Genomic DNA, 72,089 nt, shown 5'->3' with positions numbered 1-72,089 from the left:
TGACAACAGGAAAGAACACTACCTTTACCATCGGTGGAGAAGATGTTGGACAGCTTTGCCTACACAGACCAATCATTAACAACAGAGGATCCAGCACTCAAGAAATACAACACAGATTGGCACAACATGAATGAAAGAGCTTGAAAATATCTTCAAATGCAACAATTCATTGTCCAGGCTATGTCCAGTCCTCTCTGTGGTTCTTTATGGATGTGAAATCTGGACAATAGACAAATGAGGGAGGAAAAATCTGTTTGAACTTTAGTGTTGGCAAAGACTTTTGAGAGCACAAACAAGAGCTGAAGCAGACATTTAGAAGCCTGAAGACCCAAACAGAAGACAGATATTCTGGAGAAACAGTTTCCACATGGTTGCCAGGAGTCAGAAACGACATGTTGGCAGTTAACAAATGCCTTTTTCCCCTCCATCCTGCTGCTTTTCATTGTTTTCAGCTGTTTCCTCATCAATCGAGCTGTCCTCATTCTCCCTCTTTCTCCTTTTTTCACTTTGTCCACAGTCATTTTCTCATTTATTGAACTCTCTATCTCTCCACGCTCATTTTTATAGTCACTTCTCTTTTGCTCACTGGAGTTTGAAGCTTAAATTGTTAGTTGATTGAAAGGTGAGTTAGAAACTGAAGTTGAGATAAAGTCAGCTCTTTCTCTTTTTCTTAATCCAGTCCTCGTGAGTGGAATGACAGCCTGTTTTTTCTTTATGCTGTTACATATTCTGTACTGAGCAAACTTCAGCAAAAACTATAACATATTCTGTCATTTACATCAGCGTAGTTACATTAACACCTACCAGAATTATGTTAAAAAATGTATATATATGTATATATTACTGCTATTTATTTACTTTTGGTCACATCTGTTGGCCTCCCTCAAGGGCAGAGCCTCCACCACACTGCCTCCCCACACGCCCAGAGACTCTGCCTCTGGGTATAATATATTTTATTAATGTGGAAATGATGCACATTTGAATCAAGTGAATTCAATGCCTCAGTTTTTCAGAGCACATTCACACACTCACTGAGTAGACTTACAGTAATGCAGAGACTAAATTAACAGTGACAGGCCAGGTTGGACCAAAAGTGCATGCCACTGTTCACAGCTTGGCTAATCCTCACAGAGAGATGCTTGACATTTTCCACAGTGTGTTTTTTTTTGTTCACACACTCCTTTTTTTGACCCTCTGCTATTTCAACACTTGAATCACCACTTTTTCCAAGTGTATGAGCCTTTAATGTTCCGATAGCACTTGCAGGGCAATTCCTGCTGCTAAGTGTCATGAGCTTACCTCAAATGTGGCAGTTTTCGGCTACATACAAATGAGCTACTTTGTGCTCAGGCACTTTTAAGTCAGTAGTTCTCAGTACAGCAAGGACCCTTCAGTTTGGTCACATTTTGTTCTATTCCAGCTCAGAAAATGCCTAAGCCAGCAAATAGAGAGCTGTTGGACACTGACCATCTGTCTCAGTCAGAGTCTGGCTCAGGTTAATGTATGGTTACTAAGTTTGACAATGGGTGTGTCCCAATTCAGGGGCTGCATCCTTCAAAGGACGTGGTCTACAAAGGCATGTCCTTTGAAGGCTGCGTAAACCTGTGAAGGCTGAACCACAGAAATGAGATGGTCTGCTCTACTGTGGATTTCCTGTTTGCATTACAGCACTGCTATTCTTGCCCTACGGTTGAATCACAAAACACCTCTCTTGTCGAGTTTTTTTTAATTTCTTAGTTTTTTCATTTATTAGAGCTGGAGATGCTTCTCTCTGTGTGCTCCTTCCTCCCTAAAACAAAACGAAACATTAGGGTAAGTTTTGCTTCAGACCATGCTTTTTTTTTAACATTTGTATCGCTAACTATTCGACTTACATTTAAAAGTGCACTCTTCAGCTGCCATTCGCTCCTTTGCTAATGCCACCATGTTTTCAGTCCTCGCCGGCATGCAATGAACTTCGGGATATGTTGGCTGGCGAAGGATCCACTCGTTGCCATGGAAAAGAAGGACACATTTCTCGGCCGCGTATGAAGGAGGCTTCGCAATAGGACAGCCTAGCTGTGCCGCTCTGACGCAATCGGCCTCCAAATGCAACCTCTGAAAGATGCAGTCCCTGAACTGGGACACAGCGAATACGGAGCTTGACTTGTCAAAATATCTACTACTTGACCCAGGCTTCAACTCTTATAATTTGTGATTTGACTTGAGTTTTAAAAAGTTTAAATACTCAAATGTCAAATTAAAGTTAACAGCATACTTCATGTGCAGGATAAATAATGTACAATTCACCTCTCCATTCTGAGCCAACAAAATGTATTCTTTCATAAGGAGATCAGACAACCTTTACAAAATGTTGGCAAAAATCCAACTGAATATAATGAGAAATTGTAGCTAAGTTGTCAAAAAAAAACCTTGTGTCAAAAAATTGGCTCAACTAAGCATCTGTCTGAGGATCTGAAAATGAAGCAAACTGATGTCTACAATGCAGGGAAAGCTATAAAAAGATGTCAAAGTACAACTCATAATGAAATGCCTTTAAGAAATGGCAGTTAAGGGGAACTGTGGAAGGCATGATCCATAAGACCAAGAAAACTTTCAGAAAAAAGTGCTGATCTGCTGGCCAGAAAGCCAAAGCAAAACCCCCATGTGGCAGAAGAGGACCTGCAGGAAGGTGTACCTCAGAGAGGAGCTGGTGCAGAAATATGCAAAACAACATCTAGATAGGCCAGAGACATTTTGCTGTGGAAAAAATGGAACGCTTTGGCCAACGAAGGTATGCTTGGAGAAAAATAGCAACATTTGATGAAAAGACACCAACTGTTAAGCCTACAGGTAGATCTATTATGCTTCAGGGTTGTGTGGCAGCCAGTGGGACAGGTAGTACTGCACAGGTAGATGAAAGAATTGCAGAACTAGAAGTAAAGCTTTCTGCAAGGAGGATGGCTAAAATTCTTAAAACAAGAATTTAGTACAAATTGCACAAAAATGTTAATTTTTAAAAATAGTCTGCTACAGGGATTGTTAATAGATTGTAAACTAATGTTAGCATTGTTGTCACTTCTAACTGGCATAGTTTTAATTACCTACAACAACACAGTCCAGCTTGATAGAATTTTAAACTGGAGACTCAACATTATGTAGCAACACTAAACAAACATAGTAGCAGTCCAAAGTGATTAACTGACATATTTTGACTACAGTGTCCCTTTATTTTTCAAGGGATCTTGCCAATTTCCTGTAACATTTGTTGGCAAATTTTGCTATGAAAGGAGCTTATCCTCCTGGGTTGTGGAGGGGCTGGAGCCTATCCCAGCATTTACTGGGTGGAAGGTAGAAAACACCCTGGACAGGTTGTCAGTCAATTGCAGTGCAGACACACAGACGTACACATTATAGAAGAACATATTTGAGCCAATTGTAAGTCAGTAGAATACTGTATACAATTTTAGCTCAAAAACTTTCTGCTGAGTCTACTGAGAATGGCAATTTAACTGTACTGTAACTTAAAGCTTGGCCAAAATGTCAAGAAACTTTACTAAAAAGATGAGGATGAAGAATTTAGACTTTTTCTTTTGTAACTTAGAGCTGAACTGTGTTGGTGGCGCCTCTGAATCCACATATATTTGAGCAGGTAAAGAGAAAAGAAGGAGAAAAACAGAAGTCCCCAGTGTGTCAAATATAGCTCCATGAATAAACAGTCACTTGTTGGAAAAGTAAATTGCGTAGTTGGATTGCTTCCTTGGCCACATATCACCATAAGTGCTGTGATATTCCACCTCTCCACCTAATCTCCACAGTCTTGAACGTCTGAAAGCGCATCTCGCTGTGTGCTGGGACCGAAATAGCATCTCACTCCCATTCAAACAGCCTCATAGCAGTCTGTCACATCTCCCATTTGGTGCCAGTTTTCAGCTGTGCTTAGCTCAAAGACGAGATGAAGGTGAAAATAAACTGGAGGAAAAATATGGGCTGGTGGCAAAACTTTCTCTGTGTGAGTGTTGATAAACTTTATTTTCATCATGCCTTTATTCCTCCCAGAGAAAGAAGCTGTAATTACTTTCAGGTTTACAAAGAGGGTTGAATTTAATGAGATAGAAATGTAGAGATAATTAGATTTTCGCTCCAGAAACCAGCATGAGGGCTTCTAATAAGATAAACACAAACAATTAGCAAAAAAAATGTGGTTAGTTTATGTGGAAATGATTATATTACTGGTCACATCCTACATATTTCTTGTATTTTATTTTGCCCCCCAAGGTCCACTTATAACAGTCATAATTCATTTTTGCATGACAATTTTCCAGCCTTTCTTTAAGCCTTAGAAAAATAACAGGCTGTTTTTGTTATCGTACCTTCAAGGTATATTCAAATTATCTCTGTTCTGATTGGCTGCCCTATATTGCGCCAAATTCACAAAGCGGTCCAGGCTGAAACCCTCATAGCATCATTGTGAATGGGCGGGGCTAGAGTGCAGGTTAAGTAGGCTGGTGCATGTAATTACTTTAGTTTTTGTGACATCACAAAATGAATGAAAAATGATTTCATTACAAAAAGCTTGTTTTTGCAGCTCTTGGGTTCAGGGGATGACACTGAGCTATTTTGAATGCCAGACTGACCTCAGGGACCTCCGTTCTGGTACCCAGGTGTCCTTGCTTCTGCTTGTCTACATGCCCGCTGCCTCTTGGTTATCAGTGATGTGACCCCAGGTCGACTCATCCAAGCGGGTGGTAGTCATTCAGGTTTTGTTGCTATGATGGGAAGCAAAAGTTTGTATGAAAACAAAACACAAGAGCACCAGGGAATTGCAGCTGAGAGCCAGCTTCAATCTTTTGGGTGTAAAAGTCCCAAGAGATGCTAGTGTTGGCACCAATGGTGTAATCTAGTCTGAAGTGGAGAGTGTTCTGTGCTGTGCTTGAGATGGAAAGCGTGTTTTTAGGCCACACTTTCTCTCTGATTCTACAATATACAACAAAAATATGCAATATAAAAACTTGTGTTGTCATTTTTTGTTACCTGTTTACCCTCAGAAACCACCCTGGCCAAAAACGTTTTTTGTTTGTTTGTTTTGTTTTGTTTTGTTTTTTGTTTTGTTTTGGTTTGTTTTGTTTTGTTTTTTGTTATTTACACACATATAGGGACTCAAGTCAGCAACTTGGACTGAAGTCACACTCAGGGGTGTAGCTAGAATATTTACAATGGGGAGGCCAAGTAAGAGCCAGTGATTTTATTGAGGTGGGACACTGCTAAGAAAAAAATAGCATTACTGTATTAAAATAACATTTAAATTGCTGAATTGTTTTTTCTCTGATAACTTAATCTGTCCATTATTTCCATATGAATAAAATAGTACATCAATACAATTATTGCCAAAAGTAAACTGAAAGACAAAACTGTGCTGATGTAACATATTTTAGCCGTTAATGAGAAAATGTTGTATTTCAGTGAAGTGAATTAAATGCATCACTTTTTTACAATGCACAAGAAATTAGCATGATAAATGATCACAGCTGACTAATTTTTGATAGTTAAAACATCTGACCACTGAATAGCCAACTTCATAATGTAGCTCACAGAGCAGCGCTGCTGAAGAAACCCAGCACACATTGACTTCCCTGTTTCCTCAGTAAATTAGCCTATCACAGCAATTATTAAACACTAATTATTAAAGCATAATCAGACTCTTATAACTGATTGGTAACTACCCTGAGGGCATTTTTACTATAATGCATCATTGATGCATTATTAATGATGGCTGACTGTCTCACTTTCCCTAACTGGGGTGGCTGGAAGGATGTCCATGCCCGTATGTATTCTACTAAAAAATGCACCATGTTTTCCACTAAAAAATGAAGGAAAAAGAACCTGTATCTTTCTGTTTCTCTGCAGCAAACAGGTCTTGGGCAGTAGGACGCTAACATTACCGATACTGAGTGCTGAGTGACTGGCCGGCTGATTAAAACGGTTTGCGCGATTTTCATTGGCTGAGTAAAACGGTTTGCACTCGCTGACATCATTAATGCAGAAGTGTTCAGAAATATAACAGCATTATTGGAATATTGTTTGTTGTTCTGTGTTCAGAAAACCTGTGTGTTCATATATGTAAAAATATTAACCATTTACACACTACGAATTTGCACAAAAGACCCATAGGAACCCATTCATTCTACATTTTCTCCACCGTGATGGGAAATGGTGCCACTGCCAGCAGCAACAGACCAATCATCCACTTGTTAACACTGTCACCATGCCAGTGCTTGTTGACTTCATGCCGATAACGTACTGCTATGCGAGACTTTTATTGTGAATATGAACAGCGAAGCATGAGCATGGAAGGTGCCGGATAAAGGTATATCTGAACAAGCAATCATGCTAATATTAAACTGATCCATAAAGATCTCCATGCTGAAAAAGAGAGAGACCAAACTTCACCTAAAACATCTCTGTAAGCTTTACATTTATTCTTAAAGACTTCATTTTGAGATTTTGTGCTGTTTTCTACTGGCTAATTTCTCAGTTTTCAAACAGCCTCAGCCATTTACCATTTTAATCAAGTAGAACTGCCGGTGTCTTGTTCACAGGCAGGAATAGTGACTTTTAAATGATGTTTAATCATGATTTATTGTAGTTATTTCTTTCTATATAAATCACTGAAACGGACTATTGGGTTTCCTGTCCACAGTTGGTACAAGTGGGTTTTACAGAGTGATGTGGAGCACAATGAGTAGAAGGTTTACTTGTTCCAGGAAGTACTAAGTAAAGTTGCCCCATTACAGTTTGAGAGAAGTAATAGTAACTTGTAACTACACTAACACTTCATACTTTCATAGACAGACGTAAGTGAACAGAAACAGTACAGTGTTAGTCCCTCAATCTAGCTGCTTTATACTGTGTATTTTTTGCACTTCCTCATTACAAGCATTGCCATGTGCACCTGATTGATTACATAACCAAAGAGCCTTCAGTCTCATGCTCATGTGCAATGTGATGAAATACATGGTTTTTATGTTTGCCTAAAAGCCACAGGAAGTTGTTCAGTTGATCCTGCTGAGTTCTAAAGTGCCATTCTTGGAGGCAAAAGCTAAAAGCAGCAGTTGACGTAAATTGAAAGGTCATCTCCTGTGATGTGATTTCAAGTGCATTAAAGATGCTTGGGTAGATCATGGTCAAAGCAGTAAATGAGAAACTATGATCATTATCTGAATGAAATCTTAAAAGGATGCCTTGTTGGATGAGAAGAGCTTATTAAGCAGAATTAGAGCGCTGCCAAACATCAGTCACACTGAATTACAGCATATGTGCTTTAGAGATCTACATCATGAATGGCTGTTTGTGGGTGGATTTATATAATGTTTTTTCAGGAGAGGAGATATTAGATATATGATAGTCCACTTGCATTTAGAAATATAAAGTTGAATAAAAATGAGTGAAAAAAGAGGAGTTTCCAAACTGGAGTTTAAAAAAAAGTCTTGAAAGTTAAAGAGAAAATGGGATTCCTAATAACCACACACAACCACCAAAACTGTCCCCATCAGATAAACAGTACTTACAGTTTTCATCTTTGAGAGAGAGGAGAAAGTCAAGCTCCACTTTTACTTCAGATCTGAAAAAATCCACAGGAGTTTCTGTCCATCCGTCCACAGTGAGAAGACAACTCAACGCCATGAGCCCTGAGAAAAGGAAATAGACAGACAAGAAATAGACAAATTTACATCTGTAAACCAAACAAAGACGCTGCTGGTGTTCTGTTATTCTGTTATATATAAATCTGTTATTATTCTTATGAATTTTTTAATTTAAGAACAGTACTGATGTCCAATTGAAAATTTACAAATCAAACAAAGAAGCTGCTCGCGTTCATGGACACAATGGACTGACTACCTCAGAGTCCAGACCTCATAATCATTGAATGTATTTCGGTTTACTTGGACTTTTTTGTTTTTTTTTTCCCCAATATGTTTAATTTTGTAAGCAAACAGTAATTGTGCACTAAAATATGCAGAAGTATGTTCTCTGTAGAGGATGTGTTCATTTATTTACACTTAGAAAATCAACAAAGCATGTAATTTGACTGAGGTGTCCAAACGTTTTCATATGACTGTATGTGTTTGCTACAGTATGTTATATGTTTACACTTATGCATTCATGCCAACATACATTTAACTCCATAACTTCTTTTGAAGTCAGAGTCACCGAAAAATCTAAAAAAACGTACTTGGAATTTAACGTTTCATCTATGAAAAAGATGGAATAACATATTCATGATCTACATAAACACTCCAGCCTCTATGAAACCATGCATGACTAGCCTGAAACCCAACACCCAGTGTCATTCACCGCCACACAATGTATGCCCCATCAGCAGCAGGAAATGGTGGAAATGACAGTTACAGTTCAGCGCTGCTGTATTAGATCTCCAGCAGAATGGCAGTAGACTGTATTAGGAGCATACTGCTACTGGGGGAAGGGGACGTGCTGGTGTTGGTGGAGTTGACGGAGAGGTAGAAGATCATGAACCATAAAGAGAGAGAGAGAGAGAACATGTGATGAAAGATAATCCAGCAGCAGATGTGTGGCACTTCCTCTCTCTCTTGTCACTGGAAGGCAAGGCAAGCAAACATAATGAGTCATGGTCGTCTCTCCACCACACCACAGCCTGCCGAGCAGCTCCACCACCCATGTCACCATGGCAACCGGCCCTCTCCCCCAGCAGCTCTGGGATGCATCATCATCATCGCTGTTGCATGCACTCGGGGGAGAGAGAGAGAGAGAGAGAGAGAGAGAGAGAGAGAGAGAGAGAAGTGTGAGCAAGTCTTACTAAATCAACTTTAGCCAACTTTTGACAGTATTAGGAATGATGTCAGTAAGATTTGCATTAAGCCTACAAGCACCACAGTAATTAAATTATAAATCAAGTGATATTATTTATTTTTTCACCATAACATATATTTATGGTGCCATTATTTAATATAAAATGAGCTAATATTATATTACATTTCTCTGAAACAGCATTCATGGTATTTTATAATTCTTCTCATTAAAATATCCTTTACTTTAATATAGTTCTATATTATATTGTGGTATCTAATAGTAGATTGTAATACACTATGAGACAAAATATATATATATATATATATATATATATATATATATTGTCTCATAGTGTATTACAATCTACATATATATATATATATATGTACGTATGTATATCAATGCAAATGTCTTCGGAGAACTACACAGTATTGTATGTAAGGAAGGAGAAAGACAAAGCAAAATAAGTGAAAGAAAAAATAGGAGTTTCAAAAACTGGAATGCAAAAATTATTAATAGATACAGAGAATAGAAACTGTGTAAGACCTGGCAGACCACCAAAACTGTCACCATCAGATTAGCAGTACTTAAAGTTTTCATCATTCAAAATCAAACTCCACTACTACTAAACTACTAAAAGGTACTAAACTGTCACTGGGGCAGTATCCCTTTTGTCACTGGGGTGGTACCCTCAAGGGTACATCTCAGTACCTTTAGTCAGGGAACATAATTGAACCATAATCCATTGAAATTCTATTCTAAGTTGTATTGACTCCACACACCTCGTCTTGTCTCCAGGCTTTTTCTTTACTGTTCTGTCTTGAAACATTATATTATGAAAAGGTATACATATGTACTTTTTCTCTGAGAAAACATGTATTTAAGGTACACAGTTGGATCTTAAAACCATTGCTGTACATTTGATATTACATTTACAGTGTTTACACGTTGGTACCCTTCTTTTCTGACAGTGTGGCCGCCCAGAAGCCTTTACTGAGAAAAGGAAACTGATAAAAAGGAAAAGAAAGAAAACTTGCAAATTAAACAAAGAAGCTGCTGGTGTTCTCAGAATAACAGACTGACCAGCACAGAGTCACACTAAATGTGTTTGGGATTACTTGGACCATGAGAAGCAGAAAATGCAACCGACTTCCCAGACTGAACTTTAGAGGAGTGAAAAAATATCCCTTCAGATTTCTTTTTAAAAAACTGAGAGCGAGTCTCCTGAACAGAATGGAAGCTGTAATGCAGGAAAAGAGTGAACACACTAATTACTGAAAAAAATTATGTCATGTTTAGTTGTTGAGGATTTTGTGTAATTCTCTGATAAATACCCATTTTCCGCTCTTTTCTGGGGCTGAAACATGAATGAATGACTTGGAAATGAGATAAATGACGGTCTCTGACTTCTGAACAGTACTGATGTCCAACAGACAAAAAGCCATAAATCTGATTTGACTCTGATCAGCACACAGCAGCTCTCCTCCTTTTCCCTTTTAGCCGCTTATCAGAGCGCACAGCTGAACTTGATTCACACCTCGTCAAGTACAAGTCTTGAGCGCTCAGCAGCAGGAAATGGGGGAAATGACAATTACTGCCTCAAAAATAGCTTTGCCTTCACCAGCAGGTGAATGGCATTGATTTTTCTGAATCACCAGAAGCCTTCCCGCTTCGCTTGTTCTTCTGAAGCAATTCTGCGTTTTTCATGACTGTGTACAGTACGCCCTGCTCGCAGGAGGAGGGATAAAAATACTGCCTGCCGCAGACGTTGCTGTGGCAATGAAAGAGTGATGCAGGGCCCCCCGGTCAGAGCGCTGGGGGAAGTCAAGGGCCACTGACAGCCTCTCATTGTTCTGACCCGCTCTGTCTGACGTGAGCACGGCGCTGGAACACAAGATATCATCACACACGCACACACACGCACATGCAGCCACACGCGTCACACAATCAGTGGATGTATTTGCACAGTGTTTGTGCTTTCAGGTGGAGGAGATCTTCTAAGTCCCGACTGATGTGAAGGTTCTCACTGATTCTGATTTTGAAGAGCTAAAAAAATCTGATAATTGAACGTTTGGGCTGATGTGATTGTATATACAGACACTCATATAGTAATATAGTTCAACAGTGCTTTACTGACTGATATGATTGTCAGTTTCCATATATGATTGCAAGTTACCAGTTCTTCATTTTTTACACTCAATTAAAAGCAGAAACTTACAATGAATTAAAACTCTTGCTGGCCAAAAAATAAAAATAACAAAACAAAAACATGTATCTCCAAAATGGTGACATTACAGGAGAGGGCAAAAACATCCCTAACTTTAATGTAAGTTAATGTAAAGAGATTTAATTCCAATAGAAAATGGAGCACTTCTGCTGGTCCATTCTTCACAATTTTTTTACACAAAGTAAAGAACAGTTTATGAGTTTAAATAATGTAGAAAAATAAAAAACAGACAAAAATAAAGATAGGTTTCTTTTTGCAGAACTTCCCAGTATTCTTCATGGTCTTGTTAATTCCTATTTTTCTTATGTTTATTGGAATAGTTCAGCAAAAAACTAAAACTTACACAATTTTCAACTTGCCTCAACTGTCAATCAGCAAAAACATGTTTGGTGTCCAAACTTTGTATCTTTTGTTTTGTGCCGGAGCTAAAAAGCCAACATGGCTAACAAACACTAGAAGTCAATGGTCACCCAAATCTTTTGTATAAACATCTCCAAAAACTTCTCTCAACCTGCTCTAACCACATCTATCTCTTCATTAAGGATGCACAGACATGTCAGTGTGGTTTAGGATACAATATGACTTACTGTAAACTATAAAAATTAACAAAACCTCAATGTGTAGCTGAATACAGCAGGCAAACACTTGTAAACTGATGTTGTACCGAATTCTGGATTCTCTGCAGAATCCAACTACCCTTTCAGTTCAGGTGTTAGATTATGTTGAAGATTTCTGCTGTTTCTATTCATAAATGTATGTCTTCAGTTTGGACAATTAAAGAATAACTATTATTTCTAAATAGAAACAGTAGAATGTAATCTGTGCTGTCAATGCCTTCGTGATTGAATAGGAGGCATAACTTAGCACAACACTGCCTGTCTAATTTGGTTGCCTGCAACATTCAGCAACATGAAGTTTTGTTTATTTTTATAATTCACAGTAAGTCATACTGTGTCCTAAACCATTTCGACAAGTCTGTGCAACCTTAATAAAGAGCTAGATTGAGGTTAGAGCAGGTTGAGAGTCATTTTAGCATTGTATTTACAGAAACAATTTGGGTGACTATTGACTTCTAGTATTTATTAGCAACATTAGCCTCATAGCTCCAGTTTTAACCTGTAAATTAGGTTTTTACCATTCCTTTAATGAAAATTAAAGGCTGATTTTGTTACAGGGTGTCATCATCATGCTAAAAGTTAGGTTGTGATGCAATTTGCATGTTTTGTTATTTTAACCATGATGATGTGTTTTGTGCCTGCACTGCTACAGTAAAAAAGGACCTAATCTTGATTGTCAGCATAATAGTTGTTGTAAAGACTGTAATAAGATCCTGAAATTTTTAGAAATTAGCTATTTCAATATGTCTATGAGCAAAAATATAGAAAAGACAACTAAAATACCGAGGACTTATGGACAGGATTTTCACCTACTAATAACTCTGTGGAACCTTTACCTAACAATTTTAATCGACAAACCGATATTTTGATATTTTCGAGTCCTAAAATTTCTTCTTGAGCTTTCAGGCAGAAGCCCACCTCACCTCCTCAGGAGAAAGTAAAAATAGCTGGCAGAAGAGCCGGAAGTTTGCTGGAGCTCACAGAGGACCTACACCATTAAACATTCATAAGTGTGAGAGGGCTGCTGATTCAACAGTGAATATTCAGCCCACTTGGTCAACGCATGGGTGAAAGCGACAGCGTAAACAATGTCTGAGGGGGGCGGTTTTGGCATCCGTGAATTCTTTTTAAAAGCAAAAACAAAGCCTTTTGTAAGACCCTGATCTGCATACCTATTATTCAGTTTTTAATCTTAAGGCGTGTTATTCAGAAACTATTATGAAACAAATATGTAACATACGTACAACAGTGAACCTGGGCCCACCAGCAGGTCAGTGGACTTTAGGGGGAACATTTTTTATCTGCATGCATATTATTCAGTTATTAATCCAAAGTTATTTAGGAACTGTTATAAAACAAATATGGAGGGTACGTATGCAACAGTGAACCTGGGCCCACCAGCCGGTCTGTGAACTTTAAGGGGAACGCTTTATACATTTATAGACAGAATTCCCAGCAGCCTCTAATATTTACATTTTGATATGCACTCAGTGGTGTTTATGTGCATTATTCCTGGCGGGAGTGCACTAGGGAGCCCCTACATTAAATATTTCTCATTGCTCCACACCCCCATCCCATAAAACCCGTTTTCATGGCAATGTGCTGGCACCTCATATACACTTTATTGGCCTGTAGTGCGGAGCTTTCTCATGTGATTTATAGGGCGTGTGCCAAGCTGTAAAATTACTGCATTAAGAGTTTGTACTATTGCTTTATTTTTCAGTTTCATAACATGCTTCTACATGTGTGGGGAAAAAAGGCCCATCCTCATCTGCTCAATATTCATTAATATCTCACTTTGCTGCTATTTTACATCACTCTTTCTGACCATTTCTGTCCATATAATCCAAAAGCATGTTTTAACACTCTGAACCTTTTGTACATTTGTACTGGAACAACACAGCACTGCTTTTTGTTCTACTGTACATTAAGGTTATGTGTCATCTTGTTGAGTAAGAACTGTAATGTATTTTTGTGTTGTGAAAGAACAACATAATCTTAAATCACAGAGGCCAGCAGGCCTGTAAATCAAACCCACAGGCGGAACCACCTACACATCTTTTTTATCTATACGAAAAGAGCTATATTAAGAACTGCTCAGGAAAAGCAAACAAGTCACCTAGAGAACCAAAAACTCACACATATTTGATGCAAACCCACAATACTTTGATGTTTTGTTTTAGATCTGAGCTGAAAACTTTCTTACTGTGTACTACATGCTAAATAAGAACAGCAGCTCTACCTTTATTGACTGATCTCACTTCTTTACTAATGTTATAGTTCTGTATGGTATAAACCATTCAGTTTCTTAAAGGGCCCATAGAAAACCATTCACTCCTCTGTCCAAACAGTTCACATATGGAATCTAAGCTCCAAAAACAGTCAGTTTTAATTTATTGTTTTTGTAATAATGCAAACATTATTGCATTTACATAAATCTGGTTATGCGGCCTACAGAAGTTTAGCTCCACCCATTTACAAGCAAAGTTCAGCACTGATGCCCACAGTGTGGTTTAGGATATTTAGGATATACAGTTTGACTTACTGTAAACCATACAAATGAACAAAACTTCACTGTGTAGCTGAATACAGCAGGAAGCCACTGATGTTGTGCCGAATTGGGGCTCCTCTGCAGAATCCAACTCCGGTTTCAGTTCAGGCATTAGATTTTGTTTAAGATTTCTGCCGTTTCTATTTATAAACATATGTCTCCAGCTCAGAAAATTGAAGAATAAGTGTTATTTCTAAATAGAAACAGCAGAATGTAATCTGTGGTGCCAATGCCTGCGTGATGTGCATGCAGAAGGAATTTAGGTGACTATTGACGTCTAGTATTTATTAGCAACATTAGCCTCATAGCTCCAGTTTTAACATAAAGAGGCAAATTAAAAAACGAAAATTACAGGGTGTCATCATCATGCTAGAAGTTAGGTTGTGATGCAGTTTGTATGTTTTGTTATTTCATCCACAGTGATGTGTTTTGTGTGCAAGTGTTTGTTATCTAGTTCAGCCTGTACTGCTACAGTAAAAAAGGACCTACTCTTGATTGCAGACAAATTCTGAAATTTTCAGAAACTAGACTTTTTTCTCACATTCAGTATGTCTATGAACAAAAATATAGAACAGACTACTAATATATTGATAACTTATGGACAAGATTTTCACCTACTGCAGTAATTCAGCCCACAGTCAGTAATACAGCAGACTACACTGGACTGTGCTCATGGGAGAACAATGGATAAACCAACAAGCAGCTAGTTAGCAAAAAAAGCCACAGTGTTCCCATCAAAAGAAGTGTTTGCGGAGGAGTTGGAACATGCAGCCACTGTTGCTGGGATGTCAGTGATAAAAACTGGAACATGTGTTCACTCTAATGTCATGTCTACTCTGCGTTCATGTGATTTCATTTTTCATATTCAGCTCATGTAAACCTTGTGTTATTGAATTATTGAAAATAATAAACACATTCTGATGAAGTTCATCTTGTCCACTTCTATACTTATGTTATATGACCAAATGCAGTGATTGTTTAAATGGCCAAAAAAATCTCTCTTTAGTCAAATTTGAGCAAATAAGACAAATGTGATTAATTATGATTAACTGCACAAAAGAAGGTGATTAATCTCAGTTAATTATTTTGATCATTTGACAGCCCTAATCTTTAAAAAACCAGAATAGATCATTCTCAATTTGATATAAACCTTCCTGAACTTCCTGCAGAAAACAGAGCTGTGGCTGATTGATTTCTCTGTATTATATCTCAATTGTAGGTTGAATTGATCACGGTCTGTTTACATTACTGATGGATGTGGTGGGTGGTTTGCAAGTATTAAATGTATATTGTCACTGCCCCAAAAAAAACATGTATATCTATTTTTGTTGATTTTTATTTTTCTGCATCATTTGAACACGGTGATGAATGGACCAATAGAAATGCTCCATAATCACTTAATAAAACCTTCCTAAATTAACTTCCATTAAAAATTAAGAACATTTTTGATTCCTTCTTTAAAGTTACTATTTTGAAGATATTTGTGTTTTTTGGACAGTGACGATGTGTTTTATTGACGTGCCAATACATTTAAACATATTTTAAATGTAGATCCTTTGATGCTTAATGTTCAACTATGAGCATTCGAATTTGACTAATTCTCAGCCTTAGCAAACGCTTTTGATACTAATGACTGTTCTCACAATTAACATCATAAAATCAAAATAATTGGGCCTATAATTTGAGTTAATTGCAGCTTTTTTAGTGGACAATTTGCAGGCTGGCTCTGGCTGACTTTCTGACTTCTCAAACATTCATTCTCTCTCTCTCTTTCTCTCTCTCTCTCTCCCCCCTGCTGGCTGAGTCACTAGCCCTATACTCCTGCTGACATTACACAATGCCCTCCGCCTCCTACACAGCCACAGGCACGGCTGCCACCGTCTCCATGGCGATTGTTAATCTCCATCAGCACTGTGGCCTCGCTGGTGCAGTTAGAGCAGAGCCGCAGAGCCCCCGCAGAGAGCCGGACGGCGGGCCTTATCACTGTCACCCATCCAACAAAGACACAGCAGCTCTTTTAGCTCACAGCCTCCCGTCCCCACCGCTCCCACTCACTGCACCCAAACTGGACCACTGCTGCTGCTGCCAGAGTTTTTCAACATAAAACATGTCTTTCTTATTCATGCATCTTAACATCCTGTATTTTTTCATAATTGTATCATGTATATATAATTAATGTAAGAAAACCCATGTAAAAACAGCTGACCTATTTAGATCCAGCAGAACCTAAACTATACAGTAAGTTGTCTATGCAATCAAGAAAGTGCCAGAGAAAGCAAGCTTGAAGCAATAACAATAACATCTCATTTTGTAATTTTGCCTTTGTCCGACTGTGGTTGTGACATGTTTGATATTAGATGTTTCCTACCTTAGTTTTGCACTAGAGCTATGAGGCTAACATAGCTAACAAGAAGCTGCATGTAAATCATCACACACTTGACTTAAACCACACTGAGTTGTTGAGCTATCTCAAACAGACTTTGACACTGCATGATAGACTGTTATCTATAATAATGGACAAAAAAACATTTCAAAGATAACAGCAGTTGCAGTCAACTTGAGGCTTGACTTTTGGCTGCATTTTTGTCCAGGTTTACAGCACTGCTGTAAAAGCAGGCATTATTCTGCAGTGAAAATCACTGCATGTGCTCAGAAACACTTCCGAAGACCACTGTCTGTGAACACAGTTCGTCGCTGCATCCAAAAATACTCAAAGAAGAAATCATGTATAAGCAGGATCCAGAGACACTGCCACCTTCTCTGGGCCAGAACTCATTTAAAATGGACTGAGGTGAGGTGAAGTGAAAAAGTGTCCTGTGTGCCTGCCTGCAGTCCAGACCTGTCACCCACTGAAAACATTTGGCACATTATACAATGAAAAAATATGACAAAGGACTGTTCAGCAGCTGAAATCCTGCATCAAGTAAGAATGGGAAAACATTTCACTTTCAAAACTACAGCAATTCGTCTCCTCAGTTTACAGGGTGTTGTTAAAAGAAGAGGTCATGCAACACAGTGGTAAACATGCCCCTGTCCCAGCTTTTTTGGAGTGTGCTGCTGGCATCAAACTCAAAATTGGCGCATATTTTTCAGAAAAAAAAACAAGGATATGACAAGGTGGACAAGAACATTTTATATTTACAAAAATGGTAGTAATTTAATTAATAGTGTGTCCACAATAAATACCTAAGCTTCTATTTGACAGTAGAGAGTGGCTTGGGGCGTGTGAGTGAGTGACTGAATGTGTCTGTGTTTTGGTCATGCTGGCTGTCTAAGTTGTTGCCTTTGTTGCAATGTGATGAATGACAGGAGGTAAAATAAACCTGTTTTAAAAACTTGCAAAAACAGTTTGTCTCTTTTAATATCAACAGTTTAACAGTAAATAGGAGCAACAGGAAGAAGGAAACAACAAAGAAAGGCCATATATATATATATGTATCCTGTCATGCATGATGCATCAAAGATGTATCCATGAGGGTGGACAATTTTAGCTAAAGTTAGCATTTTATGAGCAGGTGATTGATCTACAGTTGCAGACATGTTGAAATGTTCAAGATGATCTTGTTTTGTTTCAAAGCTACATTTTGATATTCTAAAATTATTTTTAATGAACTCAACATTTCACCTTAACAGGGTGGACATCTTAAGCTTGACCTCAGCTAAGTAAGGAGACAATGTGAGAAATATTATGTGAAATTAACTGATATACTTACTAAACATGCAGCGAGTATCTTCAGCCTATTGAAGATGGAACATTATGGAGGTTGTGATGTCACTGATGTCAAAGGTCACTTTCTTAAAGGGGCAATAATCCCAAGGTGATAGGGTGGATAGCAATGGAAATCCAAAAAGCCAAAATTATTAATAAATTTCTTGAAAACTTTAAGAAAATATAGATTTTTTTTTTTTTATTTTGGTTATTTAACCACTTAAAAGAGTAATTCAACTTAACCATGCAGCTTCTCAGACATGTCAAAATTCCACTCAGCAGCTCTAATTCTTTAGAGCTGCTGAGTGTTCTTGTCTGTGATTGACTGATCTCTTGTGCATCTGACCCTTTGTTTGTAATTATCACCTTTGCCTTTTGCATGTTCCCCTTTTGGATTTCGGTTGCCTGGGCTCATGTTTGTATCTTGTTTGCTCATTCTGGATCTGACCTTCACATGTTTTTTGACTTTGACTGTGGACAAACAAGTAAAGCCTCTTTTTCATCTTTTGATCGCATCCGACTAAGTCTGTCTTGTTACAGCCAGGGCCACCAAAAGCATGTTATATTGATACTGAAACAATTAGCTACACAAGCTTAATATCTCCAATATAACTACAGAAGCAAACTTTAGACATCAATTACATCTTAGATGACTGGGTTCATTTACAGTGTAATTTTGATTTTTTCCAAAGCTATCAATTTCACTGTAATAGCAATTGAAACATCTGCTTTGTCCTAAGTAGGAGCACATAACTTCATAGACTGATGATTTGATCTAAGCAAAAAAAAAAAAAAATCCCTTTCATGTTATATTTTTACATTCAGTGGTCAAAAGAACAAGACATCTTACCAGAGGAAATATTGAGTAATTTCCTAATGAGTGAAAACTCAAAAATGCTAAATTTACAGTAGGACATGGGATTTTATTTAGATCACTCTATCACATTATTTCCATTTCCTTTTGACATGCGGATTTAAGGTAAAGCTTCCTTTCTATTAACAACTCCAGTATACCTTCATAACCCACCTTTACCTCCTGTACTAACATACTGTCTGCTCCATTTAAGTGGCATCTACATTAGAATTAAACACAATTTTTGTGACTGGGCTAAACCCCTGAGCATTTACAGGGAGGGGCCTACTGAAGGGGCAAAAGAATGCATGATGCGTTGATGTTGGCACTGTATCTAAAACTAATCTGTAATTATTTTTTAATCTTTCTGCATGTCTAATAATCACAAAAAGGTTGCTTTGGTGATTGGTGCTACTGTTAATGCATATGGTGGAAAGTTTTGAACTGCTGTCTCTGAATGAAATGGGCTTTATTTAGCACATTCAGAAACAGCCATCTATGACCTCAAATGTGTCCTTGAGGCTGTAATGATAACATAGCAGAATCTCTAACTGTGCCTGACACCATTTTCTGTGTTTCTGTCTCAATGGACTCTCCTGAGAACAAATAAATCGATCTAAAATAAACCTCGCCTTCATTCAGCAGGAGTTGAGTTAGTGAAGATATAAATGAGTGAGATTGACGAAGGCATTGCATTATGCAACACACACTCATACGCAGACAAACAATGTCCGCATGGCTTGGCCTTTGAATTATTCAAATCAGATTAAATAGGGAGCAAGTGAGAGAGAGAGAGAGAGCGAGGGAGAAAGAGAGAGAGAGGGAGAGAGAGAGGGTGAAATGATGGAGGGGCCATTGTCATTGTTTTGACACTGAAGTGGCCAGACAAGCATTTACAGACAGATTTAGTGCTTTGAGACACTTGAGATTTGCCCTGTGGATGCACTGCAGCGTAATGCAGGGCTTAATTAACACTCTCTGATATGCGGTTAATTGGCAGTTGTGAAGGAAAGTGACGAATGTAGTTGAATTTATTATAGACATTGTTCATTGCTTTAAGAGACTGGTTTTATAACAGACCTATCTAGCATGTATGCAGAGACCTACAGGACAAGACTCTAAAAGTACAACACTTAAATGTAATATGTTCTGTTATTTTATTCAATAATAGCTTTAAGCAGCTTCAAATTGAAATTTACACTCACTGGCCACTTTAATATTACACCAAATGTCTGTCTGCACTCATTGTCCATTTTATTAATTGTATTACTGTATACAGTCTTATGCGAAGGTCAGAGACCACCCTTGATTTATTTAACTCTTTAAAATCCAGGCTTATTACATACTAAGTCTTATTATTCAGTAACTTCAGGGACCTCAATGCAAACTCGTTGGGCCTAGGTTATAAAGTGTGTAACAAAACTTTCCTGGGACAGTTTTGGTGGTCTACCAGGTTGTTAAGAGTCCTATTTTGCAAGTTGTTAAGAGCCCTATTTTCTCTATATCTTTTATTGTTTTTGAACTCCAGTTTGGGAAGCTTTTTCACTGACGCTCCTTTGACTATCCCCTCCTTCATTTGTCCCCTTTCCTTATGTCCTCGGAAGTATCTGCTAAAAACTGAATAACATGTACATAAATAAATAAACATAAATAAATGGTGGATGTGCACTGATTTTCACACAGTATTGTAGGTGCATGTTATAGTTCTACAGTTGTACAGATTTGTACTCCATCTGTTGGCATCATTTGCTAGGCCCCCTTTAGCCTATCCATCAATAAAAAAGACCACCATAGGATCACCACTGAGGAGGTATTGTTTGGGTGGTGGATCATTCTCAGCACTGCTGTGACACTGACGTGACAAGTTTGGATATAACTGATCAAATGTATGTGTTTCAAAATGTCAGAGACATTTTGATCCAAAGGTTAATTTCTAAGACAACAGTAAATACTGACTCAGATAACGTCAACACTTTCTCATCTGTCCATCACTACTGTGTTCACTCTCTCTGCCTTGCGACAGCTGTTTTCAAAGAGAGGTGAAAAAACACTATGTTTAAAGGTAACCTACGCAGAGGTCTTATGACACGTGAGCAAGCATTAAATAAAGCACTTGTGAAGCAAAACTTTGGTATTTATAAACAGCTTATGTCAGTATTTGCAAGATGACATAAGATGTTTTATAAAGCACATGACAAGGACATTTGTTTCATTTATTACACTGTTATAACACATCATTCCCAAGTAAGGCCAAGTTAAGAACCCTTAAACCAAACTGATGCAGCAAAAATATGTATGATTGTCACTTCAATTTGAAGGCATCAAAATCTTTCGTAGAATTGATATGGTGCTCTATACTCCTCTGCCTTATAAGTGATATTAACTGCAAATAATGCTTATAGCAGTGTTACAAATGGAGCAAATATCTACTACTTGTATATATACACATATACAAGTAATAGATATATAAGTAATAGATTTGCTCCATTCATAACACTGTTATAAGCATATATATATATATATATATATATATATATATATATATTAATACTAACACGAGCTGTTCACAAATACTCAAATATTACTTTTGAAATATGTTACAGTGCTCATGCAGTGTTATGTAGCCCCTAAGCTAAATAAATAAATACGTAGTTTCCAGCTGTCATGAGGCAAGAAATCAAATCGTTCCAGCAAACACCTTTAATCAAAGTGCAGAAAATGACCAACACACACTAAATTAGCTCTCGTTTTAGGAGCTGAAGTCACAGCCAAGATGATTTTATGATATTTTGAGCTGTTTAATTCCAGCTTACATTAACATTTAGCACTGTGACTGCTTGCAGTGGTAGATTGGTAGATTAGTGTTTCTTTTAAGATACACTAATGCACGCTGGCTCAGGCCACCCGAAAAGAACCCGGTCATAAAAAGGCTTTGCGGCAAGCAGGCTGAGTGAGTACTGGCAGGTGCTCTATTATGTTGTCTAAGCCACTTCACTCTGCAGTAATGAGCCACACGGGCTGATTAGTCATATCTAATACCACAGCTATACCTCCCCCACCCAGCCTCCATCAGCACACTCACACCAGGCGCTGTCTGTCTAAATAAGGAAGGACTCTAGAAACCTCTACTAGTGACCTGTCCAGCGCAGCAGATTGAACTAGATGCAGGTTAATGTGTTGGTGTTTAATCTCAGATCTCAGTGCATGTACTGTTGTAGTGATCTTAGGTCAGGTCTTGTCCTTTCATGTGATTCTCTCTGTAATTCTATTCTATGGCTTCTTAGTAAAGCCAGTGGCTACATATTAAATACATTAAAGAACAGTTTGATTGGTTAGCTGGTTCTTTGCATATTATTATTATTGTGACACTATTTTGAACTGCTCTTTTTAGATGAAATAAACACTCACCAGAGTCTCAGTAACACATAAACAACATAGTGATTATGCAGCAGTGAATACATTAAATAGATTATCAAGAGATTTTTGATTAACTGTGTGAATATTTTTTTTCTGAATTCATTTTTTTTTTTTTTACTTTATTTGGAAAGTCCAAGTTCATATCTGTAGATGTTTAACCTGAGAGGTCACTGAACATGTAACAACAGGTTTAATACAGACCATCAACATCCTCAACAAGCTGTTATAGACACTGTTGACACTATTTTGTAACTGGATCTTAACTGGATTAAATTTGGGTTAAGGCTAGGATTAGGATTAGGGCCAGGGTGAGCGTTAGGATAAGGTTTTGGGTTGAAGTTAAGGTTAGAGTTAGGATTAGGGCCAGGGTTAGGATTAGGTTTTGGGTTGAGGTTAAGGTTGGGGTAAGAATTAGGGCCAGGGTTAGGATTAGGTTTTGGGTAAGGTTGGGTTTTGCTTAATGGAAGTAAAGTATTAAGTCTACTGTATTAACATATCAACAATACAGCTTTTTAATGTAAGTAATGTATCAGTAGTACATCTACACGATATTTACCCGTTCACCTGTTTACAATGTATTTAGATGTTTGTAAATATGACACTGTTCTGATATTTCACTGTTCTGACAGTGAAAAATATTAGATGCTGTATACTATGCAAGTTAAATATGCAAGCACATAGAAGTATGCTTCTTTTACACAAGGGATGGCTAAGAAACAGCTTTGTCCACCATTTTTTTTTTGAGTTTGAAAAGGGAAATGTCCTCCAAGGGCTCATCTAATAATCTTCACTTGAGCTAATCAAGTAATAGAACGGCCTAAGAGAAATGACCAGCCATGTAAAGGAAGGCATGTTAAAACCAGTATTGAAAAGGGCAGAGAAAAGTTTTAAAAACATTGATTCCAAACTTTTTAGCAGGTCTCTGCAGTATTTCACACTAAACAGCCTAAAATCAGACACAGTATCAACATCTTCAGGATATTTAACCTCAAGACTTAATCTCAGTTAACTTCAACACTGTCTAATCTAAAAATCATTGTTGTGTTTACTCTTTGTTAAACTTTCTTTGAAAAGAAGCCTCACAAAATTGAATCCAACAACACCATTGATCAAAGTGTGGAAAATGACCAATATAGACTAAATTAGCTTTCGATTTAGGAGCTGAAGTCACAGCCAAGATGAGGATACTGTGGGTTGTTGAATTCCAGCCTGCATTAACATTTAATACTGTGATCACTAACTGTCTAAGTTTCAAAGTACATAGAAACTAATGCAAGAAATGCCAGGAAATTCTGAATAATTATTGCACTGTAGCACCAAGTGAAGCTGAAGTGTTAACCACACTCAAACCCACTAGACAAGACTGCAAGACTAATAAGACAGTGGACAGTAGAACCATACAGAAGAAAATTGTTTAAAAAAATAAGTAAACTGACTTTATAATATATGGTTACATTCAGTTCATCTGAGTTTTAAGCTGTAGCTCACTTTAAAGTGCATCTATTAGGCGTAACTTTCTGGGAAATGTGAAATGAGTCTATCTGCTAATTGAATTTGTGCGGGCTAAACAAATTAAGCAGCCTCATCAGTGCTTTCAGGACATGGACGTCCACTAAAATTATAATATACATATCACGGTTTCTTTCAAGATTGAATAAATAACCAGTATTGAATAAAGCCTTAAAATGTGATTTATTTTATTTTCTAAAATGAAGACAGCTGCAAATAGTGGGACTTTAAATAACCTTGTGCGACTTGCCTTTTCCATGTGAGGTGCCTTTCAGATGACTATGTGAATTAACCATGGCCTTCCCACTCCAGACTGAGCGTAATGCAGGGGGAAATGGGCAATCCCTTTTCAGCTCTGTCTCCTTTTGCCTGAATGCAGAATGAATGTTATTAGATTGCAGCAGCAGGGCTACGAGTTTAGCATCTAATCCCATTAGCTTAATGCAACAATCACATGGTAAGTTTTGACAGATATGTTCAGCATCTCATAAAGATTTAACTGGCTCCACTGTTGATCCAGTATCATTTGTTGGATTGTATAATTATATATATATATATATATATATATATATATATATATATATATATATATATATACTTTGTGTCTACACAAATTTTCTATTTTATGAGGTTATTGGGGTACACTTTGAAGCTCTACAAATGACCGCCACAGGACCACCTCAGAGCAGCTAATATTTGGGTGATGGGTCATTCTCAGCAGTGACGCTGACGTGGAAGTGACATGTAAGTGAGTGTTGCTGGTGCAGGTGGATCAGACACAGTCCACTCACTGTCCACTCTGTTAGACACACCTACCTTACTGGTCCACCTAGTAGATGTAAATTTAGAGTTCATCTGTTCCTACATAGTTTGTGTTACTCATCCTCTAGTCCTTCATCAGTGGTCAGTTTTTGGTGACAGAACTCTGTGAGGTTAGTGGACTATCCCCGGTCCAGCAGTAACAGTGAGGTGTTTAAAACTTGTGATCCACTCTGCCCCGCACAAATATCCACTACCATGTCAGTGCTGAGAATAACTGACCACCCCAATAATACCTGCACAGTGGTGGTGCTCTGGGGGTCCTGATCAGTGATGAACTGTGTAGGAGGAGGGTTGTAATTATCAAACTACACATATAGGCTGATACATTAGCAAAATGCGCTTTAACCCCTTTACGCAGTAGCCACAGTAGCCAAATGCAATTTCCATTCCCTCAGTTGAACTAGGAACTTTTCTGATGGAATATATACATATATTTTATATATATTACACACACACACACACACACACACATATATATATATATATATATATATATATATATATATATATATATCAATATGTATAGCAATTAATAATCAAGCTTAGAGTAATTTAGTAAGCAAGCTTAGAAATGTGGTATACATATGTTTATATGATGTGTCAGTAAGGTCTCCTATAAATTAGTTATTAACTGTTTGTTGATTATGTTCAATGTTAATTAATTTTATTTTTTCTGTTGTAAGCATAGCTTAATTATCTTTGTGATGTGTTAGTCAAGGAATATAAACAAGTAAAAAGTATCTGAATTCATAATGACCAAACATGGTAGTTAACTGCAAGGAAATTGCCACATTTGCAAGCATAGAAATGGCCTAAAGCCGTCCATAAGATCCATATGATGGTTTAAGAAGGAGCTTACAAATGTTACATAATTCCTTAAAAAGACTGTGCAAATGACAAAAAAACATTTAAAATATGTTTATTAATTGATTTGCAAGACCAAATCTAAAATGAAACATACCTTGCTGTTCGTAAATGCTTACAAATGACCTTGAAGCAGCTTCCAAAGAACTAGTTATGTTTAGACTCATAAAATATTACAAAATACTATAATTTAAGAAAACATTGTTACGGCAAATTGTAAGTTAATCTATTAACATTTGTAATCTAATCTATTAACATTTAACTCATTAATCAACAAACAGTTCATAACTAATTTGGAGAATACATCATAACTAATACATCATATAGATACATTTACAACACATTCCTATTCCCCTTGACATGTTTCTATTTACTACAGCATTAATACATTTGTATGCTGATAGTAAATAAACTGTTAAGAAGCAGACCTTCAAATAAAGTGTTACCAAAATATTTTATTAGATTTAAAATATCTAAATCATTTTGTGTTTGGGGTGACTGGTAGCCTAAAGGTAAGAGAGGCGACGGGTTCAAATCCCAGGACTGGCTGGGTGTACCTGGTTGTGCCCTTGGGCTTATCCCCCACTGCCTCAGGCAGCGCTGCTCTGCTGCTCCGCTGCTCTGCTGCTCCGCTGCTCTGCTGCTCACAAACTGGGTGCAGTTACGCAGCAAAAGACAAATTTGCCTTGTAGGACCAATAAAGTACATAACGTAACATTCCACCTGCTGAATGGCCTTTTGGGGGCCTGAAGGAAAAGGTTAAAAATGGTAAAATAGTTAAACAGAGCAAAAGCAAGTTTTCCCCAAACCATCTAATATCTACAGCGCAATGACATTACATGCTCAGTCTTTAAATGACAGAACAACACACACACAAACACACTGTAGAGTTATTTCATACAACCTTTAAATGTATCTGTGATATTTTTCATACGGTTATCCATATACTAAAATATGAAACTATAATTTTAAATGATGTGTATATAATGTATATATAAAAAATATAGTATAATTTTTAAATATTCCAGAATCAAGATCAAATGCATAACTTTCTTTATTTTTGTGACTTATATACAATACTATATAAACTTGTAGGCACACATGATGTTTTACAGGCATTTCATCAAAACAGCATAATATTTGCTTTACAATTCTGGCATAACAAACAGGCTCGAGAAACTTCAGCATTGAATCTAAGCACATCCCTCACCCAAGTAATACATACCATCAACTCTTGTTGGCACAACTTGTGTGCCTATAGCTAAAGACGATTTTTGGATATAGATGTCTGGTCATCTACTGCAGGTTCACTATGGCAAAGTCTATCTGCCATTCTTTACGTCTTCTGGTTACGACCATACTAGTGACATTCTTGTGACAATACAGCACTTAATAACAGATAAATAGCTTTACTGTATCTGTTGTACTGCAAGCAGTACCGATGTAAAGAAAGACAGCCAAAGCAGCAATATAAGCTAGCCAGAAAGCCAGATTCTACCATTATAATTACAAGACCCATCATGCTAAAATATACACATTTGAGTTATTCCTCTCAAAAAAGGTTGTACTCAGTTATTGATATTTGGAAACATACTTGGTTGCTTGTTGAGTATGATGTAGGAAAATTACAGAAGGGCTTTTTTGTGTTAGCTCTGCGCAGCCAGTATCTGAAAGCTCTGTTCTGCTGCTGCTTGAATCATGCAATTCTATCACAAAGCTTTATGTAATGTTTCTGCCAGTTTCATTGGACCAAACTACTTCATAACAAGGTAAATGGGACACAAGGTTAGTTTATCTGTAAATAAGCTTTTAGATCTGGGACATATTCTACTGTAAGCTTTCAGTTTTTGGAGGTATTTATATTTCAGAGGAAAAAGGATTTTCTTCTAAATGTTTTTCTTTGCACTGCAACATTTACATTTTTCACTGGTAAATAAACATGTAATCTACCTGTGGGCTTTAGTCTTGCAACATACAGATCGTTGAAACTAAAGTGGCTCTTTTAAATGTCTGACCAATTTAAAAGAGCCATTTCAGTTTCAACCATCTGCCCAAAGCTTATCTTGGTTGAGCTGTTTTGTGTTTACATTTTGCATTTGTATGATTTTACTTCTGATGTTTAGCTTCTCATATTGAAGGCTAATAAATGCTTAATCTACAGAATATCAGCTCAGTCAGTTGGTGTTTAAAACCTATGCCCAAAACAAAAATGATGATGGCATTGAGCTGCACTGAAGATATACTCTGTAAAATATATATCGGACCTTTATCAAATTAAGAATATTATTTCACAGTCAAAGGTTTGGAATGTTATATTGAATGATTGCTGTCTTCCATCATTAGACAAAAACTTGACATTATGACCTGTTAAGTCATTTGACTATATAAAAGATTTTTTGCTTTTCAAGTGAAACTAAAAACTACAACTTAGAGAAGGTTTATGAAAACATTCTACAATTGTCTGTAAGGATGATCATTACCGTCTGGCTCAGAATTATTTTGAACTTTTTTGTTTCACCACCCAGATTCCAACTGATTCCAATTGTAATATACCCAATTTAAAAACCTTTAGTAGCTCAATCTATAGCTTGGTGATTCTTGAGCAACAGCAACATTCACACATATTGCTTTGTTTTGCATGGATCTTGTGGGCCGCATTATTCGTGCAGAAACGCTGTCTAAAATTATCTTTTTTGCATTTCACCTATCATACGTCTTTCTTATTCACAGTTGCGAAAGGTAGTGGTTAGTAGTGCCAATCGGTGGACCTTGAAGTTTCGTTTTTGTTTTGTTTACCCGGACCTGAACTGTGCAGTCTTTGGAGGATGAGAGAGGTTGCCAAGCACTAAGCATTGCAGTTGGGTTCTAAGATCTGGTGCAAACCTGCAGTGGGTGAAAGTGAATCCACCCTCAGGCAAGCACTTAGGGTATCATGTCTTTTGAAGCATCACTGTATGAAGTGAATTTGAGAATGTTTCTCCAGGGTTGTCTCTGTAAATTGTCTTACGTGTAAGTGATGGTGAACCCCAACTTAATAGCCATCTGTTCCTTCACTGAGTGACTCTCCAGTCCAGGGAAATGTGTCATGGTTAAGCATGCGTCCCTTTCTTTGTCAGGTGTAAACGGTGTTTGCTAGAACTGCTAGCTTGTGAGAATCTGTATGTCTTTGCTTTCCCTCTGGCCAAACCCAGAGTTTGGATACCGGAACGCTTCACATGACGACGCACTTGCCCTTTAGCTTCTCGGCCCGTTTCTGCTGCTTGTTCTTTTTGCCGTCGATCTGGAGGCTGACAGTCCTGCGCTTCTCCAGGTTGAGCAGCTCCTGGAAGAGCTCCTTTACATTGTGGTTCGTCTTGGCTGACGTCTCCATGAAGGCGCACTTCCACCTCTTGGACAACGCCTCGCCGTCGCTGGTGTCCAATTCCCGGCCACTCGTCTCGTCAATCTTGTTGCCCACCAGCATAATGGGGATGCTCTCCACATCACCTTTGATCTGACAGATTTGCTCAAAGATGGGCTTCAGCTCTTCCAAGGACTGCTTGCTGGTGACGGAGTAGACCAGGATGAAGGCGTGTCCCTTGGAGATGGACAGGCGCTGCATGGCAGGGAACTGATGGCTGCCGGTGGTGTCGGTGATCTGCAGGGTGCAGATGCTCTTGTCACAGCTGATTACCTGCCTGTAGGTGTCCTCAATGGTGGGGATGTAGCTCTCACGGAAGGTTCCCTTCACGAAGCGCAGGACCAGGGAACTCTTGCCAACTCCTCCAGCCCCAAACACCACCACTCGATAATCGTTGCTTTGCTCCGGCATTGTTCTTTGTGAGATCTTAGAGGGAGAAGAAACAATATAAGAGATGTGAAATGGTGATTAGTGAACGTATTTTGAATTTTTTTTTTTCATTTTCGCATTAAACAAGTCAAAAGATACAGGTCTTTACGTGTAGAGATGCTAAAAAGCCCTTCACATGTATTCTAAATGGCACTCTACAATGACACCAGCTGAGAAGATCTCCATAAGCCAACGTGAAGTGGCAGTTCATATACATAAGCCAACCCAAGAGCAACATCTCTTTGCCTGGAAGAACATCTACACCATGTATACCGCCATGCGTCAGCCTACGAGGGTAAATATCCGAGCTAGCTCCACATCATGGGCTTCACTGTCTCTCTTTACTGTACAAGGAGGTCCTAAAGTCGTTCAAAACATTGCTGGTTAGGTTCTCCTTTGCCTTAAAACGCTTATTTCTGGGAAACAGATCAGAAATGTTTTCGTAAAAGGCTTGTTTGCCGGCTGAAATGTAGAAATAGCAAAACGTAGCTCGTAGCTGATGGTAAGGATAGAGAGCGCGTGCACAGCTAGTTTGGCGGTTTCAGTGGGACACAGTCTGTTTTTTTAATTATTTTAAATAATTATTTTATTAATCCTATTTTTTCACAGTGGTTGAAGCTGTGCGGCAACCAGAAGTAACGTTAGCCCGCTGCTGATGCCAGGCAGGGAGCGAAGATGCAGAGATGCTGCAAAGCGTTCAGCCACAGAGGGGGAAGTCCGTAGCATCCTGTAAGTACGACGCCTCTGCCACTTTCACCGACTCTTTGGCTTCACAGCACAACAAGGCTTAACTGACTTGTTTTATTGAGAGACACAGAAAGAAGTCGACTGAATCCGACAGGGCGTAGCCGGTTATTTCCACACACAAACAAAAAGAAAGACCCACTCACCTCCAAACAGTGGCGGATAGAGAGAACTTCACACTCCCGTCATGGTAACGTTACTGTATCCTGAGGTGGAGGCGATTTGGCGGGTTCGTGCTCTTCCCTCCCTCATGTACGAACCGGAGCCGGCGCTGAAAAACCCATTTCGAGCACGGACTCGGATATTTAAAGGCAAAATAAAATAAATAATTAAATAAATGAAAAAAAATCGAACGAAGGGGAGATTCGCCTCCCTGCGTGACGTCACTCTCGCTGACGTAAGGTGGAATCTCACTGCTTTGCTGGTGTTTTGTTTTTCTCCCCACCTGTATTCCGGCAAATCCCGCCCTCCATGTGCTACGATTGGCTGATAGTAGCTCGTTCTCTGCACTATGATTGGCTAGTACGTCGGATATTAAATAAGTAGGATTTAGTGCTGAAGGAAAGCAGAGCGAAAACAGTGAACCGGGTAGGCAGCACAGACTGTTGTTCTTGTGTGTAGCCTTTTTATATTGAATTAGAAGGAGCTGAAGACATGCACTTTCTCTGCTTGTTACTGTTTTAAACCGTTTTTGGTCGTGGCAATGGCAACTTTATAAAAGCAAGATTCTTTAAGGATTGTTTAGTAAAGATATTGATTCTATATAGAACCATTGACACTTAGGAAACCGTGTGCATGATTAAAGGTTTTTCGTAATGGTGAAATCGTTCTTCAGACTGATGGAGAATGTGTTGTATAGACCCCTTTTAAAAAGGTTATATGTATAACCATGTACAACACATTTTCCATAAATCTGAAGAACCATTTCACCATTTCAGGAACACTTTAAGCATGCAAATGGTTCTCTGGGTGGCCATGGTTCTGTATAGAACCATTGTCTTTAGCAAAGAACCCTTGAAAAAAGCATCTTTTTTAAGAGTGCTGCACATAAAAAAGACTGTTCAGTTAGATTTGCTCAGGTTCAGATTGTATCCCTAATTTATATCTGTAATTCAGAGTTTTTATGCACCTGCTGGTTATAAAATAGGCCTGTAACAAGGAAGTAATGCAAGTAAAGCAATAAAACCCCATATATTCTAAAGAAAATACAGGCAATTTGAACCCATAGATGACATACATTGTGCTAATGTATAAACACAAAAACATCATGAAGTGGCTAGCACAGTTCTCTTGAATAATATACAGTATAAAAAATATGACTGCGTATGAGTATAAACTACTAGCCAATCCTCGCGCAGGAAGGCGGGGTTTGCCGGAATACGGGTGGGGAAATAATAATGAAGAAACCCCCACAGCGTGGGCAGCTTGCTGGGAAGCCAACGCTGGGAACATCTAAAGTAAATGCGTTTATAACCACCTTTTATCGTCAGGTAGTTAATTAAAAATCTACGCTGTCTTTGGGGAAATCATGTGGCATCATGGTATCATTAAATGATAAAGAGTGTTGTGTCTATTTATCAAAGATGAAATGACAGTGCTGATCTTCTAGGGGTTGTAGTTACTTTAAAAAACCCACATAATACTACAACGCAGCAACACTGCTTTTTCCTTTTACATATATATACATGCATAAGACTCAAATGTTTGTATGTTGTTGTTTGTTGTTGTTTGTTTGTGGGTTGATGGATGTCATGAGGGTGAAGGCTATGGCTAATGGTGACCTCCCCTGTGAGTCTGTGATTCTGCATGTGCCTTTCTGCCTAGTGTTTAATAAACATGGCTTCCCGTCTTACGCTATGCTTATGTTACACTGGTGTCAGAATTGAGATACAGTGAACTAGTAAGAATTGTTGCTTCTAAAAACTCATGAGCGAGCAGGGAGGGAGGTTGAGACTGGTGAAAGATCATGACAACACGGACAGCACTGCGAGACTCCACCAGGATAATGGCCTAGTGAGGCCCAATGACAGGGCAGGCGCAGGAAGGCTTGAGGCCACAGCATGGTGGGGCATGACAGCAGTGAGAGAGAGGCTGGCAAAAGTGGGACCATCAAAGGCCTCAGTGGGGAAGCGCTGCAGCCAGCAATGGAGCAGTTGGTGAGCTAGCGTTGTGGAGTGAGAGGACACTGCGCCATGCAGTGCTGCAAGCCTGGGTCAGCAGGGAAAAGGATGCCCGCCAAGAGGTTCAGCAGAAGCCACAGGCTGGGGGTTGAGGGCAGTGTGTACGGCAGACAGCTCATCACACTTGCCATCACATGCTTGCTGATATCCCCACTGCGACCCACCGTGCTCACGCACACAGAGAGAGGCATATCAAGTGAAGCGAGTGCATCACGGTGTTTGTGCTGGTCGGGCCACTGCACATGCCCAGGTTCTTGGCTCAAGCTGGTAGGTCCCTGGGGATTGTCGACCTTTGGAGGGGGCGATGTAGCGATCGGCTATAGGCTGGCGCTGGCCTTTAGATGCTCTTGACGCATGGCCATGCTGATGGCTGTGCCAGGAGGTTCCTGGGAGGCATGCACCCTACAGAAAAGTGACTTAAATGTTGTTTGTCAGTTAAAGGTCTATAGTATGTGTTTATTGTGTTGTTCTGTGTAGGGGAGTGAGGTTAGTTAGACTGGGTCAGTGGTCACCATGAGGGTGAATGGTATGGCTAGTGGTGACCTCCCCTGTGAGTACACACATACACACACACACACACACACACACTTATATAAATATGTTGTGTGGATCAGACGCCACAGTGCTGCTAAAGTTTTTAAACATGTCATTGCTGGATGGTGAATAGTCCTCCAACCAAAAATATCCAACCAATAGCATCCTGTGGGAAGCAGCCTATGTAGTAAGTGGACATAGAGAAGCAAGAAGGTGGTTTCAATGTTCTGGCTGATCAGCGTATGGACAACGACTGTATGAGTTATATATGTAGTTCCACGAAACATTACACATTTCCTTTCATAATTTAATGTTAAGTAGAGCTGATAAATTGGACTATGATTGAAACAAGGAAAGGAAAACAATGAGGTGCTTTTAATGAAGTGGCCAGTTACATGTTATTTATGTATATATATATATATATATATACACACACACACACACACACACATACACTTGTGTTGGTCAGTTGTGCAAATGAGCATTATGCTACAGAAGGAGTTATACTGTAATACAAAAGGGAGTTTGTTAGGTTCAGTTTAAGTTTAAATTTACAGTGCAAGGTGTCCACTGTGGGCAGCATCCTGTGGCCATAGCAGCAGATGAGCTATTGTCTCTGATAAGGTAGGAGTGTCTAATAGAGTGGACAGTGAGTGGACACAGTGTTTAAAAACTCCAGCAGCACTGCTGTGTCTGATCCACCCAAATAGTACCTGCTCAGTGAAGGTCCATGGGGGTCCTGACCACTGAAGAATAGGGTAAAAGGGGGCTAACAAAGTATGCAGAGAAACAGATGGACTACAGTCTGTAATTGTAGAACTACAGAGTGCTTCTATATAGTAAGTGGATAAAATGGACAACGAGGTGGTCATAATGCTATGCCTGATTGGTATATATATATATATATATATATATATATATATATTACCATTTAGAGATTTGGAATTATTTTTCATAGTTGTTACACAATCATTAATTATAAATTAAACTGATGGTTTATTTGCAATTTAAAATGTTTAATATGACCATCATATTAGTGCTATTTTATACATGTGTCTGCAACAAAATTGTTTTTGATTCTAAAATTGATTCTAAACATTTGAATGGACGTTTATATATTGCTGTGTTTATTGCTTAGTCTGATTGGCTGGTAATAGCTCAACACCCACTAGCACATTGGTGTTACTGCTGTGCTGAGAATGGTCCACTGTCCATATAATATCTGGTCAGTGGTGATCTTTGGTGGTCACTTTTTATTGATGGATGGGGTAGAGGGTGGCTGATAAACTGTGCAGCAACAACTGGGCCATAGTCTATTAATTGTACATCTACAAATTGCATTTATGTGGTCAGTACTGTGCAGAAGTGAGAGACCATCCTTTTATTTATATAAACTCCAGTCAAAACAACCATTAACCAACTTATGTATTTTTCAGCATCGGAAAAAAGCAGTGTTAGAAAAAAGACTTTTGCACAGTTGAGTATATATAATGGACAAAGAGTGTAGATACAATGTAGGTAGACCTAAACTGGTAACTGTATGAGTTATATATGGAGTTCCACAGAACATTACACACTTCCTTTCACAGTTTTAATAATCTCTGGTCACTAAACTACCAGAGCTATTCACACTTCTCCAACTCTTTCAGGAAGTTGGCATCTTTTTCACATCTGCACTTCTAAACATGCACTACAGCATCGCTGGATATTTCTTGTGATTGATGGATTGTTGACATTCGTAGGAAAGTCAGCTCCTGATTTGTACTTAGTCTCAGATTTGCACGCTAAATGCTACAGGAGGTTTATTCCTCAGACGTCTGATGTGTTTTTTTTATGTAATGCAAGCAAGTGAACATTGATATAGGACCTTCTTATAGCACTAGAGTTTCTCTACAAGGCTCTATCGTCTTGTATGCTGCAGTTGTGCAGTTTGACTTGGTTTTCTTTGGATATTTGCATGCAGTTTTCAACTGCTTCACTGGGCAGGAACTTCTGTTGTTTATTCTTATTTAGTTTGTGTAGAAAAAACAGACTGCATTAGTAGCTATTAGCCACTTGTCACTGTTAGAGGTTTAGATGACAAAACAGACAAAGAACAGTTAAAGTCAAGGGTACAGGACACCTACATAAGTTTGTTATGACAAATGACAGAATTGTACATAAATGTTTATAAATGCTTATTCTATTATTGTGTCATAAAGGCTACTTTAGCTAACTTTGATCAGAATTGGCAGATGTGTCCTTTACAGTAAATGATGCCTATTGGAATAAGCATTTATGTACAGTTATGTCAATTGTCATGACAAGCTTATGTAGGTATCATGTAGCCTTATGAATTGCACCCTACAATAAAGTGTTACCTTCATTGTAAAATCGTTGCCTCACAAGTGGCTTTGAATAGTAACAAGCCAAAATGTGTGGGGGCTTAGTTCCCACTCTTTTTTACTCAACTTCTGCAATTAGTTCTACTGACTGACATTCTGTTGTCAGCACTAAAAGAAAAATGTAGTCGGCCTCACAAAAGAATGTTTGTTAGTCAGAACTCTTTGAGTCATACTAACATTTCTCCTTTCATATTGACATTTACAGCATTTGGGGGACACTTTTATACAGAGTGATGTAAGGTTTTAATCATGTTACAGAGGCGAATTGAACCCTGGTGTGCTGTGTGATGGGCAGCAGTGTTGCCCAATACACTGTACTAACCTCTCATAGAGGAGTATGATATTTTTAAGGATTTTTGCTTAATCCCTTAAAAGGCTGGCAAGCACAAAGTCTTATTACACACTTCTATAACCTAAGAATAGCTCAACCTCTTTTCATTGAGGTCCCTGTAATTACTGAGTAATAAGGCTTAGTATGTAATAAGCCTGGGATGTTATGGGGTTAATCAATTTGACATTTTAAGTTTGATATTTTACAGTCAATCATGTAAAGTTCAAAACTTCATAATATACAAATATAAAAAGTCTCACTGCCTGTCTTTAGCATGTATACATCTGTGCTTAGTACATGGAGTGTAAATCATATATACTGCATTAAATGACCCTATTTATTTATTTCTACTGGTTATGCAGGGAGTGGTGTAGTATAGTGGGTAATGCTGCTGCCAACCACGTGGCAGATTAGAGGTTAGATTAGATTAGATTATTAGATTGTTAGTTGTACTTCTTCTTATTTTAGCTCAACTAAATATTTCTTTTCATGCTGACAACAGAATGTCAATCAATGTGACTAATTATTAACAGAAGTTGAGCAAACCAGAAAAAGCTAAGGGAATTGGCACCAACAGTTCTTTTGATATGCAAACTAAATTTCTTAAAGGGAAATTCCACTGATTTTTTAATAATTTCTGAATAATGAAGTGATTAAGACGGAAACAAAGTCATTCAGAATGGTTTGGTGTAAAATGCTCTGTTCTGGAGAACCTTAATGGGTCAAAATTGTTCACAGGAACATCACAGGTGGAACAGGAACCAGACGTCTGAAGAGGTTAATGTGTCTAAAAGCTACATCACAGAAAGTTATAATATGAAATGGTTATGAATATGCTACCTGATGCCTGAGACATTGCCAGATAGTTTTACAAAAACCTGTTTTTTTTTTTTTTATAATTACCACTGTTTTATCATCATCAACACTGCATATAAAATACTCTGATAGTAAATAAAATATAATGTATATTTTTTAACATCCTTACCCCCCGGTTTCTATCACCACCACTGTATAGAAACCTCAGTCAGCAAGTTTCCCTAAAATGAACTATTTCACATCAAACTACTCTGAATGACTTTGTTTACATCTCAAACTGATATTCCATCTTTCCCCTTAATATATAAAATACACAGAATACCTCTCTATACTGGGCTTGAATGTGTACAATTATTGTTGTTTGTCTTTAAGCGCACTTCTGCCCCCTGTTGGTGGTCGGTGGTATTTAAAGCCATTTAATCTCATCTGGGTGTGTATAGTCATGCTCTGTGCACCTGGAAAGAAAGATCATTTCCGGGGGCTTCCGCTGAACTTGCAGGGGTCTCTAAAAATAGTCTGAAGTATGAGACTTCTACCTCTGCATCCTCAGATTGCTTGATGAAAAGAGAAAATGTTTTACCACAAAGTCATGAAAAAGAAGAAAAAAAATATTTGGAGAGTTGCCACTTATGATGCAGTAGCTGTAGCTGAAGCGAGTGTGCCGAGTTAAATGTCACACAGTTGCAAAATGCTGTGAGACAGCTTGATTCAGTCTCCTGAGAACAGGCTTTTTCAGTTACAGTCAGTCAAATGTGCACCTGTTTAATTATAGAGCTGCTGATACTTTATAAGATGTTTTTCAGTCACAGTCATGAGCAAAAAGGATAGTCAAAGCACAATAACCATAGTAACAACAACAACAACAACAACAACAATAATAATAATAATAATAATAATAATAATAATTTTTTGTATTATTGCTATTATTGTTGTTTTTTGGGGTGTTCTTGCTGCTGATGCAAGTCTTTAAAAAGTGATTATTAAATACTGAATTTTTAAAAAGTGACTACTAAATACTACTTTTAAAGAGCTCATATCATAGAAAATGAAGTCGTACCTTCCTTTTTAATAAAAAACATTGATGTTGTATTAAAGTTTCACAATGTGCCATTTAGTTTAGCAGTTTAGCCCCGCCCCTTCACACTGAAGCTATAAGTGTTTTAGCCTGCATTTTGAATGAATACAGGCCTATCAGCCAATTAGAATCAGGTCATTAACATCCAGTCAAATACAAAAGTTTGGGCACCCTGGTCAAATTCCATGTTCTGTTGATTTTCTAGTTTTCTAGTTTCTAGAAAGTAAGTTAACATCCTCTACAGAGACACACTTCTGCATAGCTGAATGCACAATTTAATTAGCTGGTTAAATTAACATATTAGGAGAAAAACAAAGCAGCTGGTGCAAAAGTTAAGGCACATTTTATATTGTGCATTTTATTTATTTTAAAAATCAACAAAATGTGTAATTTGACTGGGGGAGTTGAAACTTTGGCATATGACTGTACTTCAGCCCTAAAAGCAGAAAAAGTAGCTGGGATAAAGAGAGCTTGGAAAATGATTCTGTAAAAAATGAATTATGACTGTTTTTGATAAATAAATCCACACAAACATCATAAGTAAAACTCAGGAAAAAAATAAAATACATGTAAATATATACAGTATGAGTCCTTTAAAATGTACTATTAAATATGTTATATTATTCACTATACTGTACTATCCTATACTATACTATACTGTACTTCATTATACTGTACTACATAAAAAAGTAACAACTGGCTTTTTATTCTTTGTTTAGAGAAAAATAATCTATTACTTTGAGGAAGTAAGTAAATCAGGCTGCCTTACAACTTTGACTTTATTCATCTGACAGAATGATTATTGCACTGTTAAGTTACTATTTGACATTCAATGAACTGAACAAATATGAAGTCTGCCAAGATACTTACTTTCTTATGTTAAACAACAAATCTTTTTTACGGTGTGCAAAGGAATATATAAAATAGAAATATATGGTCAAATGTACAGATTTGTGTAGGAAGGGAAGTGAACACAGAGCAGGTGTAGTGGAAGAAGGCAGCATGCCATAAACAGGCCACTATCACTAAACATCACGACTGGTTTCACCTCACTGATCTGTATCACACAGATACATTACAAACTGCACTTACCGTAACATCCCACAACATCGCTCACCACACATGTGAACTCTCTACGGTGCTTATATTTCATATACACGTTAATCCTGTACCTTGCAGTTAATTACAACCATAATTCTGTTGGATGTTAGTTTTTATTATTACTTTATTATTATTATTTTGTTAATTCTTCTAGGTAGCAGATGACAATATTCTTTCTTTATTTATTTATGTCATTTGCAAGTTTTAACTTTTAAAGTTGCATTTTTTGTAGTTCAGTAATGTTTTTGAATAGATAACACAGTACTTATTTTGTATGTTGTCATCCAGCCGTGCAGTGTTAAAAAGCTAAATTTAAACCCAGACTGTTATTAAAGACACAGCAGAAAATATAAAAGAAAGAAATATATCTAAGATCTATTGACACATACTGACTTTTTTATTATCATTTCTGCTTTTTATTAGCTTTGTTGGCAAATCACTTTTTTTCTTTTTTCCTGCTTTTGTTTGCTGGAACCAAGAACTTTCAGCCCTCACGCCAAGACATCATATGACACAGTGGCTGAAAAGCTATTGGTCATCTGATTTCAGTTTCATTTCATTTGGCTTTCTAATAGTCTAGATTTGCTCTCGTCTGCACTGTCGGTTACTCACAGAAACTCTGCTCTAGTTTCCTGCACAGTGAAAAAAAAAAAAACCTCTTTATCGTGCGTGATGTTTCTACAGCTTATTTAAAGGCATGTACAAGTCAAAGAATCCTCTGATTTGACAAAAAAGGAGATATAAGGTTTTGTTGAGACAGCAGTGATGATTTTTAATAGTCAGGTTAAATAAGTGAATTTCATATAATTATATACGTTCATTTATATACATTCATATAATGAGAGATTATTCACGCTCTTAAACAGTAAAATATAAAAGTTCTTTGGAGCAGTGCCATAGAAGAACCACTTTTGGTTCTGTAAAGAGCCGTTTAATGAATGTTCAGAGAACTGTGATTGTAAATGAGACGTGAGTGTGTTTTTAGGTTTAAGGAACCTCCACATAAGGTTCGCTGTCAATTAAAGAATTTCAAAGAACCATTATTTTTGAGAATACACTGTATCTAATATCTCTGTAATAACAGTATAATAATAATAATAATGTAATAATACAATAATCAAACACAATAATGTGTACCAATAATATATCTATAAATATAAATATAAATATAAAATCAGCAAAGGTCAGATAATTACATGTATATATATATGTATATACATATATATATATATATATATATATATATATATATATATATATATATAATCAATAAGATATAATACATAGTATATTATAGACTATATATGTAGTCGCAGTCACAGCAAAATCTTTTCCAGTTTTCTTCATTTTTGCATGTCATTTTTTCATTTTTTTTACACGAATCAAAAACACCAGTTGCCCTTTACATTGTGTCTTTACACTGAGTCACAATTTAACGATGACTGGACCAACAGAAATGGCCCAAAATGACAAAATGCACAAGATTCTTTCATTCCTATTCAAAGTTTATGATGTTTTTCTTTCTTCTGTGATCAGTTTGGACACACAAGGTTTTGTCTTGACAGCGACAGTACATATTATATCTTCATAGCTTTTTCACTTTACCATGTGCAGATTCTAGCATGTCTTTGCTTTAGATAAAAGGGGAAGTCAAGTGTTAAAAAAAAAGAAAAACACCAAAGGAAGTAGCTACAAGTAACTTAAAATGAGGAAGCTCACCAAGAGTTCCAGTTAAAGCTGATTCTTTTTTAGATCTGTGACAAGTTCGTACTCTGTGTTTTACAGGGTGAACGCCTGCTTGGTTTTGGATGATACTCGCACGCCCTGACGGCTCTTCGCACTAAAGATCTTCTCTGAGACTGTGGGGTCCTGCTGCCACTGCAGTGTTTGAACTATCCAGCTCATTTTTGGCCATACCACATCCTGTTCAACTAGACAGCACTTCAACATGGTCGCCATAGCGCACTGCCACAGCCTCAAGTAGAAGAGCGGGGTAAACTCTGCAAGGTAAAGTCATGACTCTTTTAATACGGCTTTATTTTACTGTAATAATAGCTGCGTAATAATGCACATTTGCGATATAAATGACTTGTCCATTTTCGTATAATGCAGTGAATGATGAAAAGGCCGCAAGTGATCCAAACCTAGACTAGTGAGGGGATTGTCAATTGAAATTGCAACACTTTCAAAATTGTGTTCAGACTTTTAGTTTGAGATGATTGTGTTGGTAGAAAAACACTTACTGTAAAGATTTGTTATGACACAATAATAATAATTTGTGTTTCTGACAGTGTAATAGTTTGAAGACTGACGGTGACCAAACAGAAGCTATATGAATGTGCAGACTCACAGTAGCTCTAAACAAAACATTCTTGTAAATTTTTTGAAATATGCAGGCTTTATTCTTCACAGCATGTAGCGAGTGTATGTTGTGGCTGATATATCTGATCTCTCATTAGTTACTCGCTTTGAAGCCATGTTTGGGTGGAAGTATCTTCTAGAGACATTTATGTAAGCTTTTTTCTAGAAGGGTGCAACCCAACACATTTGCTTTTTTGCTAAATAATTTGAATGGTATTTAATCAAGATTAATATTTTTTTATTTATACAACCTACACATCTTTGCTGCCAGTGAAAATGTGAGCTTTGTTTATGAACAATTCAGCCGAAAGTGATAGGAGTGCAAATGCTACCGTTTACCCCATAGGTGGGGTCAATAGCAAGAGACTAGGGGCTAATTGCAACATTCACCAAAAGTCTGCCAAATCAGTGCAAACTCAATTTGTCACTGTCACACAAAAAACATTTATTTCCATTTTTGTTGTTTTTTGAATAATTTGAAAACTCCAGTAACTTTTTGCATTATGTTAAAATTTCATGATGAATGGACCAACAGAAATGGTCCAAAATGACTTGGTAATACTCCTTGTTCCATTAACTTCCATTTGAAGTTACGAATCTTTTTCCTTTCTCCTGTTGCTATTTTGGAGATACAAGGTTTTGTTCCAACAGTAAAATTAGTTCAATGCGATTCTATACTGTTTGAACTAGAGGAGCTTTCTAACACAAACACATAACATTTATTCACTAAAATAAATGATTAGTTAAACAAACTGCATCAATTTTATTTTTGTCCACAATGCAAAGGAAAAAGTACCATTTTTTTTTTAGATGTTGCTATGGGAATATGATAACATAACCAAAACTGTACTTGAGTCTGTTTAACTACATTAAATATTCCCAAATATTTTACCCCACGTTAGCTTGTGCCCTGCTCCATTCCACTTGTAACTTCCTTCTTAAGAAATATTCTGATCATTAATATTGATTTTGATTTATTGATATAAAGACATTTGTTATCAGTATGAGTATGATGTCCCAGAACATCCACATGTATTATTCCTTGGGTAGTCGAGAAGCAATGTTTTGCAGGCATGTGGGGTTTTAAAAATGGTGCTCAGAAATAACAGAGATTATTGCATGAAGAATATTTTCCTTAGATCATTACTATTCCATGAATTTACCATGTTTCTCCAAACCATTACTCACTGTCAGCACTTGGAAGAGCGTTTCAGTGCAGTTTTGCTCTTAGCCAGTGAAGTTCAAGAGAAGTTCTCACTGAGGAGTGGCATTAGCCTCTTAGCGTTACAGTTCCATTAAATGCATATTGTTGAAGAACTATTAGAGTATTATTTACACAATAAAAATTCCATAAGCATGCAGAAAGGTCTTGTAGGTAGTGGTTTGATGTGAAATGTGCCATCATAGTTGTTCACAGTGTTGGTGATAGGAACCAGAGATCTGAAGAGCTTAAAAGCTACCGCACAGAAAGTTATTACTAGTTATAAAGTGGTTACGAATACACTGCTTGATGCCCGAGACATTGTTTCATGGTAGTTGTGAAATAAAATTCTTGTATTTTAAAGTGGTGGAGGGATACATACAGGGTGTTGTAAGGCAAAATAGTTACTAAATAATCTTTTTTCTTTTAAGATTTACAAATATTTTATCATTATCAACATTACATATGAAACTGTAGGCTCAGTGGTCATTTTGGATCGTGAATAAAATGTGAAACTGCGAAGACATTTAAATTGTTAAGGATTGCATCCTTTGTTTACATCTTCGCATTATGCCAGCATGTTGGAAAATCTGTGAAATTCCCCTTTAATGCTTGCCTTTCATCTCAGCAACAGGTGTTTTGTAAGTACTGAAATACAGTCATGATGCACTGGCTTTCACATCTTCAGCATCATTCTGAAATAATGGCAAACCATGAGGAGATCATGCTGACACTGGAACAGACAGGTGACCTGCAGTGTAATCTGATTTCTTTATGTGTTTAGAAAGTTGCCGCTCTTTTACTGTTTGGTCTGAGGTGCCGTTACCAGAACAATGGCCTTTTGTGCCCAGTGAAGCTGTCTGCATGGAACCTTTTGTGGTCAGGGCTGTGCGTTCGAAGAGCCGTGTCTCTACCTGCGCTCGCCCTTTTTCTCTTTCAAGTATAAGTGTAACACTGAGGTTTTGTCAAAGTGCCTGAGGTGCACTGCGTTTTTGAATTGTGTCTGAAAAGGACAGCAGGATGTAAACCTTCCTGTTGCTTTATTTGACATGTTTAAACAGTTAAAGGCACACAGAAAGTCTTCTGTACTCAAAAAAGGCAACAGATGGAAGAATCCAAGCATTCAAGTATTTAGTTGTTCGGAATAATGTCAGATGTGTTGTGCTGCTGTTACAGTGGGGGTTACGGTATGCAGAAGTCAACGCTGGTAAAATGACATGCGTTGATTTTCTCAGTGAACATCCTCTATGATGTTCCTCATAGGGAACAAACTTAAACATGGTAATTTTTCTGCAAATTTTAGTGCACAGTTTCTTTTTATCTGCTGAGTTTAATATTGGAAAAAAAACATAAAATATGAAATGTGCCATAAATTTTGCACAGGCCACATTTTGTGTTGTATTTTTTTTTTCCTAAAATGCTAAATTCAGCAGAAGTGTGTTCTCTGTAGAGAGTGTTATTCTCACATAGAAAAGCACAGAAATAAAATGTGTCATTTGAACATTCACATACAACAGTGTGTTGGCCGTGGCTAATATTGTATATTCCATCTACATTCAAATATTCTACACAGTATTCCAACTGACATTCATTTTGCTTCATGCACTTCATTTTCCAACTTTAATTTACTATCATGTGGTTCAGAAAGGTTGTACAGTAAAGTAAAGTCACAGTAAACATATTGTCGCTGTCCAAATTAAAACAAGTATCTCTGAAACAGTAACTTTACAGGAGAGGGCAACAACACTCTTACCTTTCAATGTAAGTTGATGTAAAGAGGTTTTATTCCAAGTGATTTTAGATCATTCCTATTGGCCCATTCATTGTGAAATTTTCACACGTAAAAAGCTGCTGGTGTGTTAAGATGATGTACTAACATAAAACTGGACAAAAATGAAGATACATGGTTTTCTTTTGATAGCAACAACATTCAAATTGCAATTTATATTGAACCCTTAAAATCTCTGGCTTATTACATATTAAGGCTTATTGTTCAGTAACTACAGGGATTTCAGTGAAAACTGATTGAGCTATTTTTAGCTTATAGAAGTGTGTAATGAAACTTTGGTCCTGTTGGTGGGCCCTGGCCATTTAAGGGGTTAATCTGAGTAAAAGCAGTAAACACAACCACATGCGAACCCTGACAGAAGAACACAGCTATGAGTTTACGCTTAGCTTTTTAGATGTTTTGAACCATGTGACAACATGTGTAATTATTTTTGTACATGAAAACGTGTAGAAACTCATGACTTATGCCTTACAACTTCTTATGTGACCAGCGCTCGTAGATCTTTAGCTGCTCAACTTGCTGTGCGCTTAAAGAGGAATTCCAGCATGTAATGCAGATGTAAGCAAAGTCATTCAGAGTGCTCCATTTGAGAAACTTACCGAGAATTGTTCACAGTGGTGTTGATGGGAACCAGACGTCTGAAACGTTTGATGCCTCTGAAAGATATTTCACAGAAAGTTATCACATGTAATGGTTAAGAATACTGCCTGATGGCTGAGACTTTGTTTTATGATAGTCTTGAAATGAGTTTATGACCTAAAACATGTATTACATTTGAGGTGGAGAGGTACATGCAGGGCAAAATAGTCCCCAAAGAAAACTTGTTTATTTCACATTTAACACTTTTTTACCTTCATTAACATTTCACATAAAATCTCAGAAGATATGTGTAGGTTCCCTGGTGATTTTGGATAGTATTTAAAAATGTCTGCATTTGAGTTGCAGTCACTGTGACTCCTGGTTCTTATCACCACCACTGTAAAGATAACTGTGTTGATACATTTCTGTGCAATGAAGAATTTCGCATCAAACCACTCTGAATGACTTTGTTTACATCTTAAAAAAATGAATTGCAAAAATACTGCAAAAATTGTCTTTTAAGTCAATAAAGAAAGGAATGCTCACTCTAACATTGAGGTGGGCAGGACGTATTTTCATTACCATCGTATGTGTCATTAACATCGTCAGTACTTCTAGAAAAGGCATGTCAAACTGGGGACCTTCCAGGCCAAAGTGCTGCAGAGATCAGTGTCAAGTCAAGTCTAGAGGCTTTTATTGTCATTCCATCTGTGTACAAGTACACAGTGGAGCGAAATTACGTTCCTCCAGGACGATGGTGCAACATGGAACAAAATAGTACAGTACAGACAAAGTGCAAACGTGCAGATAAAAGTGTGCAAACATTAAACTAGAAACGATACAATAAATACGATAAATAAAACAGACAATAGACACAGTAAACAGACAGGACAGGGCAGCACCGACACAGCACTCACTTCTGAGCATGAGGTAGTGATGATAAGGTGCAGAGATATTTAACATACTATGATACGGGTATACGCAGTCATATTATAACATACGTGAGCACAGCAGTTACTGAGGTAGAAATATACAGTACTTGAGTAGAATACAGTATTACCAGCAGTATACAGTATTAGCAGCAATGTTCCAGATGCAAGTAAGTGTTTGCCCTCATCTAACACTCTGAACTCAAATCATAAAGGCCCTGCTGAACAGCTGTTGAGCTAAATCAGGTGTGTTTAATGAGGCAGAGTGCTGAAGTCTGAAGTGTTCTGGCCCGTGAGGACTGGAGCCTGACACGTGTCCTAGAAAACAACTGGAGGCAACATAAAAAAAGACTTATTTAGATCAATTAGAGCCTGTAAACAACAACAACTACACTCTTAGCAAAAATGGTTCTATATAGTACCAAAAAATGGTTATTTGGCTTTTTGGTTCTATGTAGAACCATCTACAGCACATTCTCAATCAGTCTGAAGAGCCCTCTCATGGTGGAAAGAATCCTGTAATCATGTGAAGGGTTCTTTGAGTGTTCATGGTTCTATATAGAATCATTTTTCTTTACTAAATACTAAATTTTATATATCATTTGATTTTTGCCCTCCTGTTCCTTAGTTTGTTTTTGCAGCCATTAAGATAAAATGTCATTGATCTCATATTGTTTAAATGCCTTTTTTAAGTGTGGCACTACAGTTTTGCTGGTGCATTTTGTTTGCAAGCCTCTAAATATTGACATTCATATCATGAGGTTGTATTCTTTTGTGAAAACCGAAGTTATCATTTTTAAAAATGGACACAAATTTTGCTTAATCTATTTATTCTTTACCCTATTTACGCTATTCATTCTTTACTTTATTCTTTAATTGACAGAGAAGAAAAGAAGCCCAAGAGCATAAAAAAGAAGTGTAAAAAAAGGTGTGAGGCTGCTGATTGAGACAGGCTTGACGCGCTGCTGTTGCCTGAAGCATCAGCCACACTTCACATAGTGTGAGTTCACTCTAGAGAGTGTTGACAGATATGCAATACACTCTTAACAAGAAGGGTTCTGTATGGTACGAAAAAGGGTTCTTTGGCTTGTAACAATAGTGGAACCCTTTTTGGTGCTATATGGAACCCTTTTCAAAAATGTTCTTTATTGAACCATCGAGAGCACATTCTCCATCAATCTGAAGAACGCTTTCATGATGTAAAGAACCCTATAATAATGCAAAGAGTTCTTCTAATGTTCATGGTTCTATATATAACCACTTGTTTTACTACACACTTAAAAAAGATGTTTCTTCAAGGGTTTTTTACTAAAGAAAATGGTTTTATATTGAACCATGAACACTCCAACAACTCTTTGCATGATTCAGTGGGTCTTTGCATCTTAAAAGGGTTCCTCTGATTGATGGAGAATGTGATGTAGATTGTTTCATGTAGAACCTTTTTGAAAAGGGTTCTGTTATTGTTAGAATATGAGCTTTGAACAATAGAAGAACCCTTTTGGGTGCTATATAGAACCCTTTTCAAAAAGCTTTTATACAGAACTGCCTGTAGCACATTCATGCACATTTCCATCAGAAGAAATCTGAAGAACCCTTTCATGATACAAAGAACCCTTTAATCTTGCAAAGTATTATTTAAGTGTTTATGGTTCTATGTAGAACAACTTCTTTACTAAAGAACCCTTAAGGAACCATCCTTTTTGAGAGTGTATGCTCAATATGCTATTAGAGTTACATGAAGAGCTCACTTTTAGGGTGTAGGGTTAAAATTCCATACACTCTTACAAAGATGGTTCTTCAAGGGTTCTATAGTAAAGACAATGGTTCAAAGAACCATTTGCATGATTACAGGTTCTTTGCATGGTGAAACGGTTCTTCAGATTGATGGAGAATGTGTTGTATATGGTTCTATATAGAACCTTTTTGAAAATGGCTTTATATAGCACCAAAAAAGAACCCTTATTGGTGCTATATAGAACCCTTTTCAAGAAGGTTCTACATACACTCTTAAAACAGATGATGTGTTAAAAAACAACACATTCTGTCTCTAATCAGACACATCAGTGTTGACAGTTGGTGACAACACATTTTTGGGTTACTTTTAACACAATGTGTTACATAAGAAAACAGTATAACACAAAAAGTGTTAAAATGGGTAACACAAGTTAGTGTGTTGTTATTTAACGCGTCACTTTTTAGAATGTAGAACCAAAAACAACACAGAAGAACCATGTCCCCATGCAAAGAACCATTTAAGCATGCAAATGGTTCCTTAAGTCTTCATTGTCTTTATTAAAGAGCCCTTGAACCCTTTTTCTAAGGGATTTTGATTTGATATGTAATCAGTGTTGTCTATGTAACTCCAGCTATCTGGTGCTAAACCATGTTTTGAAGTTCTACAAGAGATTTGCTTGCATACATAGTTGCCCTAAAAAGTATTTGGATGCTTGTGCTGTACTTGTATAAATATATTAAGTTCATTTCAAAATGTCAAACCGAGTGGCATTATTTTGTGAGTTTTGTGTTGTTTAAGCAGATTCTTTGCGGACTTCCAAGACGCATATCTTTGTACACTTCTGACTTCATGATCCTATCAGTCAGGGTGGGGCAGGGGTGCCATAGCAGTGTTGAGTGAGATACATAGAAAAATGTAACAAGCTAACATATCAGTGAGTTACTTTACCAAAAAAAAACAAAGTTCATGTACATGAAAGCAGCTCTTAAGAGAAAGGCAGCTAGCTGCATTACTAGCTACCTGGCTAAAGTAGCTTGCTACATTGAAGCTATTTCATAAATAATGTTTCTATGAAACTAATTTAAACTGTACTGACCTGCCAGTCTAACAGCTTGTTCTAACAGTTTGCCTTTGGAAAGTCAGTAGTTGGCAGGCTGAGCTCAAAAGCTCATTACATGTAACAACAGTAATCAATCAATCAATCAACTCACCTCTGAATGTTTTAGTTTTCTTTATAGCACCCAAAACGCTCTTTTATTGTTACAAGCTTGACATTGTAACAGTAGAAGAAGTCTTTTTGGTGCTGTATAGAACCATTTTCAAAAAGGTTCTATATAGAACCATATACAGCACATTCTCCATTAGTCTGAAGAACCATTTAATAATGCAAAGTACCCTTTAATCATGCAGAGGATTCTTTGAGTGTTCATGGTTCTATATAAAACCATTTTCTTTATTAAGAACCTTTGAGGCACCATCTTTTTTAAGAGTGTATGAGTACACAGCGCTTATTACGTTTCAGGCACAGCCTCAGTGTTTCGGTTTCAGTTAAACTCATGATAAATTTAAACCTTTCAATTTCAATCGGTTTAAAGATAAAATTGAAAAAAAGCAAAAAAATGTTTACAGTTGAAGTTGAAATGTAGGGGTTAGGGTTTTAGACACCCACCTCCCAATAGAAAGTACCCTACAAATGATGATTTTGTATATATGTAGCTTATTAATACCTCAATGAATGCCTTGGGTTTAAATATATCCTAATATAATCCTTATAAATATATATATTTTTTAAACATATTTTTAACTATGGGACTGCAGTATGAACTAAGTCAGTAGAAAGGTCTATGCATTTATATATGATACGGGAAATTAAATGATGTAGCATGTCGACATTGCCCGGCTACTTAATCAATAAGCAGTTTCACTACTGAAAAGCTACTTGATGTGGAAAAAAGCAACATTACCATCATGCTGGTGGTAAATGTAGTTAAATGAATAACTTTGCTACTTCCCAAAGGTTTCAACCCAAGTGCTTCTTAACAGTGCAGAGCTGCACTCTACATCTGGAAGTCCCCGAAGACTCTCTTTGTTAAATACTCCAGGAGATCAGTGGCAGAATCTGTGTCTCCCATTTTGCAATACAGTGTTGAGTGTTTTGTGTATGTTGAAGAGCTTAAAACACTGTTTAGGATTAAACAGAACAACTGGCCATAATTTTGCCAGTTCAGTTTGTCTTTTAAATCAGATTTATTGATCATAACAATTCATCAAAAAGACACAATTTTCCCTACCCTGAATGATGTCTGAAATTTGCCCCATCCAAAACTAAAGATAACAATATTTAAAACAGTGTCAGATTCCACATAAGAAAGTGTATTAGAGATATAACAACTCAACAGGTTTTGAGTCAGACACAGTACGTCTACTGATTTAGACTCGTACTTTGCACAGTGCTAACTGATAGGCTTCCATTACTTGTTAGCTATGTTAGCCTTGTAGCTTCAGTGCAAAAAAACTAAAAAACACCAAACATGTCTTGGCTGATCGACTGGAAAATTATGTAAAGTGGATTGTTAATTTATCTATTCCTATAATTGTGCACTTTACTGCAGACTGAGTTCTCTGTTTTTTGTATTTGTTTGTCATGCACAATTTTAAACAAAGTTATACTAAAGGATAACTAAAGCCGTAGAAATTGCAGTAATTACCAGCAATAACACATGCATGTTGTGATTTTATATTATCTTTTAATTATTTAATTAATTCTCACTAGTAGTTCATTTAAGTGGAGAAATTAAAGCACTGTTAAAGTAATGTTTTTCAAAATTCTATAAGCATTCAGATTTGTGATGTAAAATAGAAAGTTGTAGAGAAACTTAGAGACTCAGATTTCTTTACAGTGGTGGTGATAGGAACCAGAGGGCTATTTTATTTATTATGAAAATGATCAGTGAAACGACACGTATCTTTTTTATCTGTTTTTATCTGTAATGTTGATGATGGCAGATGAGTAGTAAATATGAAAAAATATGTTTTATTTAGAGACTATTTTGCCTTAGAAAATAATATATTTTAGGCCAAAATTTTACTGCAAAACTACCATAAAGCAGTTTCTCAGGCATCAGACAGCGTTTTGCCAGGTAACATTAAGAGGTGTCAAACTTATCAGGTGTTTGGTTTCACCACCGTTGTGAACAAATCCAACACATTAAGTTTCTTCAAATGGGCACATTTTAAATCAAACCACTCTGACTGACTTTGTTTACATCTGAACCAATTTTTCCCCACATGATATGAAAAATGCCGGATGCAGTTTACAAAGTGTGAAAGCTGTGTGACAAATGGACCAATAGCAGTGGTCCAAACTCTCATTACATTAACTTAATAAAGTTATTATTTTGAAGATTCAAGGGCACTGAATTATCTAATTTAAATCAAATCAATTGCATAATGTCAGTAACAATTCTAGATGTCTATAGGTCAGTTACAATAACAAAGTTTTAAAAATAACAATCCCTGTGGTCCGTCTTTCAGGTGACCGGAGCAGGATTTCTCTGGGCAGTTGGGGCTAGCTGAGCAGTCATGGCAGATAAGGTGCCGACTTTGTCTTACTTCTATGGCAACATCACTCGTGAGGAGGCAGAGGACTACCTCAGACAGGCGGGCATGAGTGATGGCCTCTACCTGCTGCGCCAGAGCAGGAACTACCTGGGAGGCTTCGCTCTGTCAGTGGCCTATAACCGCCAGTGCTACCACTACACCATTGAGAGGGAGATGAACGACACCTACGCCATTGCAGGCGGGAAATCACACCGAAACCCAATAGATGTGATTGATTATCATGCTCAGGAGTCAGACGGGCTCATCTGCCTGCTGAAAAAACCCTGCAACCGGCCCCGCGGCGTGGAGCCCAAAGTGGGAGCCTTTGAGGACCTGAAGGAGCAGCTTATTAGGCAGTATGTCAAACAGACCTGGAACCTGCAGGTTAGTGGCAGCACTGCTTCTCACCTGTGGTTTCCTGCATCTACAGCAGTGCCAGACTTCAGTTCTGAATGGCTACAGCACTGCAGAGTAGGCCTGTCATAGTGATGAAATTCTAGCTGATGATTCTTTGTTGTTTGTCTCTATAACTGAAACATTGAAATTTGGTATTTGGTTCTTCATTTTTGCTGTGTGGAAGCTTTGTCTTTTTATGCTTTAGACCATCAGTATTCTCAAAAACTCTCATGGATTCCTGGCAAGTTGGAGGCTTATTCATCTAAAACATCATAAAACCAGGAGAAAATGGCAGTTGTTTAATGATGGACATGACAGTAGGCAACACCCCCATGATTACTTAAGCCCCCCTTTATCTTTAAAAAACTGAATCAAGATAAGTTAGTGAAAGATACTAAAATGGCAAATAATGTTTAGGTAAAGAGAAATAGCCAAATATACATTAGTTTTGCTATAGATTCAATGGCCCCACTTTATATTAAGTGTCTTTAATAACTGCATAGTTACACAGGAATAAAATATGCAACCACACTGTAACTACTGATGATTCAGTCAATGAAACAGATGGATTACAGAAGTACAGCCTATGTAATTACACATGTGTATCAACTTCAGTTTTGCCTCATGTAATTACAAAAGTGTGTCTTCTACACAGGAACTTTTCTGTAGTGTAGTGTTAAAGTTACACTTTAATATAAGTGGACAGTTCCTGTGTAGTTGTTATGTAGGTACTGTGTAATAATGGATTGGTAATATAGACATTGCTTTAGGGGTAATGCAACACATTTACTTAATGTCATAACAGTTACATTTTAAGATAAGGGGACACCTGCTGTACTGTCACATTACAGAATAGTTGAAAGTTGAAACTGGTTACAATGTCACAGCATTAGCAACATAAATGATAGCTAAATGTTAGGAAAGCAGGCAGATACAGTACAAGTAATGTCTTAATGTATGTTATTACCTACTTCCTTTTACTGCTGGAAAAAAAAAAACTTCTAAAAACTTCTGTTCCAGTCTGATTGCATATGTAATTACATTTATGTTATTACTCTTGTGTAGTTACACATGAGAGAATAGGCTGTTACAACTATTAAAATACACTTGTGTAATTACATGAGGCAAAACTGAAGTTAATACACATGTGTAATTGCATAAGGTGTACTTCTGTAATTCATCTGTAACAATGACTAAATCATTAGTAGTTAAATTGTTGTCACATTTGTTGTTCACATGTAACTACACAGTTATTAGAGACACTTAATATGAAGAGGGACTGATTCAACTGATGAATTAGATTTAAGTGAAGAAGCTGATCATCCTCAGTCATTCATTGCCACAGACCTGAGAGATGGAGGTAAACAGAGATAGCAGTCTAGCTAACTAGTAACACATGAACAGCTGTAAATCTATACAAATTTAGAATAAAACATTGAAATAACTCATGTTTTAATTATGATTTATATGGGTCCAGGTTATTTCACTTGCAATTGAACATGGATCACTAAGTTAGCAGTTGAATATTAGCATGGCTGTCTATTCAGTAAATCAGCTAAACTGGCTAAACATGTCGCTGAACAAAGATTTCTTAAAAACTTCTAACTTAAACTTCATCATCTTAGCTATCTAGGTAAGCAAAAATACAATCAGACTCCTGTGTCTCATGATCTGACATAAAATTAAAGCACATCTCTCTTGGCATCTTTTGGGCGTCGCTTGTAAAAGGAATGTTTAAATGTGTCACTATTTGTTACAAATTGTACATCATACAGTGTTGGAATCCACATAAGCAAGTCTATTTGGGATTACTTAACAACTCCACACAGTTTGAGGAGAGTGTGTCATGGCTTAAGCACACAGTTTGCATGATGCTAAGTGGTGTGGTATGAGCGTCTATTACTTTTTAGCAACATTAGCCTCCTAGCCATACTGCGAAACTAAAGTTTCAGTTTGAATGATTTCCTCAATTAAACAACCACTAAAATCCACGTTCATTTGCTCTCATCTCTGTAAACTCTGCTCTGCATGCTCTGGTTTCTGCGTTTGTAACTCAGAATTAAACTGGCGGTTACTGTATCAAACTCTAGGCAACACTTTTTTTGATGGCCTTTATAGTATGTCATAATGCAGGCATAATCATTGAATAAAGTATTTATAAAGCAGTATAAAGTGATTATCAAAAACCTAACATAAGATGTTTTATGATGTTTTTCTTCTTCACTTTAGCTGAAGGCTCTTTATGTCAATACGTTGTCATTTACCTCATAAAACAGCTTATGTCATCTTGTGATTACTGTTCATAAATTCTCAAGTTTTGTTCTATGCCTATGTATGTGTTATGAAGTCCATGTAGATAGCCTTCAAATGAACCAAACTCGAACAGACATTTCCCCTAATCATGATTCCCTACATTGTAAAATGTAAAACACACTATAGATCACAGAAATCATGAAGTTGCTAAGTAATCTCCGTCAGTAGAGCCTAAATTTGACTCCCTAAATCTACAGTATACTTAATTTGAGCCTTCTGTTTCTTCACATGCTAAAAGACACTGTCATTCAAAGAGTGACTTCCTGAAAGCCATTTTCACATCTGACATGCAGATATTACGTAATGCGAGAAAACATCACAGCATCTGTCTTTCTTGCACTCTCAGGCAAGAGAAAAATTGTCTTAACCCCGTAAACTCTAACAACCTGCCAGTGTCTCATAACCACACATAGTTTTTACATTTTACAGTTGTTACAATTATTTTACACAGTAATTATATTGTAATTACCAGATAATTAATAGTAGTTACTGAATAATGAGCCTTAAGCTTAATAAATGAATAACAAAGCTGTGGTTTAAGAGGGTAAACGTGACTCTTTTTAGTCGAATACTTTGACAGTTGACCACGTTCTATGGAAATTAACTCTTTTCAGATAACTCAGACAAATAGATAGTTAAATGTTTGTTAACTGAAAGCTTGAACTGACCTTAGAGACAAAAATAAAGCAAATTCAGTTTTTCCTTCTTTTTAAATATGGAATTACTGTTTAATAGTATTTGTAAGATTCAAAACAATGTAGAACCATGTACCATTCTTTATTAATAATCTGTAAGACCCACAATTGTTTCGAATTTTTTACCTTAATACTGAGTAATACATACATAGCTCTTACTTTGACGGCTTACTTCAGCTTCAACTTTTTAAAGGACATCTCTGACAATGGAGGCTGCTGAGTGCAGGAAAGTTATTTTTTCAGCCTTACTGTTTATGATATTTTGTAAATTTCAGACCATGAAGCTTTAGAAATGTGTTTTAAACAGGGTGCTGCACTGGAGCAGGCTATCATCAGTCAGAGGCCGCAGTTGGAGAAGCTAATTGCAACCACAGCGCATGAGAAGATGCCCTGGTTCCATGGCAGTATTTCACGCGAAGAGTCGGAGCTACGCTTACACAACAGCGCGCGCGTCAACGGCAAGTTTCTGTAAGTAACCTTAAAGAACGCACATTCGGCAGCATTGCTGCACAGAGCTGAGCTGCATGTGATAGACACCCACTACATTTCTGAAAACATGCCAGTCTGATTACTTTATACTGTATTTTTGTTTCTGTATATAATATTATAATATTATATAAGTTAAATTACATTAATTACATACAAAAACATATCTACAGTATAAAGTAATCCGACTGGCATGTTTTCAGGAATGTAGCTGATATCTTAGCCCATTAGGAAAACAAAGGTGTCTCCTGGATTAAATTCACTCAAATCCACCACCAGCTTTCCTGATTAATTTAATGAAGGATTGATTAGACAAATCAGACACTGGATGAAAATGACAAATAACACTAGGCAGCCTCAGGAAGAGGTTTGGAAATGCTTAAACAAACACACTGACTCACCACACATAGAATCACTTTGTTGTATTAATGTAATATAATTTAATTTAAATGTGTTTTTTTCTGAGCAAAAAACACTCACTACCAAGTTTGTTTTTAAATATATTTTTTTTAGGTGCTTAAGACTTTTGATCAGTACTTCAGCCATCTTGATGAAAATCTAGCATTGCATGTGGAATATTGACACTTAGTTTGTAAAAGGGGAATTTGTTCAATAAAAGAAGATTTTAGGGTTAATTTGGTTACAAATAGGTTTCATTATTCAATATATGAGCAAAAATAATAATTAATAATTTACATAGAATAAAATAACTATCACTGTATTTGACAGAGAGAGAGAGAGAGAAAGAGAGAAAAGAGGGAGAGAGAAAGAAATTGAGAAAGAGTGAGAAAGAAAGAGAGAGAGCGGGAGGCATTGCGGTTTCCGCTCTCACAGGACTTCCTGAAGTGACCAGAAAAAACAGTGGGAGGAGTCTGAGAACATGAGAATGTATGTGTGTGTGTGTGTGTGTATGTGTGCGCTTGTCTTGTTATGCATGTGAGGACCACATGTGCTCACAGTGATAGGAAAGGACATTTTGCTGGTTCTCACTTGAGCATCTGCTGTTTTCACTTTGGAAAAAGTAAACGAGCAGAAAAAGTGCCTTTTGGATACTGAGGTTAAGGTTAGGTTTAGGTGTAGGTGTAGAATTTTTTGGCTACAGTCATATAAAAATATATAGAAATCAATGTAAGCAGACATATGTGTGTGTAAAAGAACAGAGTAAATAGAATAAACGTTTGAAAAAAACATCAACTCAGGAAAAACACATCTTTAGTCTGTGTTTTACAGTAAGGAATTCACTCCTGCTAAATGACCTGCTTTCACTTTTTCACTTGTTTGGTATTAATCAAATCTGAATTTGTACAACAGAGAAATTGAAATTGTTTTGTCTTGTTTAATATCCTTTAACAATGGCTTTATCTTAATAAATGTCTTTACCCAATAAGCAAACAAACAAGAACACAATGCAATATAGCAATTATTTGGCCAATAAAATTCATAGCATTATTTTCTGACACAATAAAGATTTCTTTACATGCTGAATGTATCATTTTTGATGCATTTTTAAGTGCTGAATGTGTCATTTTTGATACATTTTTAAGTGCTGTATTTATAATTTTTGTTTGCATTTTCAGAGCATTAACCTTCACTTCAGTTAATCAGTCAAAAAATATAATTTGTTAAATTGTCATTAAGACAGCAGTCATAAGAAAAAAGGAACTTTCTGTATCTCACCAAACCATCACTGTACAGTCCCCAGAGTCCCATTTTCTTCATTTGCATCCACACTTTGTTCTTTGTTTCTAGAGCACCATCTAGTGATAGCATTTTACTGCTTACAGTGTATGAAATGAAGGCATACAGCACAGTAAAGGATTCACCATTTTGTCTTTGTAAAATCTCAGTCTGTCCTCTTTCTGTGATTACTGTGATTGAACAGCTCTCTCCTGTTGACAGAATACGCCAGCGAGACACCAATGGCTCCTTTGCACTCGGTCTTTTACATAGTGGTCAGGTCATGCACTATCGCATCGACAGGGACAAAGCTGGCAAACTCTCCATTCCTGATGGGAAGAAGTTTGACACACTTTGGCAGGTAATTAATTCATATTACAACAAAGCTGACTGAATCCAAATAAATTTCTAATAGACTGAGGAGGTTGTTGCTTGTGTCTTAATTATAGTTCATGCTGTCGTAAAAGATTACTGTATCTTGCCTCTTGTTATTTTTTTGTAGTCTGTCAAATAACTATTAATGTCAAATTAACTGCAGAAGAGTCAATATCAGCTCTATTTGATATTTAACTTTAACAAGTACAAAGTGAATGAAAACAAATATGAAAACCATTAGTAATGCTGGTTTAGTCCTTCCATCAAGTTGTGCTAAACAGGCTGAATCCAGTGAGACGTACACTTCCTATTAACACACTCACACTGTTGTCTTGTAGCTGGTGGAGCATTATTCCTACAAACCTGACGGCTTGCTGAGAGTGCTAACAGAAGCCTGCCCACACCCTGACGGTAGCCATGTTTTATCTACATGTTGGATTGGAATGATCAATGGATTGATGAATGAATGGATGGATAAACAAATGAATAGACTGATGGACTGATGAAAGGATGGATGGATGGTTAGATGATGTTTGGGCAGATAGATGGATGGATGAATGAATGGAAGAGAGGTTGGTTGGGTACATGGCTGTATAAATGGATGGATGATGAGTGGATGATATTCGACAGATGGATGAATAGATGAATGGACATGTGCTTGTTTGGATAGATGGATATATAAATGGATGAATGGATAGATGATGTTTGGGCAGAGAGGTGGATGGATAAATGAATGAAAGGGTGGTTGGTTGGGTAGATGGATTGATGGATGGATGGATGGATGGATGGGTGGATAGATGAGTGAGTGGATGAATAGATGGTTGGATAGATGGAAAGCTTGGTTACTGGTAAATTAATCAATGAATTTTATAAAGCAGGTAGATGTGAATTTCCATAATAATTTATATCAAATTAAGACACATTCTTATTTATGTTCATATGTTGTTATTTATGTGTTTATGCTTAGGCCGACCTGCGATTCCTTTGAATCATCCAGGGGTGAGTGCTGTTCTATCATCATTATTTACAGGTGCAGAGAGCAAAACTGAGATGGAGAAAGAAAGAAATAAACAAGAGTGTGTTCACCACTTCAAATCCAGCCATGTTCTCAATCAGATAGTCTTCAGTTGTTTTCAACGTACAAGCAGACATTTACCGAAAGTATTAAATATGTAATAGACTTTAATCTGTGATGCACACGTAATGTGTATTACACTGAAGGAGGAACGGATATGAAAGATTTATTTCATGAACACACCATCTGCCATGCACTCTAGCCCTCACCACAATATTGACACAGCGGACTCAACGCTCACTAGCCAAAGCTGTTTCATGAAGTTTATAGCATCTTTACAAGACTGTGGCAGTGTCATCATATGAATGTTGTTCAGCATCTTTTATATTGTGAATAATAAACTGTGCTTCCTTATCAATTAATCTTGACAGGAGAACATCATTAGCTTTGATTTTCAGGGTTAGAATACAGCTTGACAATAACATATTGCATGAATTTAACCGTTAACATTATTACTAATGTCAATGCATGCAGCAATGCCTATGGGTCAGAGATAACAAGTGATGCAGTGTAGGGTTTCGGGCAATAATGTTATCCTCTCTAAAATTGTGGTTTCTAGCGGGGTCCTGCAAGTGGAATTCTCTCCAGACTCAAATCCTACTCCTTCCCCAAACCTGGCCAGAAAAAGGTGCCTAAACATGCCAAAATCCCCGCTCCTCCCTACTTACAGTGCATTGCTCTCATCCACTACTGCTGCTAACTCGCCTCCATGGGGTTGCCCGCACCCTCTCTCACATCTTCCTCCACTCACCACCCTGCACATCACCTTAACTCATCCGACGCAAGTCCACCGTCCATCTTCCCCATTAGCGTCTCACTGTTTGCATTTGGTACCTGAATCACAGTTTAGAAACTGAAAAGCTCACAGTTTTGCAACACATGCATTAGTTGTTAACTGAACATACTTCCATCATGCTAAAGCTACTATTTTGTGAATAAAACTTAATTTTGTTGAGCAGCTATTTCCTATTGTAATCATAAAGGCATGCAGCGCTAACCTGTGAGCTTTGCGGTTTCCATTTTTGCTACATGTTAAGCATAATTTAAATGTTTTTTGTTGTTAAATGTTCAAACCACACTCCACTGGCATATCAACCTCATAGAAGGGACTTGCCACTGTGGTAAATTACTCAAAATAGACCCAGTTAGTAAAGCAAGCCTGTGGCAAATGACAGTGTGGCACCCATGTGGTGAAGAAAGATTAAACACATTCACCTGTAATCCTAAAAATACCTCTAGTTACATCATGCACACATCCACCTTAAACGAATGGGTCGGTGAACAATCAAATTTACACAATTTTAAACATACCCCAGATGTAGAGCAGCAAAGACATGTTTGGTGTCCAAATTTTGCTTCTTTAGTTTAGTGGTGGAGCTACAAGGCTATAAGGCCGATGTTGCTAACAAACACTAGAAGTCAATAGTCACCTAAATCTTTTCTGTTAACCCATCCTCAAAACCTCTCTCAAATCGCATCTAGATCTTCATTAAGGTCATGCAGACTTGTTGATGTGGTTTAAGACTCAGTATGACTTACTGTGAACTATTAAAATGAACAAAACCTAACCGTGTATCCAAATGCTGCCAAATTTCAGCACAACACCCGTTGTCCAAAGTGGCTGGCTATAGGCTACAAGGTGAAGTTCAGTTCATTTTTATAGTGTAGGTAAGGGCATAGTATGATCTACTGTGAACTATAAAATTGAACAGAACTTCACAGAGCAGCCAAACAACAGATGTTGGAGCAGATGTTGGATACATGGCTACATTTTGTGCAGTGAGTCATACTGGATCTTAAATCACATTCACAAATCTTTATGATCTTAATAAAGACCTAGATGTGGTTTGAGAAAAGTTTTGGAGATGTATTTACAGAAAAGATTTGGGTGACTATTGACTCCTGATGTTTGTTAGTTACATTAGCCTTGTAGCTCCAGTGCCAAGCTAAAGTGGCTAAAAATCATTGGCTAAAACATCAGCTGCAGTGCCATCTAGTGTTAACTTCCCAGTTTTAACTGAAGGTCTTATAGTACAAATAGTTCAGGCAAATCACTTTATCAGCAGGGTGTAAATCACTTTATTATAGATTAAGTCAAATGAAAATGAAGCAAAGCAAATAAAAGAGGTCAGCAATGTTGCACTTTTAATTTTATGTGTAAACAAGTAGCATCATTGCATTAACACAAATTCAGTCTTTTCTTGTGATTTTAACTGGCCTGTCATCTCCTATGCCTGCATAAGATTCATAAGACTCTTTTCTTTGTTATAACTTACATGATAAATTCACCCTGTGGCTTTTTTTAACTATTCGTGGACTGAGATTCTCCTCTCATTCATGGTCTTCCACCAGAACTCCACAAAGTCAAGTCAGTCACTGTTTTTTTAATGACAGACAGCATATATCACGAAAGATTGCAAAGCATTTTGATGCAAGAGGCCATGAAGGAGACTGGGAAACAATGTTTGGTGTGCTTGTGTGTCGTTTCATCAACATGGTGTGTCATTAGCCATCGTGTGTGTTTCTCTATCATTCTGACCTGCTTCTTGTATTGTGTATCTACAGCAAAGAAGCTCTTCAAGCCCCCCACCATACAGTACTGAGAGCAATGCTAATCCGTATGAAAAGCCAAAAGCTGGTACAGGTGAGCTGAAAGTTTCATAATTAGCCCATGGACACACAAAGTCATTCCAAGCCAGCCTGCCTGGGGCCTGGCAGGTCATATCATGGATTTCCTTAGAAATAAAAAAAAAAAGTAAAAAGTTCTATTTAATTCATGCAACCATGCAAAATTTTAAAACTGTTTTAGTTTTTCAGTTCTAATCTACACATTAGGCACTGAGTGAGAATTTTAACTGGGTGTAAATACAACGCTAAGAATAATTTTAAATCAAGGCTTGTATCATCTATTCCGGTAACACATTCATTTTTTGGAGAGTGTACTTTTTATGTAAGAGTGGGAAATCCTTTGTCATTAAATATAACCTTATGTTTTAACATTTTTGTAACGCTAAACTAACTGTAACTATTCATTTTTGCAATATTTACTTCAGGTTACTCCATGATATCACAATTGCTTCACATCTAAAATCTATTTCAGAGGCCTTTTTGACCCTTTAATTTCTCAGAAGGGATTAATCCTGTTTCCATCAAACTAGAAATGCACCCATCGTCAATCTTTTATGACTGATTCAGATTTCTTTACAGTAAAATTGGCCTTTGGTCACAAACAGACTGATTTTTGTTCATTTTTCATGCTCTTTTTACTGGGCGTCCTCAACAACTAGGTCAAAATGCAGCAGCATGGTTCCTAACAAAAATGAAACAGAGCTCAAATCACTTCTGCTTTGACAGAACTGCACTGGCTACCTCTATATTTCAGGGTAGATTTTAACGTTCTTTTAGTTTTTTTTTTAAACTCTAAATGGCCTAAAGCATCAGCATACCTCACAGAATGTCTGTGTGTTTATGCTCCAGCGTGGAACTCAATTCACCCCCATTTCCAAAAAAGTAGGAAAGCTGTGCAGAATGTAAATAAAAATAGGATGCAATGATATACAAATCATGTAAACCATATTTTTAGAGGAACATACTACAAAGACAACATATCAAATGTTGAAACTAAGAATTTTTTATTGTTTTTTGTAAAATATATGTCCATTTTGAATTTGACACCAACAACACGTTCCAAAAAAGTTGGGACGGGGGCATGTTTACCACTGTGTTTCAAAACATGTATATATCATTCAGCATTAATGTTGCCTTCACAGATGTGCACGTCAGCCATGCCATGTGCACCAATATCCCCCATACCATCATGAATACTGGCTTTTGAACTGTATGCTGATAACATGCTGAGTGATCTTTAGCCCGGAGGCCACAGTGTCCATGATTTCCAAAAATAATTTCAAGTGTTGATTTGTTGGACCAGGGCGGCACAGTGGCGCAGTGAGTAGCGCTGTCGCCTCACAGCAAGAATGGCCTGGAGTTTGCCTGTTCTCCCTGTGTCTGCGTGGGTTTCCTCCGGGTACTCCGGTTTCCTCCCACAGTCCAAAAACATGCAGTCAGGCTGATTGGACATGATTGGCAAATATTTTTCAATAAACAATAAAATTTCTCTGTTTCGATATGATATCTTTGAAGCATTTTCAATAAAATATAGAGTTTAAATGATTTGCACATCATTGCCTTTTGTTTTTATTTACATTTTCACAGTGTCCCAACTTTTTTGGAAATGGGGTTGTAAATATAATAAAACACTAAATAGTGAAGTAGTGTAATAGTAAATATAATAAAACAGTAAATAGTGAAATAGTGTAAAAGTAAATATAATAAACCATAAATAGTAACTAGTGAAATAGTAAATACAATAAAACAGTAAATATTGAAATAGTAAATATAATAAAACATTAAATAGTGAAACAGAGTAATAGTACATATAATAAAACAGTAAATAGTGAAAAAGTAAATATAATAAAACAGTAAATAGTGAAAAAGTAAATATAATAAAACAGTAAATAATAAAATACTGGATTCCCACCTGTATCTTTCCAATACTATAGGAAGTCTGTGTCCCCCTGAGAGATAATGCATTCTTTCATTTCTTATTGTTGGGGGATCTGTTATTCACAGACAACAACCAACAAGTATCCTTGGATATCCTTGGACAAAGCAAGCGTTAAAAGTTAGTAACTGAAAAACTGAAACTATTTGGAGCACTGTTCTAAAAATTACATATAGTTTCACGAATAAAATAGAACTTGAATTTTTTACTAGGAATTCCATGACATGAGTTGGTCTGGAATAACCCGGTTATAAGAGTGATGACCGGCAATGAGTTTCTCTTCCTTCTTGCTATTCTCTGTCTTGCTGTAATTATTGGCTTTCTCACCCAGATATGCCCATGGACACGGAGGTGTACGAGAGTCCATACGCTGACCCTGATGAACTGCGCACCACCACAGTGGACCGCAAGCAGCTGTTCCTAGAAGATGGGGAACTCGGCTCGGGCAACTTTGGGACAGTTCTCAGAGGCATCTACAAGATGAGGAAGTGAGTCACTGACGAAGCCAATGTGAAAAGTTCCTGTTATTTTTCTTCACAGCTGAGCTTTAATTAACTGAAGACATTGACTTGCAACCACATACATGATCATATGTGTTAAAACATAGAGACGTATTGTCTAGTACTGTGGTTCCCCGGCCTGGTCCTAAAGTTCTCCTGCGCTGCATATTTTGGTGTTTTCCCTGCCTCAGCACACTTGAACCAAGCAGGGGATGTTAAAAAAAGCAATAATGTGAATGTGACGATTCAGTCCATCAGTTTTGGAATCCTAGAATTAACTATAATTGTTAAGTCAAAAAAGTAAGAAGCACCTTATGGACCTGACTTGTAGCTCACTCACTTTCTCTCTTAATCACATTGAGCAGATATTCAAAGATCCTCCACAATGGTTGCTATTAGCACTCAAGTAGCACTCAAGTTTGGTGATTCATAAGAGTGGTGCTCGAATCAATGACACCATGTTCTTGTTATTGTCTATATCCAGCTACCATGTAAATAGTCCCTTCAATAATGTTTGTGTATTCAGTTTATTTTTGCAATCATTATGAATTGTACCAAAATAGTCTAATCCAAGTGATTTGAATTGTGACAAATTTTTTAATTTCAGTTCTAACTGAATCATTTCCTAAAGAACTATAATTGAACCTAAACATGTTTAAGGTTAGAAAGTTGGTTTTAGGAAATGTTATTTTATTTTTAATTTTATTCATATGGAAACTTTACATTATATGGAGCTTCTTGAAATCTGTTCTTCACACCTGCACATAATTTACTTGGCTCCCCAGACAATCCACTTTTGTGTTCTGTCTCTATGCTTTATAAGTTAGTTTAAACAAGCTGGGAGACCCTGAGGACCAGTTTTAGAACCACTGCTTTAAAGAACCAACAATTTAGAGGTTCTTTAAGGAACGCTGCTCCAAAGAACGTACCTTTATTTTTAAGTGTAGCTTTTATGTATTTTTGAGTATTATATCATTTCAAAGTATTAGATGTACACATACTTTTCCAGCTAGTTGTTATTTTTGGGGGGGCTATGACATGAAACTTATTAGATCCTAACTTTGTCATAAATTCAGCCTGATGTGTTTAACTGATAGTATGTGGTGCAGTTAAAGCTGTTTGTGATCATGTGTATATGTGTACCTTAGAAAAGAGAAACCAGTGGCAGTGAAGATCCTGAAGAATGAGGAGAACAATGAGGCGATAAAGCAGGACATGCTGCGTGAGGCTGAGGTCATGCAGCAGCTGGACAACCCTTACATCGTTCGCATGATCGGCATCTGTGAGGCTGAGAACCTGATGCTGGTGATGGAGCTGGCTGAGCTGGGTCCACTGCACAAGTTCCTGCAAAAGAACAAGTACAGTACTCCTTTTCCTCTTCCAATGCGGTGTTCACAGACTTTCACTGAATAGGGCTGTAAAAATGCATTGATTGATTGTGGTGCATGTATCTGAAAATTGGGATTTAACTGTGCTTATTTAGAAAACAAGATCATATTAGACCAGTTTTAGCATCACTGCAGTGGCTGCCTGTCTCTTTTAGAATCGACTATAAAATTTTACTACTAGTTTTTAAATCTTTTAATGGTTTAGCACCCTCGTTCATTTCTGAGTGCTGATAGAATATGTTCCAAGTCGAGCTGTAAGATCATCTAGTGTGAGCCTTCTCCATATTCCACGTATGAAACATAAAAAGAGCGAAGAGGCAGTGTTTTGTTTTTATGCACCAAAGATCTGGAACACATTAATAATAAACATCCATCGGACTCCTTCTGTCAATGTTTTAAAAATAACAGTTAAAAACATATTTCTTTACTTTAGCATAAGGGAAGTTTGTTTATTGTTTCCTTTGTTTTTACTAGAATATTACTATTACATTTACCTTCTTGTTAGTTGTATTTTTATTGTATTTTTAAATATACTTTTACATATATTCATTATTACCATATCCCCTTTTCTGCTATTTATTTGTTTATTTTATCTTAGACAATCTTTTTTCTCTTCTTCCTCTGTTTTTGCTTGGTATTGTAAAACACTCTGAGCTGCATTTTTAAAGTATGAAAGGTGCTATATAAATAAACATTATTATTATTATTAGAATGTTAGTATTAAACTAAAATAATGTTCATAAGCAGCAGTTGGAAAAGATGGTGGCACTTCATTGTCTTGGAGGAAGCACATTCTAACCTTCACCCTAGCTTGTTAGTGTCATGTGATAGAGAGAGAACTAACTAGAGTCTAAAATTGGGCACAGCTAGACTGGGGAGAGAAGTAGGTACAGAAAAACAACACAACGAAATTGGAGATTTCATGATCCGCTAAATTGTTTGCTAAAGAATTCAAATTGAATTGAACAGTGTGATACACCCCTGCTCTCCAAAGTGTTGGAGAGAAACAAATAAATCCTGACCCAAGCAAATCCAACCAGGCTGCAGGTGTGAATTAAAGTTTCATGCCACATCATGTGACAATGCACAGTATTCTGGACCAACATGCCAAAATCCTTTCACCATAGTGCCATTATTATTGGAAGCTAATGATATTAAAAAAGAAACAAAAGAAAAACAAAAGAAACATTGATTTCTGACAATTTAAAGTGATACATCATATAGTGGTCATTCTAGAATAAATACAAGGTGATGTGAGGGCAAGAATTTGTTGGTTATGCTCTGTAAAACATGGCTTAGACTGAACACCTGCCAACAAATTTCAACATGGAATCATTTTATATACGTAGATCAGGCATAACATTATGACCACCTCTTTGTTTCTATGTTCATTGTCCATTTTATCAGCTCCACTCACTATATAGGTGCACTTTGTAATTCTACAATTACAGACTGTAGTCCATCTGTTTCTGTGCATACTTTGTTAGCCCCCTTTTACCCTGTTCTTCAGTGGTCAAGACCCCCATGGACCCTCACAGAGCAGGTACTATTTGGGTGGTGGATCATTCTCAGCACTGCAGTAACACTGACATGGTGGTGGTGTGTTAGTGTGTGTTGCGCTGGTATGAGTGGATCAGACACAGCAGTGCTGCTGGAGTTTTAAACACTGTGTCCACTCACTGTCCACGCTATTAGACACTCCTACCTTGTCAGTCCACCTTGAAGATGTAAAGTCAGAGACGATAGCTCATCTGCTGCTGCACAGTTTGTGTTGGTCATCCTCTAGTCCTTCATCAGTGGTCACAGGACGCTGCCCACAGGACGCTGTTGGCTGGATATTTTTGGTTGGTGGACTATTCTCAGTCCAGCAGCGACATTGAGGTATTTAAAAACTCCAGCCGCACTGCTGTTTCTGATCCACTCATACCAGCTCTGCAGTGCTGAGAATGATCCATCACCCAAATAGTACCTGCTCTGTGTGGGTCCATGGGGGTCCTGACCACTGAAGAACAGGGTAAAAGGGGGCTAACAAAGTGTGCAGAGAAACAGATGGACTACAGTCTGTAATTGTAGAACTACAAAGTGCACCTATATAGTAAGTGGAGCTGATAAAATGAGCAATAAGTGTAGAAACAAGGAGGTGTTCATAATGTTATGCCTGATTGGTGTATGTTAAAATGTTAATATGTAAAAAAAGGTCCCTAAAAGATTCTAACATGTCAACCAAATGTGATGCAGTTATAAGCACATCATCACTAAATGTTTACATGTTTATATAGTTTAGCCCTATATAGTTTAGCCCTACAGGCCTAATGTTCAGTTATGTATCTTAACATTTTTTACCCAGTAACTACTTTTTCAGTAACTACTATGAAACTAATATGCTGGTTGTGTACTTATAAGTGAAGAACTAAAATAAGGACCCACATACCCTCAGAGTTTAATGGTTTGATGTAAAATAAACTAGAAACATCTGGCACAGGCAGTGGAGTGATTTTGTTTGTTTTTGATGCAGACATGTCTCCATGAAGAACATCACAGAGCTTGTGCATCAGGTGTCTATGGGGATGAAGTACCTGGAGGAGCACAACTTTGTTCACAGAGATCTGGCAGCCAGAAACGTCCTTTTAGTCACACAGCACTACGCCAAGATCAGCGACTTCGGCCTGTCCAAGGCCCTTGAGGACTCTGACTGTTACAAGGTAAAGCTCACCTCCAAAACAGGTTTGCTACAGTTGGAGTCTGTGAAGAAGAGCATTATGCAACAGGATAAAAGATGCTCTCGATTTCTTCAAGGGCCCATATCATGGAAAAGCAAAATGTCCTTACTTTTTTAAAACAAAAGACTCATTGATGTTTCAAAAAGCACTGATCACTTTCTCAGTCCATATAGTCCATATAGTCCATATATGGGCAAACAATTAGAATTCTTCATGGTTGTGATGTCACAGCTATTGACACATTTACATATGACCGCCCATTCAACGTACTACAGTTTAGCCCTGCTGTAAACGCTGAAGTGAGGTTAAGTGTTGTAAAGTGATTGAACTTTGTGCTGTTTCTGGCTGTCTGAAAGCAAATGTATCACTGCAGCCTTCTAGATGATTCCAGACATTTGGGCTTAAGTTCATTTTTTCTGACATAACCGAGTATTTTTGTGTTTTTCTGTATAGCCTAAAACTCCAATCTTTGAGATCCACTGCAGAACAGTACAGTTTAGTGACAGTCCTGCTGTAACAAACCTGCCTCAGTTCCTCAAATGCTTGATTATTATCTTATGGGTTGAATCAGGTAGAGAGCAGAGCAGGGAAAACTCTACTAAGGAGAGGCGTGAAGGTGTAGAATCTGCTAAACAAACTCATGACCACTGCTGTTTGTCCTCTCTTATCTAGTCCAAAGGTGTCGGTAAGTGGCCTGTGAAGTGGTATGCTCCAGAATGCATGAACTTCTTCAAGTTCTCCTGTAAGAGTGACGTGTGGAGCTTCGGGGTTCTGATGTGGGAGGCGTACTCATACGGACAGAAGCCATACAAGGTATGTGGCATAAAGCTTTTACCTGCATGCCAGCTTTGATTGTTGATTGATGAGAGTATTATATATATATATATGGCAAAATTTATAAATAAAATACTAAAATTCACAATCAGAAATGAAGTATCAAATATGTTGCAAATATAAAGTATAACAATTAGTTTAAACGTCAAATAGCTGAAAAATCAGGGTAACACTTTACTGATCACACCTTCACAAGCTCAGCATGACAGCTGACACAAACCTATATAAATATTTCTAAAGGCAGAATCCAAGAGGCACTGTCTATCATAATGTCTGCTTTTTTCAAAAACTATGATATCAAGTAAATATAACACATATGTCAAGTGACAATTCCTTTTTCTGACGCTGTGACCCTTTTTTGGGTGAAATGATATAATGCATTAGAAGAACTGACTGTAGCTTGGTGTATATCACAGTGACACTTTAAATATTATAAATGGACAAATGAAACTCTCTTTAACTAAGGGCCACAGAAAATGTGTCTGACTGGGCACTCCATGTCTTATTATCAGCATTATGTCACATTTCACCCCAGTAAGTGTCCTGAGTCAACCTAATGTCAAACTAAAATCAGTGCCACCTGACAGGTGTTACGTCGACTTGCCATCGAAACTGGCAACAGCAACCTTTAAGACAATGACGGCTGCTGGAATAAGCCTTTATAAATGTTTCTGTAGGGTTGTGACAGTTGTAATGAGAGGCTTATGTAGGTGTCATGTAGACTGATGAACACAAGCCTAAACATGTTTTCAAAAATTAAGATTGATTTCATTATTCTTTGTATTTGCAACATACTTTTTCACATTTTGGTTTATAATATTTTGCTTGTAGTTTTTGTAGTTTTTTTTAAAGCTTTTGAAACAAAATGAACTCCAAATAATTAACCATGTATATACACATATACACACACACACATATATATATATATATATATATATATATATATATATATATATATATATATATATATATATACACTAATTGGCCAGATTATTTGGTGCATTATTTATTAACATACCTCATCAAATCCTCCTAGAATGCACACAACATTGTTCATTAATCATTATTGCGATTTTGGCCTTTGCATGACTGATTTGCAGAATGCTGCAATATGCAAATTCCACATGAGCATTTCTGATGTCATGATCAATCAAAGTATTCAGTTAATCCAACAAAACATCCATTATATTACTCACAGTTTGTTGTGTACTGTCTACTTTACATATATATTTTCAATATTTTTTCTGTATTTATTTTATTACATTTAATTTTATGTTGACACCTGCACCTAGATAAAAAAAATATGTATCTAGTACTTGGTAAATAAAGATGATTCTGAAAGGTTATTTTATTATAATTATTTCAGTCTACATAATCCAAGCCAATCTTTAATTATGTAACATTACTGATTAACCAATGCTTTATTCATATATTGCGAGGCATCGTTTTTATGTAGCAATGTAATCCCAATGCTAGTATTTCGTCCATATCATACAGCTCTGTAATCACACATACAACAGCAAAAAAACAACAAAGCATTGAAATAAATTGTTTCAAAAGCTGGGGTTAGGGATGATTGTGGAGGCCTTGGGTTTGACCATAAGCTTGTAGGTGAGTAAAAAGCCCTTCTGCCTTTTGCTGTGTAGGGGATGAAGGGTAATGAAGTGATCCAGATGATTGAGAGCGGGGAGAGAATGGCTGCTCCAGCCAACTGCCCACCTGAGATGTATGACCTAATGAAGAAATGCTGGACATACAAGTGAGTGACACAGAAAGTTTGGTGCAAAACAAATTAGTATTATTAGTTTTTTAAACTAGCTATGACATGTCACTAAATCATAACTAAATGTCTTGTTTCTTCTGTCCAGGGTGGATCAGAGGCCTGGCTTTGTTGTGGTTGAGCCCAGATTGAGACAGTACTATTACGATATTTCTCACTGATCAGCGCATATGCTGGAAGATGACCTGGAGCTGTTTGTACAAGGAGTTTAAATCATTTCTGATTTCAGGCCCAACATTAATTATGCTTGAAAAGTCTGACAGAGTTGAAATCCGAGTTGAAAAAAGAGTGGATGTGAGAGCTAACAAGTCTGAATACTCCTCTCATTATTTAAATGCAAGCTTGTTCAAAAATGTTTCGAGCCAAAGTTTTGATCGGCAAATGCTTGTCTTGACAGTTTTCCTACAGCAGTATGTTATTTGTAATATCAATTTCTGTTGTATAATTTTTCTACATTTTTACTGATATGCTTAGCAATACGATGCAGTATGATAGAGTAATGAATTCTTAAAATCTGAATGTTGTCCTTTGGTTTTAGCTGTCTAAGTGTAAGCAGAAATAAAGTTGAAAGAGTAGAATGAGCTTAAGGCAGGTAATCAGCTGAATCTTCAGCTGCAAAAGCAATAGTATATTGAAAGGCCACCAGCAGCAGGCAGGGATGCTTTTTATTGTATCTTAAACTTACTGCCACAGTATTTTCAGCTGTAATTAGCAACACTTTATTTGACTATAGTTATAACACATTCATGATTCAAGACACAGATATTCATATTCAGATGCAGGAGTAACCAGCTAATGGCTACTAATACTAATAATGGCAGTCCAAAAATACTGAGAGCAGACGGATTCTAATTGGCCTACAGAAAGCTTCCCTACTTATGTTCCTGCAGTTATTTCATTTTTAGTAATACTGCAAAGATTACATTTTGCAGCTTTTAGTTTTTGATTACTTTCTGAATTTTCTCAAAAGTTTGAAAATAGGAACAAAAACATTTTGTATCCTTTATTGGTTTTGCAATCAGTATTTTTACTCTATATGCAGAAATTTACTGTCTGTGTTTTTGTTGCGAGCCCCAGTTAAAGTGCTTCCTGATACCAGTGAGAATGAAATGGAAATACTTTCAGATCCTTCCCTTCTTCTTCCGGCTTCCGTCTCTTTTATCTTCACTCAGACTGGCTGAATGGGCTAGCATGTCTTACCAGGCTTCAACACATTTTCCGGTCTTCCTTGCTCTTGTATGACAGAATGTGAATGCAAAATTGTGATGCATTTTGTTGGCCTATGCATAAGCAGTTCTTCCAATGAATAAATAAAAGAGGTATTTTAAAACAGTTTGCTTCTGTGGGGATTTCCTTTGACAAAAGAATAATTTGGGGTTTTCAGCTTCCAAAAACACTGCTGACTTCTCTGGGCTCAAGCTCATCTAAAACGGATGGATGTACAGTAAAAATGTGCACTGCGGTCTGATGAGTCCACCACTCAGATTGTTTATGGAATTAATGGATGTTGTGTTTTCTGGGCCATAGACGAAAAGAACCCTCCAAGTACAAAGAAGTATTTTAAAAGTGTTTGCTTCTGTGGTGACCTCCCTCAACATTAAAGGAATAGTTTGACGAAAAATTTAATTTCCACAGTTTCAACTTACCTTAGATATAGTTGATATGCCAAGACATGTTTGGTGTCTAAATTTTGCTTATTTAGTTTAGCACTGGACCTACAAGGCAATTGCCCTAGGTTTTATTTCAACAGCCTGAGGGGCAGGTGAGGACAGGGACACTTGCAGATCTCTGATGTCTCTGATCAATATAGCTGTAGAGAGAGGGCTGAGAAAGAGAAGCGCACTAACAGAGCTAAAACAGCACTTTATCTGCTTCAACAAATCGAAGGCATTTAGAGTGAGACCCTTGCACCAACTGGGCCCCAGACAACAGAGCTTAAAACCAGACTCTCCAGTCCAAATCTGCACTCTAAATTTAAACACCTGGCATCCCTGGTTAAACATTTGTACATGTCACACAGACACAGAAATACAACTTTAGATGTATACGATTTTTTATATAACTAAATAAACTAATTCTATTATATTAACTAAAAAAACTTGCTAAACCTACTCAACTAGTTAGCTCCAGAGAAATCTCTGTATGAAAAGGAAAAGGCCAAAAGCCCCAAATGAATGCCCATGACCTTCAGCCCCTCAGACTGCAATGCAGTAAAATCAGCATGCTTCTGTGATAAAAATCACCACATAGGCCCAGGAGTACAAATCGTTATCAGTAAACACCGTCTTTTGCTGCATCCTCAAATGTGCATCCTGTACTATGCACGGTGGCTGTCAAGAGCATCCAGAAACACCATCAACTTCTCTGGACTCAAGCTGAAATGGACAGATAAACAGTGGAAATGTCCACCTTTCAGACCGTTCATAGAATTAATGGATGTAGTGTTTTGTGGGCCATAGAAGAAAAGAACCATCCAGATTGTTACTAGTGTGAAGTTCAAAAGCCATATGCTGCCTTTTAGGCACTGTCTTTTTATGAGATGTTAATGCTTATTTTAACCTGACAACACCAAGCCACATTCTGTGCATGTTACAACAAATTGGCTGTGTGATCAGAGAATATGGAAGCTAGACTGGCCTGCCTGCAGTCCAGAATTGTCTCCCATTGAAAATGTGTGGCAGATTATTAAATTCAAAACACAAGGGTGCCCAATCCCGGTCC

The 72,089-nt window shown here is 37.2% G+C and overlaps 2 protein-coding genes across 3 annotated transcripts; one reads left to right on the top strand and one right to left on the bottom strand.

Annotated features, from left to right (window-relative positions):
- Nucleotides 1-26,407: 26,407 nt before the first annotated feature.
- LOC118825116 (GTP-binding protein Di-Ras2) lies at nucleotides 26,408-30,260 on the bottom strand. The gene is made up of 2 exons (XM_036595656.1): nucleotides 30,097-30,260; nucleotides 26,408-29,203 (listed from the first exon to the last, which is right to left on the bottom strand). Exon 2 carries the CDS (start codon nucleotides 29,186-29,188, stop codon nucleotides 28,589-28,591), a length of 600 nt encoding a protein of 199 aa, XP_036451549.1. The 5' UTR covers nucleotides 29,189-29,203; nucleotides 30,097-30,260; the 3' UTR covers nucleotides 26,408-28,588.
- Nucleotides 30,261-40,081: 9,821 nt separating this feature from the next.
- Nucleotides 40,082-70,700, top strand: syk (spleen tyrosine kinase). Of its 2 annotated transcripts, XM_036595378.1 has the most exons (14): nucleotides 40,082-40,378; nucleotides 50,500-50,949; nucleotides 54,277-54,437; nucleotides 56,355-56,493; nucleotides 56,846-56,918; nucleotides 57,475-57,506; nucleotides 58,142-58,210; nucleotides 60,148-60,226; nucleotides 62,478-62,634; nucleotides 63,795-64,004; nucleotides 66,550-66,736; nucleotides 67,427-67,567; nucleotides 69,235-69,347; nucleotides 69,457-70,700. In XM_036595378.1, exons 2-14 carry the CDS (start codon nucleotides 50,548-50,550, stop codon nucleotides 69,527-69,529), a joined length of 1,836 nt encoding a protein of 611 aa, XP_036451271.1. In that variant the 5' UTR covers nucleotides 40,082-40,378; nucleotides 50,500-50,547; the 3' UTR covers nucleotides 69,530-70,700. The 2 variants fall into 2 exon arrangements, with proteins under 2 accessions (XP_036451271.1, XP_036451272.1); XM_036595379.1 differs by lacking the exon at nucleotides 58,142-58,210.
- The last annotated feature ends 1,389 nt before the right edge of the window (nucleotides 70,701-72,089 follow it).

The sequence above is a fragment of the Colossoma macropomum genome, unplaced genomic scaffold, assembly GCF_904425465.1.
Source record: "Colossoma macropomum unplaced genomic scaffold, Colossoma_macropomum, whole genome shotgun sequence".
Lineage (NCBI taxonomy): Eukaryota > Metazoa > Chordata > Actinopteri > Characiformes > Serrasalmidae > Colossoma > Colossoma macropomum.
This window is presented reverse-complemented; position numbering and strand designations above follow the sequence as displayed.

What these genes read in the sequence shown, in the direction of transcription:
- LOC118825116 (XM_036595656.1), bottom strand. Translation starts at nt 29,188, where the DNA reads ATGCCGGAGCAAAGCAACGATTATCGAGTGGTGGTGTTTGGGGCTGGA.
- syk (XM_036595378.1), top strand. Translation starts at nt 50,548, where the DNA reads ATGGCAGATAAGGTGCCGACTTTGTCTTACTTCTATGGCAACATCACT. An exon ending in AGTTTGACACACTTTGGCAG is followed by an intron (nt 56,494 to 56,845) that starts GTAATTAATTCA and finishes GTTGTCTTGTAG; the next exon opens with CTGGTGGAGCATTATTCCTA. An exon ending in CCAAACCTGGCCAGAAAAAG is followed by an intron (nt 58,211 to 60,147) that starts GTGCCTAAACAT and finishes GTGTATCTACAG; the next exon opens with CAAAGAAGCTCTTCAAGCCC.